At 34.4% G+C, this 68,022-nt stretch overlaps 9 protein-coding genes and 1 long non-coding RNA gene across 22 annotated transcripts; 8 read left to right on the top strand and 2 right to left on the bottom strand.

Annotated features, from left to right (window-relative positions):
- The first annotated feature begins 9,692 nt into the window (after positions 1–9,692).
- LOC18098434 (ABC transporter G family member 14) lies at positions 9,693–13,046 on the top strand. Its single transcript, XM_006385102.3, has 5 exons — positions 9,693–9,981; positions 10,163–10,955; positions 11,434–11,610; positions 11,727–11,914; positions 12,200–13,046. The coding sequence occupies exons 1-5, from the start codon at positions 9,820–9,822 to the stop codon at positions 12,848–12,850; spliced, it is 1,971 nt and encodes a 656-aa protein (XP_006385164.1). The 5' UTR covers positions 9,693–9,819; the 3' UTR covers positions 12,851–13,046.
- A 2,172-nt stretch (positions 13,047–15,218) lies between these two features.
- LOC18098433 (uncharacterized zinc finger CCHC domain-containing protein At4g19190) lies at positions 15,219–18,870 on the top strand. The gene is made up of 7 exons (XM_006385101.3): positions 15,219–15,550; positions 15,640–15,702; positions 15,808–15,941; positions 16,022–16,132; positions 16,868–17,069; positions 17,815–17,929; positions 18,036–18,870. The coding sequence occupies exons 1-7, from the start codon at positions 15,314–15,316 to the stop codon at positions 18,596–18,598; spliced, it is 1,425 nt and encodes a 474-aa protein (XP_006385163.2). The 5' UTR covers positions 15,219–15,313; the 3' UTR covers positions 18,599–18,870.
- A 6,176-nt stretch (positions 18,871–25,046) lies between these two features.
- Positions 25,047–28,655, top strand: LOC18098432 (F-box protein SKIP31). 2 transcript variants are annotated; one of them, XM_024599385.2, is made up of 9 exons: positions 25,047–25,245; positions 25,314–25,532; positions 25,612–25,685; positions 26,271–26,346; positions 26,823–26,933; positions 27,384–27,558; positions 27,650–27,768; positions 28,263–28,323; positions 28,422–28,655. In XM_024599385.2, exons 1-9 carry the CDS (start codon positions 25,162–25,164, stop codon positions 28,490–28,492), a joined length of 990 nt encoding a protein of 329 aa, XP_024455153.1. In that variant the 5' UTR covers positions 25,047–25,161; the 3' UTR covers positions 28,493–28,655. The 2 variants fall into 2 exon arrangements, with proteins under 2 accessions (XP_024455153.1, XP_006385162.1); XM_006385100.3 differs by having other exon boundaries at positions 25,311–25,532.
- A 638-nt stretch (positions 28,656–29,293) lies between these two features.
- Positions 29,294–31,278, top strand: LOC18098431 (uncharacterized). Its single transcript, XM_006385099.3, has 3 exons — positions 29,294–29,625; positions 29,937–30,213; positions 30,503–31,278. Exons 2-3 carry the CDS (start codon positions 29,967–29,969, stop codon positions 30,817–30,819), a joined length of 564 nt encoding a protein of 187 aa, XP_006385161.3. The 5' UTR covers positions 29,294–29,625; positions 29,937–29,966; the 3' UTR covers positions 30,820–31,278.
- Positions 31,279–34,572: 3,294 nt separating this feature from the next.
- On the top strand, positions 34,573–42,578 carry LOC18098430 (uncharacterized). Of its 7 annotated transcripts, none has more exons than XM_052452391.1 (13): positions 34,574–34,768; positions 35,447–35,489; positions 36,974–37,031; positions 37,128–37,490; positions 37,576–37,787; positions 38,383–38,712; positions 38,869–39,076; positions 39,881–39,973; positions 40,084–40,175; positions 40,862–40,979; positions 41,138–41,223; positions 41,658–41,709; positions 41,907–42,084. In XM_052452391.1, exons 1-13 carry the CDS (start codon positions 34,666–34,668, stop codon positions 41,937–41,939), a joined length of 1,791 nt encoding a protein of 596 aa, XP_052308351.1. In that variant the 5' UTR covers positions 34,574–34,665; the 3' UTR covers positions 41,940–42,084. The 7 variants fall into 7 exon arrangements, with proteins under 7 accessions (XP_052308352.1, XP_052308351.1, XP_024455513.1 ...); XM_024599745.2 differs by having other exon boundaries at positions 34,588–34,768; positions 41,822–42,578; XM_052452392.1 differs by lacking the exon at positions 41,658–41,709 and having other exon boundaries at positions 34,573–34,768; positions 41,822–42,288.
- A 642-nt stretch (positions 42,579–43,220) lies between these two features.
- On the top strand, positions 43,221–48,267 carry LOC18098429 (ABC transporter E family member 2). The gene is made up of 12 exons (XM_024599960.2): positions 43,221–43,545; positions 43,781–43,866; positions 43,950–44,047; positions 44,148–44,265; positions 44,369–44,458; positions 45,003–45,307; positions 45,397–45,592; positions 45,674–45,859; positions 45,938–46,207; positions 46,648–46,893; positions 47,549–47,685; positions 47,799–48,267. The coding sequence occupies exons 1-11, from the start codon at positions 43,443–43,445 to the stop codon at positions 47,666–47,668; spliced, it is 1,818 nt and encodes a 605-aa protein (XP_024455728.1). The 5' UTR covers positions 43,221–43,442; the 3' UTR covers positions 47,669–47,685; positions 47,799–48,267.
- Positions 48,268–49,535: 1,268 nt separating this feature from the next.
- LOC18098428 (arabinosyltransferase XEG113) lies at positions 49,536–55,539 on the bottom strand. The gene is made up of 13 exons (XM_024599959.2): positions 54,968–55,539; positions 54,127–54,411; positions 53,789–53,994; positions 53,566–53,671; positions 52,675–52,931; positions 52,411–52,546; positions 51,729–51,823; positions 51,579–51,632; positions 51,318–51,431; positions 50,896–50,994; positions 50,687–50,806; positions 50,161–50,247; positions 49,536–50,048 (listed from the first exon to the last, which is right to left on the bottom strand). The coding sequence occupies exons 1-13, from the start codon at positions 55,197–55,199 to the stop codon at positions 49,881–49,883; spliced, it is 1,959 nt and encodes a 652-aa protein (XP_024455727.1). The 5' UTR covers positions 55,200–55,539; the 3' UTR covers positions 49,536–49,880.
- Positions 53,884–55,076, top strand: LOC127905232 (uncharacterized). The gene is made up of 2 exons (XR_008059050.1): positions 53,884–54,024; positions 54,793–55,076. It is a non-coding gene; the product is annotated as an uncharacterized LOC127905232 (long non-coding RNA).
- Positions 55,540–56,046: 507 nt separating the features above from the next.
- LOC18098427 (pto-interacting protein 1) lies at positions 56,047–57,862 on the top strand. Its single transcript, XM_006385095.3, has 2 exons — positions 56,047–56,804; positions 57,093–57,862. Exons 1-2 carry the CDS (start codon positions 56,342–56,344, stop codon positions 57,773–57,775), a joined length of 1,146 nt encoding a protein of 381 aa, XP_006385157.3. The 5' UTR covers positions 56,047–56,341; the 3' UTR covers positions 57,776–57,862.
- A 121-nt stretch (positions 57,863–57,983) lies between these two features.
- LOC18109187 ((-)-isopiperitenone reductase) lies at positions 57,984–65,908 on the bottom strand. 6 transcript variants are annotated; one of them, XR_008059049.1, is made up of 6 exons: positions 65,750–65,908; positions 65,399–65,642; positions 65,221–65,295; positions 64,913–65,095; positions 64,363–64,799; positions 57,984–58,056 (listed from the first exon to the last, which is right to left on the bottom strand). XR_008059049.1 is itself a non-coding variant. In XM_052452393.1 (6 exons), exons 1-6 carry the CDS (start codon positions 65,773–65,775, stop codon positions 58,113–58,115), a joined length of 912 nt encoding a protein of 303 aa, XP_052308353.1. In that variant the 5' UTR covers positions 65,776–65,908; the 3' UTR covers positions 57,984–58,112. The 6 variants fall into 6 exon arrangements, 5 of the variants coding, with proteins under 5 accessions (XP_052308353.1, XP_052308354.1, XP_006385156.1 ...); XM_052452393.1 differs by having other exon boundaries at positions 57,984–58,198; positions 64,502–64,799; XM_052452394.1 differs by lacking the exons at positions 64,363–64,799; positions 64,913–65,095; positions 65,221–65,295; positions 65,399–65,642 and adding exons at positions 58,606–58,788; positions 58,926–59,000; positions 59,108–59,351 and having other exon boundaries at positions 57,984–58,496; positions 65,750–65,904.
- Between the last annotated feature and the right edge of the window lie 2,114 nt (positions 65,909–68,022).

Below are 68,022 nucleotides of genomic sequence, written 5' to 3'. Positions count from 1 at the left end.
ATATTTCATAAAATATAATTTATATTTTTTTTGTAAGAAAAGATAAAATATAATGACCAAAATTGACACTAGTAAAAAAAATAGAATTGTTTTTACAAAAATACAAAGCATGGAAAAATCCAATTTTGTCTCTAAGTCTCAAATTATACATGTTTGGTCTTTGATGTTTTAGATTCTTTTGTATTATAGCCTAAAAATTTATTATATTACATCCTAATACTTGGATGGATGGTGAGGAATGAGAAAGATAATTGTCAAAAAAATAAAAAGAAAGAAAGTTGACAACCATCCACATTTTGATCACTAAAAAGAGTGATTTCATCATTTAAACATGTAAAAAAATAGATATGAACTTTGATAATTTAGTTTTTATTCTATTTAATTTTGGATTTGTAAATTGATAAGAGGGTGTTTTAGACTCCAAAATATATTTATTGTGATTTTTATGATGTTTTTAAGGTTTAAATACTCGTACTCTAACTTTCCAAATATAGAAGCAAATGATATGTTGTCTGTAAATATAAAAAAATTGATTCACTTTTTTTTAAAAAAATAAAAAGCTAGGTGTGTGGGCTCCTTTTCCTTATAGACCAGGCTCGCGGGCTTGTCTTGGCAGGCCTAACAACGCATAATTTTTTTAAAAAAATTTATTTTTTATTTTTTATTCAAACCCCTCTTATTATTTTTTAAATTATTTTTTATTTTTAAAAAATATGAATTGATCTTTTGGATTATTTCTATAATTTTATAATACTTAAAAATATTATTTTAACTTCTCTTTATTTTTTTGTCATCTTAAATTTTAAATTGATAGCTTGTATTTGCATTGTTCATTTATAATTATGAAAATCATATATATCTTGGGAGTATAATTAACCTTGAAGATAAATAAGAGAAAATGTATAAAATAAAAAGGATAGTTGAGATAAAAAATTTACATGTATATTTATTTTTTATATTTTACAAAAAAAATCAATTTCTAACCTAGGTCTTTAATTAGCGTAAATGACTTCTATTCAATTTGTCGGTTTTTATATTTTTTAATTCATTTATTAAACAAAAAAATTTTTAATTAAATAACTGATACCAAAAAATATGTTTATAATATTATTGTTATTTTCTTCTACGTTAAAAAATTAACTTGAAATATTAGCTATATTGTATTGTGGGTATATTATTCTAAAAAGAGGGAATGTACAGTATAGGAAGATCTAAAAAGATAATTAAGGTTGTTAAAGCAATAATTAGTGGAACATGTGAGGAAGAGTGATGAGAGGCTTAAAGTCATCAATGACCGAACCAAAAGACGAATGAAACAAATTAGTACTCCTACGACTATAGGCAAATAAATTATAAATTAGTCACTTTAATTTTATAAAAATAAATTAAACAATTTTTTTATTTTCAAAAAATAATTAATTAATTATTCCCTTAACCAGTGTCAATCATGCTTAATTTAACACACTCTCTATCTCATCATTGTAGGTCTATATTTTGCAAAAGAAGAAGAAGAAGAAGAAGGAAGCACCAACAATTATATATTAATTTTAGTATGTTGTTGTTTCTTTTTTTATCCCTAAGTTGCCTAAACTCATATGCATTCTTGAATTGTGAATTTAAGAGGAGGTATCATGGAAATTTTAGTATTTACATAACCTTGAATTTCAAAATGGACAAATTAATAAAGGAACAATTAAGATTTGTGAAAAAGCTAGTAAAAATGGCACGGAAGGAGTATTGCATTTTTTTTTCTTTTTCTTTTTTTAAAACAAAAGAGAAATAAATTGAGAAAGAATATAACTAAAAAGGATTAAGTAATAGATAATTTTAAGATTAATTAATTAGTTCTTACACAACTAAATTAAAGAACTAATTTATAATTTACTCATAGACTATATATGCCTACACTACTCCTAAATGGGAAAAGAAAGAAAGAAAAGAAAAGAAAGAAAAGAGGGAGACGAGAGGAGGGGGGAGATCCATCATCTTCAATTCCATTATTGAATAATGACAATAGAATAATGGGAGAAGATAATGAGTGGAAGATTGGCTCCACCAAATGATTTGCTAGATCTCATATTGCCTCTCATGTGTAAACGTAATCTGTTTTTCTTTTCTTACCACAAAACGACGCCTAATTTCCCACTTCAAACTAGGAGTGCGTGCCACGTGTCGGCTTCCCAACTCCACTCTACAAACTCACTAAACCAATTCTAAGGGCATCATGATCCCATTCCATTGGTTTGTTACAATTATAAAATCACTCCACATAACATGAAAAGATATAATGTAGCTAGTGAATGCAGCAGTACTCATGTAATGGCATCATCACCATCCCTATTCTCATCACTTGCTTTCCTTAATTTCACTTTCTTAATCCTGATTATCAATGGAAGTAATCTATCATGGGACAGATAATGGATCCTAAACATTATATTTTATTCAGTTCTAATAATAAATTAATCGATGAATATTTTATCTGTGCTGCCCTTCATTACCTTGCATTAATCACATTTATGTGAGTCTCGTTCCTCTCTCTTTTTTCCTCCTTCCCGCAGCTACACCCCTCGTGGCGCTCGCTGCCTGAGCTGATCAGGCCATATGTTCATAGCACAAGGAAAGTACCCTAAACTCAGGCCACAAGTTCATAAGGAAAGTATCTTCAAGAATTAAAATATTATATGTATGTATAGGTTTACTGAATATATTCTATAGTGTAAAATTAAATATCGAATAAAAAATATAAGAAACATAATATAATAAGAAAAATAATGAGAAAAAAAATTCATATAAATGCAGAAATTAAATGTATTAAGAAAAGCAAAAAAAAAAAACAACACATTTTTTTAAAATTATATAAGCAATATATACATATATGGATTCAATCAACATGATAATCATATAGTAGATAGTTCAGTAGTAAAAACTTGGGACTAAGGAGTTTGTTCTTCCTATGATCTCAGGTTCGAGTCATGTGGTTGTTAATATGATGGTCACTGGAGGCTTACATAATCGTTAATTTCAGGGCCCATGAGATTAATCGAGGTGCACATAAATTGACCCAGACACTCACATTAATAATAATAAAAAATGATAACCAAAGAAACAGCTAATGGCAAAACTTGGATGCCCCTGACAATGGTCGGGTGCGTTGAATTAAAACATCCTAATCCCCACATGAGCTCCCAAGAGAATGAAGGTATGAAAAAACATTCTCAAGTGCAATATGCAATATATGTTTTGCATAAGTATTTTTGAAGTTGAAATTACATTAAAATATTTTTTCAATAAAAAATAATTTTAAAAACATTTTAAAAAATATATTAAACCATATTACCAAACATATCTTTAATTAATGCGATATATATAGCAGTTGAATGGGGTGGCTTTGAACATGATATCCTATCACCCAAATGTAAGAGTTAAAGCTAGATTTTGGAGACGTTAATTAAGCCAGCCTGATTTATTAATTTATTCAAGGTCTCCCTGATCAGTATTCGTTCACTATAAGTTTTTAAATAATATTCACTTCACTATAAAGGTGATGTTTGAATATTATGTTGAAATCTGAGTGTCTAATTAGTGCACGTCCGTCCTTGTTATAATGTTATCTAATTATCAGTATTGGCGGAATATGGAATTCCCCTAGCTAGTCAATATTAGCATGAGGATATATGCACATGATTGATATCTAATATCTTGAATGACAGATGAAGGTTCAAAACATCGATCCTATATATAGACGCATAAACCTCTTCTCCAGGTCCCTTATTTTCTGTTGGTCAAATTAATTGCACCCCTGTCATGATCCTCAATATTATAAAAATGAAATGGAAATAAAAATTAAAAAAAGGAAAAGAAAAGGGTAAAGGAGAGGAGACGAAGAGATTCTCAATGGAAATGGCATCAATATCGATCCTGACTAGCTTAGTAGGATGATCACCGGAAAAGAAGAGGATATTATTGATCCATTAAATAGTTAATCAAGGAGCTAGCTAGCTAGAGATGCATGATTGATAGATTTGAAAGAACAAAGGCATGAATATGTGGAGAAGGAATAGCACTAGTGGAAGCAAAACTACTCTCATGCTTGCGAGGCAAGTTGGGGGGGAGGGGGGGTGTAAAAGGAGCATTAAAATATGAAGCGCACCCACAGCCTAGTAGCCAAAGAGACTCAAAGCTTCAAAATAAAGAAGAAGAAAAAAAAGCTAGCTCCATGCGGACCCATGCACTCTGATCTCAGTGCTCCGATAATAAATATATATTTTTTTTTTATGGACAGAAATTGGAATCCGATTGATGGGTTCCCCTTTAATCATTCCTCTTTCTTATTCTGCTGATCAAAACCAAAAAGATTAATTGAAAAGCAGGAGATTTGTTCTTTCAGGTTCAAACATTAAGATTATCGTCCAAGAATCATCTGAGAAAGGAATTAATCTCGACTAAAGTATAAACTAAATAAAAAATATCCTTATTGTCAAGGAAGAAAAGCAACAGAGAGGAAGAGGAAGAGAACATTAGCTAGGGCAGGAGGACGACTTTGCTTAGCATCTAACACCCCCCCCCCCCCCCACCACCACCGCCAGTACCGCCACCACACCTTTTTAATTGAATATATATGATCATCTACAATGGTCATATCGAATTTCGGTGATACGAATGTTGAAAACTACAGTAAAAATCAAATACTAGCAGTTTAAAGAGAATATGGGAATCAGTTGGCTTTACAAAGAAAAGCAACCCTACATACGTGCTTTCACTTTAGTTTTATTTAAATCTGCAGACAATTCAATTCAACCTCAAGTTTCTCAGCTAGTAGTAAACAACCACCCTCCCTGAGGAAAAGTGAATTCCCCGCCCAATTAAAAGTGAGGATATCCTATGCCTCGTGAATAAAACGCCACAACTGCATTAACAATATTTCCATGGATGCTGTGTAATGACTTGGTAGCTAGAGGAGCATTCAATAAATTTTCGTAAATAAACGCCACAACCGCATTATATTCTGTAGAATATAATAATTAAAAATGATTTAGTTCCTGTGAAACTGTTTGTTCCACGGGAACGCTTTTTAAAGTTGTTTCTCAGTTTTTTTAAGTTGTTTTTCAATTTTTTTAATTGATTGTTATATATTTTATTTTAAATATTTATTTATTTATTTATTTTTAATTTTAATTTTTACTAAAGTTTGATATAATTTAATTTTTATATTAACTTTAGTTCTTATTTTTTTTATTGTTATTTGTTTTTCTCCTATCCTTTTTTAATTGATTTTTTTATCTATCATATTTGATTCTTATTCTTTGTATTACTATTTATTTTATTTGAAATATTTTATGAAATTATAATGTTTTTTTTCAATTGCATCATCTTTCAAATTTTTTTATCTATATAATTTGGTCCTCATTCTTCTAATTGCTATTTGTTTTATTTGAAATAATTTATGAAATTGATTTTTTTTTCAATTTCATCATCTTTCAACTTTTTTATATGTTAGATTTGGTTCTTATTATTTTGATAAACTTGAAAAAAAAAATATTTTCCAGCTCGTTTTTTATAACATAATCAAACATTGAAAAGTATTACCCATCTTGATCGTTTTCCATGACAATATCAAATATCATAAAATAATCTACTTGAAAATTACTTTCTAAAAGAAAATTATTTTTCAGCAAACAAACGGGGTTTTAGTTTTGATTAACACAAAAGCTAACTGGAAGATACTTTTACAGTGAAAAAAAGTCAGTTAGAATCAAAAGATTATACAAGAATATCAGGAAGTAATGAGAAAAAGAAGAAGAGAGAAGACAGAGTGTGGAGGGGCATGGAGAAAAGGAAAGAAAGTAATGAAGGTACTGTCTTAGTGGCTGATATTTCATGGATAGCCACACATGCAAAGAAAGGAGAGCATAAGAGATGCTTTTGGTTTGTTTTCTCATACCTCTATTTCAAAGTTTTTGCCGTTCGAGCCTCAAAATGCATGCAACCCAATCCTAATAAAAAGCATGTAAAAATAGCCAATCTTAATTTGAAGATGCTAATTGATTATACATTATTTAGCATAAGTAAGTAATTAATTGAGATGCCATCACCACGCTAGCATATGTCAATACGTTTTCTTATAATGCAAGATATGACAGACAGAGCTTGAGAGATGTGTTTCCATATCTGATTTTACTTTATGTTGGAAACTAAGAAGAGCAAGAACAAAAGATGTATATATGATGCAAGAACCAAAACACCATTAAAGTGAAGCAATCATCAAGTGTTAAGAGAGAGCATTTATAATATATATATATATATACACACACACACACACAATATATTATTGTATATATTTCCTACTTTATTATGGTCATATTATACTTTAATTACTGCCGTCAACACCTTGGTAATCTCATATTTTACCTTTTACGTAAAAGTTTTTGGTAAGCTTTTCCCCAAATTAAGCTACAAATTAACTTTAGACTTCATCTAGTATATTTGCATGTGTTTTACCGCGGGTCGGATCAATATTTTTTAAATACAAAATGATATTAAGAGTATAAAGAATTTTTTAATTGTATTATTAATCCTGACCAAGTGAATTAATTTTGAAATCTCCCGACTTAACTCTTTACCTAACTCAAGTTTTTAATTAAATCATGTAAGAACTAGCTCAACTTAAATCGATTGATTTTATAAGTTCAAATGCAATTTTGATGATCAACAAAAACATGACTTAGCTTTTAAAAAAACTTTAAGATGACAATTTAAAAAAAAAATATTAAGACAATGACAGATTGAATCGACTTTAGTCTCTTTGTGACCCGGGTCATAGACTCTATTGGGTTTAATAATTTTTTTATAATTTTTTTATTTAATTATTTGATAAAAATAGATGATCATAAAATTGAGCACTAACCTAAAAACAAACAAATATTTGAGACAATTATCTCAATAGAAAGCAAACAAAAATCCATAATGCAGTCTATTTCTCAACCAATCCAATATTAAAGAATAAAAATAAAAAAGAATAAATTAAAAACAATTGAAAGACAAAAAAAAAACATATTCTTTCGGTAGGTAAACTCATCAAACTTGTCAGGTATGCTGGGCTAGTATGCTAAACCAGTGAACTGAGTTATGGACTCCACTGGGATTATAATTTCTTTTCAAAACTATTTTTTATTTAAATATATGACAGCAAAAATAGATGATTGCGAAATCAAACACCAACCCAATATCGAGATGTTTTTTTTAGATCACAATAACCTCATAAAAGGCAAAATGAAACCAATTATGAAATTGAATTCCCAATTAAACCAATATCTAAGGATGACATAAAAAAACACTAATTAAAAAATGTTAAACTTTCCAAACTCGCGAACCAAGTTAATCAACCAAACTAGTGAATAAGTCTCTGGACTTTATAAAGTTTAGTAATATAACTTTTCTCTGAAATTATTTTTTTTAACTATATGAGAAAAAATAGACGATAAAAAAGTCAAGTTCAATTAAAAAAAGACACTCCACCAAACTCGTAAATCAGGGCAACCCGGGTTACACTGGCAAACTCGCAAACCATGCTAACTTTATAAAAAGATAAAATAAAAGAAAACAAACTATGAAGCCAAATTCTCAACCATTTCAATATTAAAAAGATGAAATCAAAAAAAAAATTGAAAACAAAATCATAAAAAAAATTCAAAAAGAAAAGGAAAAAAGAAGAAGAAGAAAGCAAAACACCGTGGATTACTATTATCATTCACAGTGCAATGTGTATGGGTGAACAGTGGTTTTCACACACCCTTTAATTTTTGTTACTTTATAAAGTTTAATAATATGACTTTTCTTTAAAACTATTTTTTTAACTATATGAGAAAAAAAACTATAAAAAAAGTGAAGTTCAATTACAAAAAAAAAACCTACCAAACTCGTAAATCATGATAACTTGTGTTATCTTGGAAAACCGTAAACTAATATAAAGAAAAAATAAAAGAAAGCAAATTACAAAACTAAATTATCAACCATCTGAATTTTAAAAGATAAAATTGACGAAAAAAATTTAAAAAAATATCATAATAAAAATTCGAAAACAAAAGAAAAAGAAAAAGGAAAAGAAAAAAGCAAAACACTATGGATTACTATTGTAATCCACAGTATAATAGGTGTTCGGTGAATATTGATTTCACCACATTTTTTAATTTTTATTACTTTATAAAGTTTAATAACATAATTTTTCTCTAAAATTATTTTTTTAGCTATATAAAAAATAAACAAAAACGAAATTCAATTAAAAAAATAAAGAAAAAAACCATACCAAACCTATAAACTAAGACAATTGAGATAATCTAAATTACTTTAACAAACTTACAAATAATACTAACTAATAAAAGAAGGCACTGTCCATGAAGCTATAAAGTGATTTCCTCGCATGTTTTATCTTTTCTATTGATTAATTAATTAATTCTTTCTTACACCTATGCAAAAGAGAATGCTATGGAGTTGCTTTCAGCCACATCATGTCAGTTTTTTTTTTTTAAAAAAAAGAAGGCATGATTGTAAATGAAGTTTCTACCCTTTGACCCCCAAAAAAGAAAAAACAAGGCTCCTGGATAGCACAAGAAGGAATGAAAGGCAATTTAAAAGATCTCTTAAACCATAGAAGAGGTGGAAAGAGCCAAACTTCAGGTGCATTGACCGAGAGATCATTAAAGGTCAAGAGGTCATACTATATATCCAATTATGGACTCATTGAAATGGGGATATTTTAGGAAAATCTCGAATCTGCACGCAGCTCGTCGTCAAGGACTATTAATAGAAATACAAAAATGGATTTAACAACAGTTTCATGCCTCTGTGAAATGATGGGAAGCACCATCAATGTCTTCCAAGCACCACTGATATGCACCTAGTAAGCACACACAATGCCCACACACATCTCTCTGTGTGTGGAAAATTATTCGTATAGATCACAGATGATATCTCGACAAGCAAATAGAAAAGCGAATAAAAATATATATAGCTTCCGAACTCTGAAACCCGAAGGTAGAGCAATACTTAGCTCTTTTAAGATTCCTCTTGCTTCATGATCTAGGTACTTTGCGTGATGTGGTGGGAAGCACCATCCTTTGTCTAGTAGGCGGTACCTAACAATTTCTATTTTTCCAGTTCTACATGCACTGAACTTTTTGTATGCAGTATGCATGTGCATCGCAAGCACATAAAATACAGAACAAAGATCCAGAAGAAATCATTTACGATTCCGAAATGGAGAAGAACAACGACAGTTAGTGCTCCTGTACTCCCATTTGGTACAAGATTGCAGAAGTACATTATGTGGATTTTCTGAGGTGCTGCATGGAAATGGTTAGACTAATTGGAATGATCTTCATGAGTTGTATATAGACACATCATTGTTAGAATTAATGATCTTTAAGATTATAACTGTTCAAGTCTGGTCTTTAAAAGAAGCAAGCACCCACTGTTCAAATAGGACGAGAGAGAGCAAGTGAATATGCCGATCGGTAAAGAGAAACTCCGGCAGAGATTAATAATTAGCATATAGTAACACAATTAATTAAGAGCTAGTGGCAGAATATTTTTAAGGAAAGGGGTGAGATCCCACCATGGAGGCTAGGCCCACATCACAGTGCCACAACACACAGGAGAAATCCTAGTTTGTATGTCTCTATTATATATTTATATGCCGCCCAGTTCAGTTTGGGAAGCCAAGTTAAAAGAAATTCCTTAACTTCTCCCTCTCCTTCTTACAACCATCATCACTACCACCACTGACGCAACGACAGTAGTAATTAAGATCGCCTCACATTGGCTATGCCTCTCAACTACGTAGTTCCCAAGCCAGATCACAACAGTGCTCCAACGGAAGGTCTGCCAAGGATGCCTGAAACCAACAACAGGGCTGTCCTCTCCTACCCAGGACAAGCCAATTCACAATCTGTGCTCCAACTCACCATATATCCTACAACTTTGAAGGTCTCTCACCTAGAATCATAATAATACATCTCCTTTCTTTTGATCTGGGGGTACTTTTAGTAGTATCATAGAGAATAGTTATATTAATTAGAAAGGGTAATGAACAGTTATCTGAGAGAGTAATCAGATAACATTTTTCATACCTATTACAAATTTATTTATCTTATTTGTTTCTTTTCAGTTTGAGGAGGTGGTGTACAAGGTTAAACTGGATCAGAAGGGATTGTGCTGGGGTGGCACTTGGAGTAGCCGAGAAAAGACCATACTGAATGGGATAACGGGTATGGTTTGTCCAGGGGAGATCCTAGCAATGCTAGGTCCATCTGGGAGTGGCAAAACCACCCTCCTTACGGCTCTAGGAGGTCGTCTCAGTGGTAAGCTATCCGGAAAGATCACATACAACGGGCAGCCTTTTTCGGGTACCATGAAACGACGCACAGGCTTCGTTGCTCAGGACGACATTCTGTACCCGCATCTAACAGTGTCTGAAACTCTCCTATTCACTGCACTGCTAAGGCTACCCAAAACGTTAACCCGGGAGGAGAAAGCTCAGCACGTGGAACGAGTTATAGCTGAACTGGGATTGAGTCAGTGCCGGAACAGCATGATAGGGGGCCCACTCTTTAGAGGGATATCAGGAGGGGAGAAGAAGAGGGTTAATATTGGTCAAGAAATGCTAATCAATCCAAGCTTGCTACTACTAGATGAGCCCACATCAGGTCTGGACTCGACAACAGCTCAAAGGATCCTGACCACGATCAAACGGCTTGCGAGTGGGGGACGAACTGTTGTCACCACCATTCACCAGCCCTCAAGCAGACTTTACCATATGTTTGATAAGGTAGTCTTGCTCTCTGAGGGACGCCCCATCTACTATGGTCCTGCATCTGCAGCCTTGGATTATTTTTCCTCCATCGGATTTTCTACGTCCATGACTGTCAATCCTGCTGATCTCTTACTTGATCTTGCAAATGGTAATTTGAAATCCTAACTCTTAATTAAGCATATCTAATTTCTTCCCATAACTATATATTTCTCGAAATGAAACTGTAACCTAAGTGAGCTCTAGGGGCAGAGGGAAGTTCCTTGTTTTTCATTTTCCACTATTTTCATTTATTTTCTTACCACTCACCTGCACAAGACTGAGATGTAAGTTGGCTGTTGGGCCACCGAAGGTTTCTTCGGTGCTTAAACTTGTTAATTTTACCAAGAGAGTGTAATGAGACCCCACCCCTATAGAAGAAGGGGAAAACAGTATTTTCAGTGTTCAATTTGGTTGACTGCGGGAAATTATAGCCATCTCTTATTGAAAGGAACCGCTAAAGAAAAGGGTTCCAGTTTTGGAATGTATATTGTTTGTCCACACAAATACTATAGCACTAGCATTATGTATTAAGTTAATGAGACAAAAGTCAACTTAAATATTCTCATACAACTTGTGGAAATTTGCAGGCATTGGTCCTGATTCTAAAAATGCCACTGACTACGGTGAGAACACGGAACAAGAACAGAAGTCAGTGAGGGAAGCTCTCATTTCTGCATATGAGAAGAACATTTCTACCAGACTGAAAGCTGAGCTTTGCAATTTGGACCCAAATAACTACTATTATACAAAAGATGCCTCTGAAAGTATGAATACCTTCTCTTTATCCCTCCTATTATATTGGCGAGGATGACACAATCCCACTTCTACTTCCTGTGTGCTCTAGTATTTAGCTAAGTACAAGTCTTAATTATTGTGACAGGAAATGAAAAAAAGTCAGAGAAATGGTGCACAAGCTGGTGGCATCAGTTCAAAGTGCTCTTTCAGCGGGGGCTGAGAGAGCGGAGGTACGAATCCTTCAACAGGCTAAGAATTTTTCAAGTCCTCAGTGTCAGTATACTTGGTGGACTCCTTTGGTGGAAAACACCAACTTCTCACATTGAAGACCGAGTAAGAACTCTACTTCTAGCTTATTAAGAAGTAGATTATGAAGACTGCTATTGCTCAAAATTCATTTAAAACTCATGCTAGGATTTTAAAAAATACGTTGGTTTGAGTTTCATATAATTAAACTCCAAGCTAGATGAACACGTTATGCTCTTTGTGTTGATGATAGCTAGTCTTCAGTAGTTTGTTTCCCAGCTATACTGAACTGGGAGAAACTGAAACCCGAGAAATCTAACTCCAACCCCTTGGTTCCACATATGTGCTAAAAAGGTTGGCATTTCCTTGCAGATTGCATTGCTCTTCTTCTTCTCTGTGTTCTGGGGCTTTTACCCACTCTACAATGCCGTTTTCACATTTCCCCAAGAAAGAAGGATGTTGGTTAAGGAACGAGCATCAGGAATGTATCATCTTTCATCCTACTTCCTGGCTAGAACCTTTGGAGATCTGCCATTAGAGCTTGCGCTCCCAACTGCATTTGTCTTCATAATCTATTGGATGGGCGGACTTAAAGCCGATCCTATAACTTTCATCCTTTCCCTCCTTGTTGTTCTTTACAGCGTTCTAGTCTCTCAAAGTCTTGGATTGGCTATTGGTGCTATTCTAATGGACGTAAAACAAGCCACTACATTAGCTTCGGTTACAACTCTGGTTTTCCTCATTGCCGGAGGATACTACGTCCAACAAATCCCTCCTTTCATAGTATGGCTGAAGTACTTAAGTTACAGCTACTACTGTTACAAGCTTCTTCTTGGTGTCCAATACAATGAGGATGATCACTACGAGTGCTCAAAGGGAGTCTTGTGCCGGGTTGGAGATTTTCCTGCTGTCAAATCAATGGGTCTGAACCATTTATGGGTAGACGTGGCAATTATGGCCCTGATGTTAGTGGGTTATCGAATGGTCGCTTATCTGGCACTGCATCGCGTGCAGCTGAGGTGAACTTTAGCAGAGGTCTATTCAAGAAACATAACAGTTGGAAGAGTTTTCTCCTTCTTCGACTGAGGAATAATGTTAGGTTTAGAATGTGGGAATCAGGCTGTGAATTTTTGTTCAACTACCCTTCCCACTGAGTTGATGTATTGACCTTTTCGTTTCACTTAAGATTATGCTAACTCATAAACTTTTAGCTTCAGAACTGGTAATAAAAAATATCTAACAATGGAGGAATAATACGAACAAGTGATCAAAGGAAAGGAGATGTGCATTTCCCATTGCAGGAAAGAAAAGAAAGATGAAAACGATCTTTTTGGAATTTCCGAAACCAAAAATTAGTTTTTGTTTAATAGTTTGCTGTTGAAAGTGCATGAACAGGAAGAAGGGGAAAAAAAAAAGGCACTTGTCAACAACAACAACTGATAGTGATGTCGATGGACAGGAAAGATCTGAAGAAAAGCAGAGCAAGGTGCACCATATATTTGTTATTATACTAAAGTAATTGATTATAATTATCATTATCATTATTATTTAAAAAAAATGAATGGTGGGAGAGGGTTAGATTTTAATTCAAGGACAGCATTATGCAGAAAGGCATGTAAAGGAATTTCTTCACCACATGCTATGAGCAAAAGTGAAGAATGATTGGCAAGAAAACTGTATACAAAGGAAGCAAATATAGGATAGAAGAAGAGAGCACTAGGATAATTGGAGTAATTATTATAGGAGTGGCAAGTAATTATCATATCGCTCACCATTCACAAGGAAAGGACACCACCAATATTTGCATTTGAAAATTAAGTTAACCAGAAATTAAAAAAAAAAAAAAACAGCAGCAGCAGCAACCATACACACACATGTATGTATGGACACTGGAAGAAGTAGTGGAGGCAATGAGATGAGTGCACATGTATGTATGTAGATAGAGAAGAAATTAAAGTGGAGATATTGACAACCAAATCTGCGTACCAGTCCTTTTGGTTAAATTTGAAGCACACCTGGGCCAGAGAGAGGTGATAGCAGCCTGATCAGTATGTTCTTGCTATACGCAGTGCGGTGCAACAAAAAAAAATAACAAACGGGCGTTAAATTCGTGTTTGTTAAGGCGACCAACCAACCCTTAAGCCTTACTAGCTTGGCTTAAAACTGCCCAAGAAAAAAAAACAAAAATAAAAACAAAGTAATTATCTTAGACTTAACTAATTCTCAAGTTTAAAATAGCATAGATCTAGCACATATGCTATTAGTAATTCAAGTTTAAGATAGCATGAATATAATATGCATGCCAATTCCAATATATTTGGACTTGAATCCAAGGTGATGTGGGTCTAACATGCATGTCAGACCTAATATGTTTGGATTGACAATCAACCAAGTCCAAGATAATTATCATCCTCTCTTGACATATCCAGGAGAGTGACCAACCTCCCTTTAGTCTAACCTCGGGGAAGAACCCAGTTTATATAAGCTTAGTTACACTTGACGTCTTAAACACTATTCTCCATAAACCTTTATAGATGTATAAATGTCTTTCAAAGACCCACTATATTCTTATCATATAAAGGATATTAATTTGTAAAAGTCTTTCAAGGACCTATGATATTCTTATAAGGTAAGGGATGTTTATCCCCCATTCAATATTATCAACATAATTACCTTGCAGACCTTTCTTTTATGAGTTATCAATATACTATGAGAGCTTCATGAAAAAAAAGTTCACAATCTTCAACTCCCCACTACTTTCATATTTTTCAGAGTATCTCTCTACAATATTCTTATATTTTTTCATTTCTTAGAAGATATTGACTTTATCATCATAAAATCTTTAAATCCTCCTATTAGAAATGTTTTATTGCAAGTATTCAAGACTTTCTTAATAAATTCAGAGTTTTTTAGAAATAAAAAATCAAAATACTTTGTTGTATTATTTAACCACTATTCCAAACACCACTGTTCCGACCCACAATACTCGATTTTAATTATTAATATTTACAGGAGAGATGAACAAAAAGAAAGAGAGAGAAGATTACATTCAGACTTGCCAATATTCCTCTTCTCCTCAAAATTTAATTTTCTATTCTCTTTCTCCGGTTTATTTCTTCTTCTTCTATGTCCATCCCAGCTTCAAGTATTAATCAATTGTATTATAGAATTTCTTTATTTACTTGTTTTTTCTTATATAAAAAAAAACAGAGAGCAGTTTTTGTGTGTTTCTTTGGTTGGTTGCTAATGATGTACCGTAAATGGAATGGAAGGTCAAGGGCCCAGTCCATTTCTTGACTGAACTAATTGATTGATTGCTTTTCTACTAGCCCAACTCGGAAAGGACTTAATGGGCTTTGGCTTAGGACGAATCCTGCTGCTTTTCTTAACCTCTAAGAACTACCGTCTTCTTCTTCTTCTCGCTGTCTGTTGATTTGATTAGTTCCTTCTGTTCTGCTCTATTGTAAATCGGAAAGAAATCAGACGATGGAGGGAGAAGGAGGAGGGATAAGGCTGAGCAAGGTATTCGACGATAATAATAAGAAGAGTGGAGGAGGAGGTGATGAGGTTGATTACAAGAACAAATCCGGCACTGCCTGGAGCCATTCCTACCTGAACCAGAAGCCATGGCATCCTCTTTCCTATCCTAATCAACGCCGCAAATGGATCGCAGAACAGACCCACGCTCAACGCCAACGCCGTACTGAAGAAGTTGCTCGCGAGGTTCTTCTTCTTATTTCTTTTTTTTTTTATTGTTAGCTTCCTAAACTGACAGCGATTATAATATTTTTTTGGTTGCTTAAAATAAACAGTATGCTCAAGAACAGGAATTCTTCAGGCAAACTGCTCTTATCTCTAAGAAAGAAAAGGAGAAGGTGCCTCCCTCCCTACCATCCTCCCTTTTCTTTCTTTTTATTTTTTAAAACAAAGATAATCTTAATTGAATTAGATTTCACTTGATTTTGTTAATACGCTGCCAGATAGAGATGATGAAAGCTGTTAGCTTCATGTATGTTCGCCCTCCTGGTTACAATGCTGAAAGTGCCAAGGCCGCTGAGATTGCCGATGCTTCACAACCCCCGGCTGCCGCCGCCTCATCATCCTCCAACTCCATGTATATGCACTTTTCTTCTCTACTCGTAACACTTACCATCTTTTCAACCTCATTTCATTATACTCCTTGCTTCTTTGCAGGCATCCCGAATCAGTCCCTGGTGATGACAAGAAGAAACCAAGGCCTAAAGATGCTTTTGGCCGTCCTTTACCCACCCAAGAAGATTTTCAAGTCCTCACTAATGCTCCGCGGTATGTTTCTCTCATCTTCTCTGTCACTTGCCAGCTTATGCTTCGTGTGTTTTATGATTTTGCCATCTTTTTGTTCTATCCTTAAACCACTTCTTAATGGTGTGTGCATTTTTGTTTATGGGAGATTCTATAGTGGATGAGATTGTTGCATTTTATTGAGGGTTACCAGACTTGCATTTTGGAATGTGGCCCACTTTATGCTTAATTAGACATTTCTTCTGTGGTAAAGCAAGACTATCCACTGTGTTCTCCCAAGTAAATATAGTATGTATAAACCATCCTGATCCCTGCATTTCGAACCCTTAAATCCTTTTAGGATCACCCAATAAGCACCAATTACTCTTTCGATTTGGCCACATATACTGCAAGTTAAGTTTTTTCCTAATATCCTTGTTCTGAATAATGTACAGAGTAGGATAAACAAAAAAAGAAAGAAGAAGAAGAATGTGGCAGAGATAATGCCCTGTGAACAAGACAGTGAGACACCTCTAGTTCTCCCAGGGCTGAAGCCAATTAAATTGTCATGGATCTAGTGCTAGAAAAGCCCACAATGTCTCTAATTACAAGTGCTACTGTTTGCATATTGTCATGTATATGCAGTCAAGTAAATTGATGTGGCTCTAGTGCTGTGGATGCCTGCTGTATCTCTAATTACAAGTGCCATTGTTTGCATAATCATCATGTATATGCAGCCACTTGGTAGTGGGCCTTGCTTGCTAACCTGATGTTTTTTAGCCTGGAGACAGGTGTTCCTGCAAGGGTGAAGCCATTTGGAATTGAAGTGCGCAATGTAAAGTGCTTAAGATGCGGAAAGTATGGTCACCAAAGTGGTGATCGTGAATGCCCCCTGAAAGATGTTATAATGCCTAACGAGGAGAGTCGTCTGAAAAGAGATGATCCCCTGACTGCAATCGTGGCTCAAACAGATCCTAGCGAGGTTGGTATTGTTTTCAATTTTGCTGTGCAGAAATTCAGTGATAGTTGTCACAGCTCAATCTTGTATCAGAGTTTTCTCTTTGCAGAATTAGGCTTTGATCCACACATGGAAAGAAAAAGGTCTTTTGTGAATCATTATCATCATTCTTTTATAATAATAGCATGCCTTAAAAATGTAAAATCAACTAGAGAATGTATGGATACAATATTTAGATATCCAATAGTTTTTAATGCTGCTTGCACATGCCCATGCACCCACACCTACACCCACATAGACTAAGTAAGCACTTGCGTCAATCCCGTATTTATATTTTGGTTCACACTAGCTCAATAATGACAAGCTTTTGTCCAAAACTAATTTGCTTATGACAACCATTATTTATGAACCATGCACAGACATCGGTAGGAAATATGCAAAAAAAAAATGATTGTTTTTTATTTGCAAGTTGAATTGCCTTTAGAGTGGTAACCTATTTTAACCTTGTTATATAAAGCTCATACAAAAAATTTCATAAATCTGCACCAAAAACAAATCAATTTGACAGCAACAACAGCACAGCTCAGCATAAATATGACTCAATTTGTAATGGTCTTCTGGAGTCATCTTTGAAAGCATGATTAGTGGCAGGCTGGCAGCTTGCAAGTGCTTTTTTTTATTTATTTGTTCAACTGCAATTACTTTCATGCAGCTCATTTACAAACACATCAAGCCTCTCATTGGAATTTATTTTTGTTACTCCTTGCAGCCACTTAAGTGGGAGCTGAAGCAAAAACCAGGATTGAGTCCTCCTCGTGGTGGTTTTAATCCAGATGATCCCAACCAGCAAATTGTTGCCGAGGACATATTTGATGAATATGGAGGTACGTGCTTTTTCCTGTTGCAGGAATTTTTATTGCATTTTTGTGAAATTTAACCTTTGGGATGTCATGATGTTATGCTCTAAGTGTCATCTCATTCATTTTCTAGGGTTTCTCAGTGGTGGTAATATCCCTGATTTGCTGACTAACTTCTCTCCAAGTGAACGGAAAAGGAAGTCAAAAAAGAGTAAGCACAAAAAGGAGTCATCGCCAAGTAGAGAAATTAGGGCTTCTGAAGAAAATGGGTTATCTTCACCTTCCAACAGGGAGGAGAAGAGATCAAAGGAAGAGAAGAAAAGAAAAAAGAAGAAGAAAAGGCTGGATCATTCCGAATCAAGTTCATCCGAAGATTTCGAGTTTGACAGGCCTTCCAAAAGGAACAGGCACAGGCATTCTTATTCTTCTGAAGATTGTGACTCTGACAAGAATCTTAGGAATAAAAAGAGCAAGCAAAAGCATTATTACTCTTCCGAATCTGATTCTGACAGGTGTAGAAGTAAGAACAGCAGAAAAAAAGATTCATATTCGACTGTACACTTCCACTCTGAGAGGCATCATAGAAGTGGCAGGGACAAGCAATCTTATTCTCACTTATCCACTGATTCCAAATCTGATAGGCAGCGTAGGGGTAAAAAGCATTCTCACCGCCTCTTCCATCGGTCTGATTCATAATCAGAATGAGTTTGTAGGCGTCTTGACTTTCCTCTCAAGTACTAGGAGAACAGGGTGTTGAGAAACCCGCTGCTCGCGTCTTCTGGAAAAGTTTTCATGGATGATAGATCAGGCGACATCAATGTTTCTACAAAATACTCGTTTCACAATTCACAATCAAGCAACTTCTTGTAAAGTATTTCTGATCAGCACCAATTTTCAGAGCGTACCCATGTGAATGGGAACTTGAGTTTCTATGTGTACTTGTGGCTGAAAATGTTGCGTTTAACTTATTTTTGTGTTTTTTTTTTTTCCGATCAGAATGAGAGCTAAAGCTCTAGAGAAAAATAACAGTTACAAAGACAATCGACCAATAGGGGCCTCGTCTAAGTGAAATATTCCAGTGTCCAGAGAGCGGTTGTTTGGGTTTGCAGTGCACCTTATCCGCATTGTGATACGTCTTGTGAGAATGAAGATTAAGCTTGAAGATGCATATAAATATAATGTATATATATCCATGATTCTATAGAGCTTCTGTTCTATTACCTTAGTTCTAATAGTTGCAACTTGCATGTGCATCAATGTAGCTACTAACTAACATGTTTTGAAAAGAAAATTGCATACAGTAGTAACAGTACAAACTATTCACTCACGAACATATTGATCCAGTTACCATTCAATTAGACAATGTCATTGATATTTATCAGACTATTTTTTTAATTTACAGAAGCATATAATAGTCACCGTAGTTGTTATGGAAGTCGAAACAACAGAACTTACTTCCCAAGAGATTAACGATGCATAGCAAGAACGAAGGCAGCCACATCAACCTTACTTGAACAGCGAAAATGGAATCAACCACATGGCAAATAAAATCTGCACCAACAAACACAAAACCAAAATAATCAATTTTATAGGTAAAACACATCAAACATACAGTGTCATCACTTTGTTTTTTATTAGTTTCTGTAGAAGAACAGGTCAACGAGACCATTTCAAATCCAGAAGACTCCTAAAACAGAGGAGATAAAGATTACAAGTTTTTCAATTTCAAATGCATAGGCAAACAAATAGGATATTTGTTGCTATTTTGTTCTACTTTTGTTAAACTAAAAGTCTATTTAAAAGACACCTTGTATGCATACAAAGAGTAGAAAAACAAAATTAAAGACTCTTCAAACTCTTTCTAGTTTCTTAAGTTTCTTTATGGTATCAAAGCTTCTAAAACGACCAGCATCTATTCTCTATTGATCCTCAATGACTTCCTCATCTTCCACCTCAAATAATTCTACTGATCCTCTTTTTATTTTCCCGTCCCTCTCCAATCTCCCATTCACTATCAGCAGCAAACTCAACTTCTCCAACTATCCTGTATGAAAAGCTCAAACCCTACCTTAATTTAGAGGTCATGGCGTCTTTGGTTACCTTGACGACACAATCTCAATCCCACCTCAAGAAATTAATGTTCTTCATCCCAGCATAGGTGCTAGTATCAAAATTCTCAATCCTCCATATATTCAATGGCTTCGTTAGGATTCTTTAATCCTCACCACCATTAATGCCTCACTCACTAAAGATGTTCTCGCTCAAGTCATGTCTTATACAACATCTCGTGAGGTTTGACTTGCATGAGAACAAACCTTTTCCTCAATTTCGCGTGTTAAGGCTATTCAAATTTGCGTGAAAATGTACGTTTTAGCCCATATATTCTTCGTTGACTTCTTTTCTAGTCCCATTACTTTTAGAATTTTAAGTTTTGATTTTAAACTTTTATTTTGTTCATGTTTCAATCTCTAAGTTTGAGAGAGGAAAGTCATTGAAAAGCGAGGGAGAATAGAGAAAGTTGTCGGTTGACCACATTTCAACAATAAAAAAAGTTGATCTTAGTATCAATGAGTTCTATTTTATGAGAGGGTGCTATTGAGGTGTTTTTAATCATTCATCTTGTCGGAAAAAAATAGATCAGGACTTGGAAAAAAAATTAGGGTTAATTTTTATATTTTTTTATCGACAAAAGGCTTATTTAAGGTTAGTTATGGGTTTATTGAGATTTTTAGGGTGTTTCGTAGATGTTTTCAAGTTGAAATGAGTTTGGTGAGTTCTAAAAGTTGGAACCCGACTTTCTGGGCACCTGAGATGGTTGGAATTCAACCAGTAAATGACATATCATCTACTATTGCAAGTGACACATGGTTCGCCCAATTTAACAAAAAAAATTTCAAGCATTAGATTTTTATATAACTAGGAAACAAATCATCTGTTGTGGCAAACAATCTATTGCCGGTTGAACTACTTTTTAGTTATCTCTGGTGACCAGAAAATTAGGCTTTAAGTTTTTGGAGTCCTAAAACTTATTTTCTTAAGCTTGTTTCCACTCAAAAACACTTAGAAAAGGCATTGTAACCTCAATAAACTCGTTTCCAACCCCATGACACCTGATTCCTAAAAAAATGAAAAATTAACGAATTAAAAAAATTAATGGACCTTGATCTACTTTTTCTTGCATGGTTATAGGAAAATACCACCTCTATTGAACTTCTTTTAAGAAGATGAATTCATTGACACAAAAATTAGCCTTTTTGATAGCTAGAATGTAGTCATCCTAGCATTTTCTCTTTCCTTAATTTTTTTGACAACTCTCTCTGCTTTCTCAACATCCATGGATTGAAACATAAAGAAAATAAAGTGTGGTACCGAAACGTGAGTTACCAAAACAACAAGGACTAACTAATAAAAAAACTAAAACTTAAGGGATCGAATGGAAGTTTTTCATGTGGAATTCTAAATGAGGCATGTTTTGTTGTTCTTTGTTAAAACTGGTTCTGGTCCTAGTTCTTTTAATTTCTATTTTCAAATCCAATTAATATGATTTTGCAAAATCAAAATTGAATCAATCTTTGAATATCCCTTAAAACTCAATGCATGCGAGATAATTGAAAGAAATGTAAAAAAAAAAATAACAATGCTACTGTAACTTAGAAGGATGAAATTGCAAATATTAAAATTTTGTTGATTGAAATGAAAACAAATGCATGGTTTATATGAATATTACATTACAAAGTGCATTGTGTCTTGGTGCAATGTGAATGACAATATATTAATTTGCCCAGTTGTTGATAATCTAAATACTAAACCTAAAATTTTGAATCTAAAGACTCAATCTTTTTTATTGTCCATAAACATTTTCATAAAATCTTTTTGTAAAGTAATATTTTTTAGTGCATAAACATGCACATAAAATTAAAAATATTAATATTTATTTAACGTTTAATTAAAATATTTTAAATCAGCGCTAAAATATATTGCATCGTCAAAATGAAAAATCTCAATGTTCAAAGAGTGAGCATGAGACGCCAACCAATACACACTATGATTTGCCTAGCGATAGACATATTGCAGCTGTACTTGCCAAGGCCTGTGGTTGAAATTAAGAATAGAGTGGACTGGTTAGGAATTGGGAGACAGTTCCCTAACCAGATTGATCATGGTCAATTAAATCCACTGCTAGTTTTGAATCAACTTCAAGAACAATCTTTTTATGACCTTGTTTCCATGCTCCTCAATATGATAGGAGAAACCTTTCAACCACACACAACATGATCGTGTAACATCCCAACTATTGTAACCCCACCAGTGAACTCTCTTACGAGCTCCATCAGTATTTAGCTTCATCCATTCTCAAGGAGAAAATTACCAACACATCAATATTTCTTGGTAATTAGGACCAACAGAATCCTAAACCATCCCCATGGATCTCACACTCCCTCAACCAACATACAATGGTGGTAATGCAAGCTGTAGGTTTGGAGGGCACTCAAAAAAGCCTTAATGGAGTTTCTCGTGTAGTCACTAGTTTGGTCAACTCACTATCTACAAAGAAGTGGTTAAAAAAGTAGTTGTTCTATAAATTTCTTGGTGAGTTCTCACTTTTGAAACTAAGGTGTAGTTAAAACCTTTGATAATAATATTAAGGGGGTGTTTAGGAGCATCGTTCTGTTGGGTTCCCGAATAGTATACACGCAGTGAAACACAATAAAATAAAATTATTCAGGATTTTCTAGGATCTCATTAGATAGATCTAGAGTTATTTAAAGATTTATTACCTAGAGATATGATCTTCTTTGGCTTTGAATAATTCTTTAAGGGCTGGATTGTTGCAAACCACAAGTCGTCCAATTATCCGGCCTCCAATGGTAATTAACACGAACCACCAGTTAGAAATCTTCTAAATCCTTATTAGAAGAGAGTGATTGATATACCTAGAGTGCTAACTCTCTATTTTATGACTTACGTAATTTTCTGTCTAACAGACAACCACCTCTAAATAAGAGACATATCTTACTATTTATAGGAAATCTAAAAAACCCTATAAATTAGCAAAATATGAATTTGTCTCCTGAATAGTATCCATATATTAATTTAGAATAATTTTAGAAATTAACTTAATCAAGTCCTTACTTGATTTTCTAGGTCTAGAAATATAATCCCTATATTAATTATATTATAATCCTTAATTTCTAAAATATATTTTAATCAAGTCATACTTAATTAAATCATCTCAGTTTAATTTATGGCTAATGATTTTTAATATGTGTGACTCATTAGGTTCCTAATATGTTGGCTCAAATATAAATTATAATTATAATTAAATAGAATTAAATAAATTAAACAATTTAATTTATTATCAATTCAACAATTAATTAATTTATATTTGATGATCATGTGCATTATCTAGCAGCGTGTCATGATCCCCTAAATATTAGAAAAGTCATTAGTGATTTGACTTAACCTTTCAGTGACTAGCTTCTCAGTGTAATTAATATCCTTTCATCAATAATATTATGATTTAACATTAAAGCATGGAGTACGTCTGCCATGTTAAATTGTGTTTGCTCTTTACATAATAGTTATTGATCATTTGAATAAGATATGAAACCCTTTTCAAATTTCATTTCATATTAGCTAATGATTTCTCAGTTAAGAACAGATGAAACATTTTTCTAATTCATCTAGGGTGATGAATCATTTCTTAATCACTCAAGTACCTTCATATAGCAATGTCTGTCTTTCCGTTACCTCGATTAAAATAACATGTAACATGATCAAAGCATAACATTCTCTATATAAATTAACTTAGTGATCTCAAGTCTAATGATCACTTACACAATTGTCACGTGAGCCTTTTCATAGACATAAGTGATCTCCCTATAAGAAATTCTCATGCGGGTCAATTCAGTATACATGTCTTATGATTAACATTTACATATTAGTTCTAGGTATCCCTTATACCTCAGCTTATGAGAATAGTTGGTTCATTTCATAAAGAAAAAATAATAATATGTTCTAATCTCTACGACTCTAATGAATGTTCAATATTTAAGAGGGCATCGACTGAGAACATTTTAGGAACAATGCTTTGATGCAATACGAATCTCATAATTATAATAATTTTATAATTTTTTTTGTAAAGCATTTTTGTCCCAAAAACTTTATCTTTACTCTTGATTTATAAATCAAATATTAGATTCATTGATATAATATTATATGAATATTAAAGATAAATAAAAACTTTATTAATAATAAACATATATTTACATGAATATAATAATATCACGTGTAACCAACTGATTGACTACATAGCATATCAAACTAACAGGTTCAACTGTGCTTGTTAAAAAACTTGAATTTGTTTTACTTCAAATTAATTTTTTTGATGTTTTTGGATTATTTTAATGTGCTGATGTCAAAAATAAATTTTTAAAAATAAAAAAAATATTATTTTAATACATTTTAAAATAAAAAATATTTTAAAAAATAATATTTACTGCTGTCTTATACATCTCAATCATATTCTAAACCTAAATTACCTATAAATTAACTTATAATCCTATTGTAAACCTAAATTACCTATAAATTAACTTATAAATTACATGTTTGCTTTCATGTAATTTGTTTTTAATATCAACTATTGTGTTCATACGATTCACTTGTGATTCACTTGTAAGATCCTCTTAATATATATATATATATATATATATATATATATATATATATATATATATATCATTTTTATTTTTCTATTGTTTTTCTTAATTTTTTATTTATAATCTTTTTAAATTTTATAATATCTCACAAAAACACTTAGAAATAATAATAAAAAACTCAAAAATTAAAGTTTAAAAGTATGATATTCGATGGCTATGGGTTATATTGGAATGTTATGGAAACAATAAAGGCAACATCACAAATTTTTAAATTACAATTGTAGAATTTGAATATTAATGAATCTATAATGGTGAAAATGAAGCTTACGTTTTTGGTTAAAAGTGTTTTTTTATTTTAAATGTTTTTTCATATTTTTTAAAACAAAAAACACTACATCTGTACCCGACCCACCCGATAATCCAACGTGGGCGGGTGGTTCGTGTTGGTGGCTACTAGGCTTATCTTCCTCGTATCTAACATCTATCACGCAACGCAACGAAGTTTTTTTTTTTTTTTTTTAATTATTATTAAAAACTCCGTCCAAGCACCCATTCCCAATCGCCGGCGAATTTACCGGAAAGTCAATCGCAGATCCCCGCATGACGATCTCAGACGAGGAAGACGAGATTTTGGCCAAGTTCCTGGAATCGGAGGTCCTCTCTGAAGTCTCCGATCAAGATCAGGTATCCTTAGTTTATTTAATTTCGACATTTTGGATTGTTTTAAAAGTCTGATCATTGACTTTCAGGAGGAGGAGGAGACAGAGGAGGCAAAGAAGGAAGAAGATGAACCAAAAGGCAAGAGAGTTCGTTTCCAGGAAACACAAGAAGAAGAGAAGGAGCAAAATCAGAAAAAGAAAGCTAATAATAATAATAATAACAAGGGTGAGCAAAGGAGGATAAAGAGTGGAGTTTTGAGCAAGATCCCTCCTGAGCTCTTTCCACACATCCTCAAATTCCTTTCCTCTGAGGTAACACTTGTTCTTATTTTTATTTATTTATGTACTTATTTGTTGCTAATGATCCAAAATATTTATTTATTTCTCGCAGGATCTCATAGCTTGCTCTCTAGTTTGTAGATTTCTGAATTTCGCAGCCTCTGATGAGTCCTTATGGCGTCGCCTGTCTGTACTTCCTTCTCTTTTTTTCTTTTCTTTCCTACTAGTATCGGTATCGGTATCATTTCATGTTTCACATTGATTGAATTCTAGCATCCAGGTCTTGTTTTCCCTCTTACTTTTCTTTCTTTATGACTTTAGCTTGGGGTTTTTATAAACCCGTGTTCTTGTGTTTTCCACACTTCTTTTCAAAGATTTTATAGGAATATGATTTAAAATAAAAATAAAAACAATACTATTGATTCTCCATATTTCTCTTTCATCTCTCCTGCGAGTGATAGAGAACACTGATTTGTGCTGCCAAAGTTTGTTACTTTTTTTCATTATTGATTATAAATGATGGCTTTCTCTTTTCAGAAATCCATCAACGCCCCCTGTTCTTCTACTTTGGACTTGATTTTTTTTTTTCCTGCCCCCCGCCAGTAGCCATGAGTTTAATTTTAACGTGATAATCTTTGCAATTCTATTCCTGCTTCAATCAATTTCCCTCTATGGTCTTGTTGATATATTTTGTACTTCAGCTATGCGTTCTTCATATATATTTGTATCATCCAGTCAAGGACATGCTTCTCATTTCCCAAAATTTGGCAGGTATTGCATGCGATGGGGTTTCTTGCCCCCTGCTACAAAGTTATGCGAGAATGCTTGGAAGAAGCTGTACATTCAGGTGGCTCCTTCAATTTTCTCTCCATGTAAAAGTTAACTAAATAAAAAGTTATCTCAGAAACCTCCTCCATTGCAAGTGATTTTGCCCTTCATTTCTTTATCTTTGACAAATAACTCCCTCAAAAGTCTGAACTCTGAAGCAATAGCAGCGCAGAACTCTAGTTTCATTTGGTTAACTGCCAGTGGGAATCTTAAAAAGGAAAATTAAACTCAATAGCTGTTTTGCTATTTACCACCATAAATCCCTCTAGCTTGCAGTCCAACATTTCATCCGTGATCAACATTTTGCTTAATCACGTGCATTGATCCTGTTCCAGTTCTAAGAAATCAACATAGATTCCTCCTTCGTGTTAAAAGCTGCTCAACAGTTTAGGTTTTAGGATATTTCTATTGTTACTTTTCAGCATCATATCACCCCCACAATGAGTTAAAGCTGGGGTAGCAGTGTTATTGAAGCTTTGCCTCTGCATTTTGCAGCGTGATGAAGAGGACATGGTTAAGCTTGTTAGGAACTGCCCACCGGAGTTTAAAGAATATTATGTTCAAATGAATGCAGCAAAGAGAAGTCAAACACCTCTTCCTTCACAGGTAACAGGCTGTTGTTGCTTGAACCGTTTTTTTTCTTCTCGTTTTCTCTCTCTAATGTCATGGAGGAGTTTGTTACTGTTTGTTGATGTTGCTCCTTATTTTTCATGGAACGAATTGTTTATTCTGAATAGGCTTTAGATTATACGATTCTCTGATAAAAAAATCCTAAAAGTTAAAAGTCTTAGCCCACCTATATTGACTGAAGAATAACACTAATTTTTAATTTATTATTATTATTTTAAGGGCTGCCCTGCTTTGTGAAACAACTATCATTTACAAATTCTAGATTAGCTCTGAGGTCTCTGTCGTATGAGCATCTAATAGCAGATTCAGGGATGTGCATGCTTGACAGTAGTTTGTTTATCCGCTTGATAGTGGATATGCAACATTATGGAAAAGTTATGTTCTGTTACGTGTATTATTTCTCATTTATTTGTTTACCATGTGAAGGTGAAGGATGACCGCATAATTCTTGACAAGACCATTGCTGATCAGGTGTCTACATGGAAAAGCCGCAGAGGCCTGACTGATAAGGTGGTCACTGACCATGCTTGTTCAGGAGAAACTTGTTCTTATTTCAAGCTTGGAGATGTATTTGTTTGTGAGAAAACTGGAAATGTTCATGGTAGGAATTCTTTTTTTCTCACTTTGTGCAAATGTTCTTTTATTTAATGATGTCACTGCATGGTGATTAATTTCATGTTTCTCTGTTTCAGTGTGTGATGATACATGCAGAGAAGTCATTATGGACCCTACAAATGAGCTTTTGGTCTGTACAATATCTGGGCATTGCTTTGATAGGTGGCTCTTGCCATCTGAAATGGAACCTGATCCTGTAAGTTAAAATTTTCCTCTGGCTCGTACATTTCATAATAGAATACCAGCTTCCCACTCCCACAATAAGGCAGAGAAGGAAGACCATTCCTGTCAGAAGATAGTGGGAGGAGGTTATACTTTTAAGGATTGATTTCTTTTTTACCCCCTTGAAGTATGAGTTTATCAATTTCTTCCCAAGAGTTTATTTTCTATCAATTACCCCCTGAGTTGGTTAATTTCATTTTACCCTGTGTAAAAAAAAGACCTTATTGATAAATAGATGAAATGTTAGGGGTTACTTGATAGCAATGTTAACCATTTGGATAAAAAATGATAGCTACCATATATTTCAAGGGGGTAAAATGAAATGAACCCAATCCTGAATTTTACAGGTTAATGGTTAACATTGCTCCGTAGCATACTTGTCTGCACCCCCCCTCTGCTAAGAAACGGCTAGTGGCATCTCCACTTCATATTTGTTTCTAATTCCTCTTTTCCCTTCTATATATTTAGGACCAGCAACAAGGCGGCTTGACTGATGAAGCAGAGCCATTCATGGGATCTGGTCGTTTTGGTAATTGAATCTGCTTTGAACTCAGCTCCATGCGCTTATTATTTCTGCAAAAAGTTCTTTGTACATGGATCTCATATTTGTGTTTGTACATGTAACAGCACGAGCTTATCTGCTGGGATATAACTGTGATGATGATAAGGAGCTAGAAGCTGCTTTGAGGTTTTGCTGATCCTAATCTTTGATCTCTGTGAGGTGGATGGATCAGCTGAATGTATGGAAATGGCAGTGGATGTCATCAGTTGAACATATGAATACTTAAGATTTGCTTATCCAACAGTTGCATGTATGTAGAAGTTCTATCCTTTGATTCAAAGGGAGAGTTTGTTCCTTAATCCTACCTCTTCTTTCACTTTCTTTCTTCTATCTCTGCTTTGATGTAAATTTACAGGGTGGCTTGACGTGTCTTAGCTCTGCCTGAATGTGCTGTGGTCATTCTCGCTACTTCAGTGCAGGGGAAAAAATAATGGCATGGGCAAAATTTTGGGATATCATGTTCGCTGATTTCGTCTGGCTTGGGCAAAATAACAGTGTTTTTTTTTTGTGGATTATTTTCATAAAATAAAATTACTATATTTCATTATTAAAAAAAAGGAGTTATATTAGTCGAGTATATTTTTTTTGATAAACTGAAAACGAAATGGACAACCGAATCCAATTCGATGCTCATTGGAGGTAGGAAGTCTTTGTCAAATAGGAAAGGAATACCCCATGGATTTGTGTCGGCTTGGTGATTAAGATCAGGCAACGCACTTTGTATCAATTTGATATTTTGTGATTTTTCTTGTTTTTTTTTTTTTTCCTCAAGAATTCAGAATTAAATTGAGAATTTTGCTTTTTCCTACAATCAAGCTGCACCATCCAAGGAACTCGTGCTTTCATAATATAGATATTTTTTAAAAGGTTTTTTTATAGTTTTTTTTATCAACCACTCTCATAATATTTCACTATTTATCAATAAAGTTCTGAGAAGAAATGGACAGAAGCCATGAAATTAACGAGATAAAAAAAAAGGGGGAGGAGCGGAATCCTTGGATGCATGAATGCGTGATGCATGCCAAGGAAAGGGAGAGTGCAGTGCTGTGCTTTGATTAGCTTATATATATAAAAAAAGACGTGTCAAATCCGCGTAAAATAAACGCGTGAGAGGAGGAGTGGATGAGACGAGTCGTTATTGATTATTAATATCACCAACCTAAAGAAGTAGTACATATATAGAAGGAGCCATGGGAAGGTCTCAATAGTTTGTTTCTGTCTTAAGAAAAGAAGTCTTCGATCTCGATCACAACACCGCAATCTCAATCGGTACGATAATGCATCTCTCCCTCTTCTCTTCTCCTCCCCTTCTCTTCTTACTCTCTCTGTCGTCTATTATTACAATTTCTTGAAATCAATTCAATCCTTTTGAGATTTTATTTTTTCAGTGATTTTTGGTTTTCTTCAAGATTTGATTTGATTTGGTATTTCACTCCAATTAACAATCATCCATGATCATTTTTAATAGCTTGTATTTGAGACCATTTCAACGAGATTCAATCCCTTTGATTTAAGTGTGAAGATATCTGCAGACAAACTAACAGTTTTTTCTTTTTTTAATTTTGTAACAAAATATGCAGGCACAGTTTGTTATTCTTCCCTGACAAAACATGGGAGGTGGAAAAGATAAGGACAAGAATGGTGACGAGCAGGAAAAAGGTCTCTTTGGTCATGGTTTTGGTCATGGTGCTCCTGGATATCCTCCACAGCCTGGAGCATATCCCCCTCAAGGCTATCCTCCTCAAGGTTATCCACCCCAAGGGTATCCCCCACAGGGCTACCCTCCCGCTGGGTACCCTCCCGGTGCATACCCACCATCTGGTTATCCTCCTGGCCCATCTGCTCCCCACCAACCAGGTATCTTGTTCATTTCCTCAATCTTTGCAATAGTTTAAACTGCCGAGAGAGAGAGATAAAGAAAAAAGAATATAAGTTTAATAATTCTCTAATCTTTCTGGTTGCCGGCGTGATGGTTGCATACAAGTCTTACTATGAAAATCTTAGGCCTAGTATTATCTTTTTCCCGAAAGAAAAATCGGTGGATGAGATGTTTATTTATTTCCTGGATATTCTACGTTCTCGTTTGTCAACTGTGTATGTTACGGGGACCTCTATGTTGACGAGTCTCGTTCTTTTATGTTTTCAGGACATAGTGGTGGGGGCCTTGGGGGCCTGCTTGCTGGGGGGGCTGCTGCTGCTGCAGCCGCTTATGGTGCCCATGCGCTTCAAGGTGTAGGCCGTGGTGGTTACGGCGGAGGCCATGGTGGTTACGGCGGAGGCGGTTACGGAGGGGGCCATGGTGGTTACGGAGGGGGCCATGGTGGTTACGGCGGGGGCTATGGTGGTGGTTATGGTGGTGGTCATGGAAAATTCAAGCACGGCGGCAAGCACGGCGGTGGAAAATTCAAGCGTGGGAAGTTTGGGAAGAAGCACGGAGGAGGGAAATTTAAGAAGTGGAAGTGATCATCCTGCATGTCAACTGGATTTAGTCTTGATTGGCTACGCATTAGCAGATTCTGGTTTCTTTGAATAAATCTTACTTTTTACCATCTCCAGCTAACCTTTTTAGCTGACTTTGATGATTACATTGCTGGTCCAACATAAACATAATATATATATATGTTTGATTTGTGCTTCCAATACATATGTTGTACACCTATACTGTTCATAGGTAGCCCATCATCGATCACAGTTCCTTGTCACGGGGCCATTATGTGAGTTCTTCACCTTGGGTTTTGTTGGCAGGCAAATTAACCTGCGTTTGCTGCTGCTGCTGCGGTTAGGGTTTTCCAGATTGTTGATTGTAATAGAAAAGCCTTTTGTTCTGCTTTCCTCCCTCAATTGTCACTCAGGAATGATTCGTGTCTTGTTTAATTTACCAATAGGAAGGAACTTAACAGAGTTTGATGGCTTTTTCTTTCACCATTGTGTGTTTTGCACCGCGGGAGCTTTTTGAAAAAAAAAAAAAAGTTTGAAGAACAATTATAAGTGGGATTTATGCGTGTACGAGATATTGTTTAAATTTTGATTTTGTGTAAAATGCAAATTATATAATCTACTGCATATGATGTCTTTATTTTAAAAAAATAAAAAAAATATTATTTTAATATATTATAATATAAAAATATTTTAAAAAACAACTATACACATAAACAAACCAACCTAGTTTCATCAAAATGATTAATAATTCTGTCTATACAAACCAACCTAGTTTCATCTTAATGATTAATAATTCTGTTTACAGTCAAGGCCCCTCCTTCATTGTAGGGGTGAGAAAAAAAATTGAGAAACCGATTAAATTGAGAAAACCGAAAAAAAAAAACCGAAAAAAAAACCGATTGATTTTTTTCAAAAAAAGTTCGGTATGGTTTAGTTTTGGTTTCAGAAACCTGAAACCGAAAAAACCTCAACCGAACCGAACCGGTTTAGTTAAAGGGGTACTATAAATACAAAAAAAAAAAAAAACTCTAATTCTTAACCCTAGCGCGTCCAACTGTCCTGAGCAAACAAGCCGCTCCCTCAACCCTCACAATTCACACTTTCACAGATCTCATCTTATTCTCAAGTCTCTAACAAAATCAAATTAATTCGTCTTCATCTTCGTTCTCCTGACTTCAGCCACATCCCTCTCCTATACAGGCATGACAAACACCACGCCGACACACCTAACCTCCAGAGTCCAGATCTAGCAAACCAGTCACCTCCCTCTCTCACACCCGACCTTGAATCTTGTCACAACTCACACCAGGTATGATTTCTTTTTTCTGTCAATCTCTGTTTTTTATTTATTTAATATATGCTCTGTGATCTTTTTATTTGTTGGTATATCCTTACAAAAAATCAGTGTTTAAGTTTAAAGTCGTATTTTGGTTGATTTGGAATTCTGGGAATATGCTTAAATTTAGCTCCGAGTTTCATCAAAATTGAGCGAAAAATTATAAAATCTCTGTTTCAATCCTTTCATTTTCGAGAACTATCTTTTTCTAATTCACTATCGTTTTTGTTTTTAAATGTGAGACTAATTTATATGTCTGTTTCGTATTCGATTAGGTTGTTGCACAGAAAGTGAAAGAAGCTGAGATCACCCATGGCCAGCAAGACTCGCTTCTTCTGGTATACATATCTCAACGACTCACAATCCAGTTTTCACTTTTTTTGAGCTCTTAATAAGTTGTTTTTATAACTTTTTTTATTATTATTTGTAGTAGAGTGTACTTGTTTGAGGTTTTATTCCGCTAAATTTCGTGTGATTTAGCCTTTTGGAAGCATATTTTGCACTAGTTTATTCTTCCATTAAATACTGTGTTGAAGTTGCTGTTTGTATAAAATTTGAAAAATATGTTTCTGTATGTGTATCTGTGTGCATGTGTTGTACTGTCTTTTGATTTATATTTAGTAGATTTTTCTTTTGATTTTGCAAATCAGTTTTTGAGATTTGTGATAATTAATGATCTTTTGAGTTTTTTGTGTATAACAAACCTTGGAAGGTTATTCCGTTTCCCAGAAACCTTGTCCTTAAAAGAAGTTTTGATTTTCAGCTGTATGGATAGGAGAGCAGAACTTAGATTTGAGTTGTTGTAGTTAACTAAAGTGAGAATTTGGATCTGGGTTTTGCTCATTTTAGTGGGAAAAATTATTGTCGAGAAACATTATTAATTAAAGATCCTTGTCAGTAAGCAATTAAGCATTAAACAACAGCCAGCATGTATATTCCAGCTCCTTGTTTTTCTTTCAGGGAAATGAACTATTGGACATAATGTGACAAATTCAAACAAATTTGCAAATGAAAAATGAAGACCAAAGAAACCTTAATTCTTACCTGGATTGTTTTTACTTTCATCGGTATGTGTATGATGACTTAGTGTGTTGTTGAACTATGCTATTAGACCAATGCTGTTATTGGAAACATAGTGATTTTCTTGAAATCACTTGCTTGATTTTCTCTGGTGTTTAGAATGTGGTGTAAAAGTATATGCTTTCACAATTACTGCATCGATATCTAATTATCATTTAGAAACTTGATAAACGATCTTGAAACTTACGAAAACCTTGAGTGAGCCAATTTTTTTTTTTATAAACTTGCACCTTTTATTTTGTGATTTATTAATTAAAGCGTTTGCAATTATCTAACATATTTAATTTTTTATTTTGTAGAATTCGGTGGAAAGTTACATCTAGCAACGGATGATAATTAGGCAGTGCTTTATATTTTTCATTTATATTTTTTGCATGAAGTGTTTTATATTTTATGACAATGTTATTTTTTGTTTTTTTTAAGTCCTTTTGAAGGCAGTGCTTTGTAATTTAGATTTCAACTTGTGTGTGTGTTATTTAAACTTTGATGCAGGAAACCAAAACACAAATATTAGAAAGACTTGCAACATATGAACACAATATTAACACTAATAATTTAATATAAATGGATATTCAGTGACAAAAAAAAGTTAAATATATTATAGAATCTTGTAACAAAATTAGATAATATTAACAACAATTACAAGCCCATTAGAAAGGCAAAAAAAAAAGCCCAAATAAAAAATACAGGTTTTTCCGGTTTTTATGGTAAAAAAACCAAACCGGACCGAACTGAAACCGGCCGGTTTAAACCGGTTTCGGTTTGATTTTTTCAATTTTTTTAATTTTATTTTGATTATTTTTTTAGATAAAAACCGAATAGAAAATCATCCTCTACCCCGTTGCAATGTCAGTACCGATTTACATGACAAGTGTGCACTGTGGCCTAGTTTCATCTCTGAAATAAAATAACAAATAATGCACTTCGAAAATGAAATTGGATTGGCCTCTTTTCAATTTATGATTAAAAAACAAGGAAAAGGCTACTCCTATTAAAAATATGCTTTACAAAATATTATTTATTAGAGTAGTGTTTGTTATGTTTTTTTTAAATATTTTTTATTTTTATTATTAATTTTTATTTTTGTGCTTGTTTTATATGGCACACTTTTCAAAAAGATTTTTTACTTAAAAATAAATTAAATAAATTCATATATTTTTTTTATATTAGCTTATCAAAATTAATAAGAATTACTAAAAATTAATATTTATTTAAAATAAATACATTTTTTAAAAAATATCTAAAAGTAAAAACTACTGCACACTCAAACAAATTATTTATGTACTATGTTATTTTGAACCAGATAAATTATTTTGATTGACCTCTTAATAATTTAAGTTCTCGAGATATCAAAAAATTATTATAATTATAATTAATCCCCCCCTCTCTCCTGTCTTCTTAATTTCTCTTTAGAGTCAAAATCAAATAAAGAAAAAAAAAAAAAACAGGGAGAGATGGCAAATCAATTGACGCGTATAGCTATAGTAGCCTCCGACAGATGCAAGCTTAAGAAGTGCCGTCAAGAATGCAAGAGAAGTTGCCCCGTCGTCAAAACTGGTATTTTTCCTTAATTCAATGATTTAAATCTCATCGATCTATTTTAGTTCTCTTAATTATACGCGCGAGTCTGTTTTATTTAGGCTGTGATTAGAGCTTAGGAAAGCTTTCTTACTGTCAATTTGGAGTATTAGGTTTTCTTATTGTTATTATTATTGTTGTGAGATTAATGGCTTGGTCAAAATTTTAGTGTTTGCTGATTTCATCTGGTTTTGCAGTCTAGTTCTGCTCGGAATGTGCATTTTCGATATAATTAAATAGGGATTTAGGTTTGGTGCAATGGTATTTATACGTCTTTTTTCCATTATTGTTGGCGGTTTCATTTAATTTTTCTTAAGTTAGTTATTGTTTTTTTTGGGAATAACAGTGTTATTTTGCATTATTTTCATATAATAACATTGCTATATTTCTTAATTAAAAAAAATGAAATTACATTATTCTAATTTCTTATTGATAAACTGAAAAAAAAATGCACAACCAAATCCATTTCGGTGATCATTAGAGATAGAGAGTCTTTGACAAAAAGAAAAGGAATACACAATTGACAGCGTCAATGGATGCCATGTTTGTATTTACTTGGTGATTAAGATTGGGTAAAGTACCTTGTATCAATTTGATATTTTGTGATTTTTTTTCAAAAAGTTAGAATTAAATTGAAAATTTTGCTTATTCCTACAGTCAAGTTGCGCCATCTAAGGAACTTGTGTTTCATGTTTTCTTGGTGAGTGGGTTGAACTTGCATTGATGTTTACCTTGTACACCCGTATGTTAGAATTTTGTAATTTTATCTTTATCCTAGTGCATTGGTCGTAGTCTATGGTGTCCGTCAAGCATTATGGTGCCCATAGAGGAGTTATGAGCTTCAATACTACTATGAGTAGGGTGGCTGACTCCTTGACCTAACCTGAACAAATGCAATACGAGCACCTTCCCCATTCTCCTTCTCTTCTTCTCTTAGAACTCTGGCCTAGTCCACTCCACTTTGTATCGGGCATGAAAAGCCACTTGAATCCCAGAAGTAGATCCTAAAAGCCATGAGTTTAGGTCCAACCCCCGTATGCATTCCATTCAGGACTTCGCATCTCATATGCGTCGCTAGAACACCTAACCCTAATAGGTAGGTCCCCATGCTTCAGGCGGGTTTAGCCTGTTCCATCACCAACAAGGTTGTGAGTCAATGCTTTACTCAGGACAAGTCTTTCACTCTGTTCTCTTTGTTTCGGGGGTTATTAAGGCTTTTAAAATCATCAATTGGCAACCTTGGAGCAGAGGACCCATTCCCCAGGAGAGAGTTCCCCAAACTAGCACTATCATGGCATGTGCTACGTCCTTCTCCTACAGCTTGCGCCGAAGATTCACTACCAGCTCTTTTACCGCCCATAGTTGACTGATTTGAGTCAGGAACTACTTTTAGGAATCTTTTGACTTTGTTCAAATTGTTCAAAAATCAGCTGTTATCGAATAGGTTCTTCTCTTTGAATCTACTCTGGTCAAGCCCGCTACCGGATATAAAGTCTCAATTTTACAATTTACTTGATAAACATTAAACTATAGAAGTGGAACATGGTTAGATCTACACAGCAAAAAGAAAGTTAGAAAAATATCAAATATACAATCAAACTATTTGATAGAACAAATTTTCAGGTAGAATAAACTATATAATTTGAGGAGTAAAATGAAATCAACTGGATAAAAAAAGGGGAAGGTTTAATCCACAATGTATGTGTGTATGTATGCATGCGAGAGGAGTAAGTAAACAGGTCATAACACGCTGTTGCTTTTATAAGGTTATTTGATGATTATTGTTAGAGGAATCTTACAGATTGATTGAAAATTTGTTTTCTGGTTGATTTATGAACTCTCAGTTAAGATCATTCCCTGGAAGAAAGCATGATACTTTGTGGGGGTGAGGAAAATGTTGTGAATTTTTTCATTGAACTTTCAGATGGAATTTAGAGATCACAAACATGTTTATTGACTTAAAATATATGTAACCTAGTTGGACTTGGACTTGTAAATAGGAAGGCTCGAGTATTACTAAATAATAAGTGAAATCTTAAACAAAATCCATTTGTTTGAGGAAAATCAGGCACTGGTATATAAAATAGGATCCTAGACCTTGCTATTGACAATTTCTAGCAAAGATAGAAATAACCTCAAACCTACTGACATATTTGGCCTGGGTTTTGCAATTTCTTCTTGCAGGGTGAGGCTGGGGGTGAACTCAAAACCCCAATTGTATTTTCTCTTAATCATGAAATTTGTAAGTCCCTATTTGTGTGTGTTTCTCAGATACATTCTGATTTTATGTTAGTTCATTTATTGAAAAAAAAAAGAGTTAATTAGTGTTTATTTGCAGACTTGCTTGAGCAAAGGAAGTGGTTTCCATTTCCCACCATGTCACATTCTTGATGTGAGTGGATTCAGGATATTACTTGATTGCCCTTTGGACCTTTCTGCTCTCACAATCTTTTATCCTGTTTCTCCATCATCCAAAATGGAGGAGGGGGAGCAAACTTATGATTTTGCTGTCAACAATTGTTTGGATATGAGGAAGAGGCAGAAAATTCTTAAGTCTTTGATCTGTGCTCAGCCTTGGTATAAAACTCCCAATAATTTGCACCTTTGGGATCCTTCTTCCATTGATCTTGTACTGATTTCAAGCACAATGGGGATGCTTGCCCTCCCTTTTCTTACTCAAACCAAGGGCTTTTCTGCTAAGGTAACTGCAGATTTCTATATTTTTGCTTGAAACCACCCCCTTTCTTGCTATTTAATTTGTTCAAGTTTTGTGTTGTACTGTTTAGATATATGCAACTGAAGCAACAACAAGGCTTGGACAGCTTATGATGGAGGATCTTGTTTTAATGCATAACGAATTCCATCATTTTTTTGGATCTGACTCTGGTTCTCCTCAATGGATGAGCTGGGAGGAGCTTGAACTGCTTTCACCTGCCTTGAGACAAGTAGCTCTAGGCAAAGATGGAACAGAGTTGGGTGGATGGATGCCCCTGTACAGGTAATTGACACTGAAGTTATTGCTTTTGTAAAGCTTTATGATTAATCTATTTTCATGGAAAATTGGCGCTGAGCCTTTTCCATAAATCTCTTTTTTCCCTTCGCATGCACTGGACTTATTTTTACCTAATTATATGGTGAAAAAATGGCACATCAAATGAAATGAACAAAATTTCAGTTTCCCTGACAGCATAAACATGCTGTCGATTGGGAGTTCTTCTGATCTGTTTTTGCATGTCTTATTCTACTCTATCGTTCAGCACTAAGTTGATTTGTGCTCATAGTTATAATTTGGAAAGAAAATTACTGGGAAACTTTAATCTTAAAAAAAAAGAGCTGCTTGGCAGTGGATAGGTATATTTAAGTTTGAGTGTTGTTTGTAAAATGGATCATAGGTATACAGATCCCCGGTAAATTAATAATGTTGTTTGAGCATTTCCTTAGGCTGGCCATTTGATGTTTTCATTACTTTAAGTGGTTATTACTGGCATGTTCTCAGTTATGCTACTTCCATTTTAATTTGCATGCTGCTTAGGTATGTTGCATATTCTTTAAACTAAAACTTAAAATATATTTTGATAGAGGATGTTGTCCAGGTCTGCGGATGTGGAGGACTGCGTGAAGAAGGTTCAAACACTTAAATATGCAGAGGAAGCCTGGTACAATGGGACATTGTTGATTAAAGCATTCAGCTCGGGCTTAGAAATAGGCTCCTGTAATTGGACTATAAATAGTCCAAAAAGAAATATTGCATGTATTTCAAGCTCTAAATTTTACTCTGTTAATGCAATGGAGTTTGATTATCATGCTCTGCGAGGTAATGATCTGATATTATATTCAGACTTCTCATCTGAGGGTGTCTTGACAAATGATGAACATGATAATAACTTCTCTGCTTCAACTACCTACAATTCATCAACTCCCAGGTAATATCTCCCTACACCCTTACTATAGTATACTGGATGAAATATCAGCCAGATTCTTTACTGCAGTTCTTGGATGTTAGGAATTCATTTAGTCCTTAATTTTGTAATTACTAGAATGGTCAAATGAACGTTCTGCTTTTCTAACGGGGATTGCAGTGCTGATAACGACGATCGGATACTGAAAGAATGCTTATTGCGTAATGATGAGAGTTTAGAGGAAAGGGAGAAACTGGCATTTATCTGTTCATGTGTTGTAGATTCTGTTAAAGCTGGTGGCTCTGTCATTATTCCTTTAAATCAACTTGGAATTGTTCTGCAGCTGTTGGAACAGATACCAGTGTACCTTGAATCTTCAGCTATGAAGGTAATCTATGAAAACATATTTCCTCTATAGATATGTGAAAAGTTCAATACATAATGAATAAAATGCTGAAACTTAGAAAGTTTAATACAAGTCCAGAACTTGGAAAAAAAATTGTTGTAGACTTTAATTATGCTTTTGCTTTTTGTTTCTTGGTTTGATGTGTCCGCAATGAAGGGGCTTTAGGATCCCACATAAATAGAGCAACAAATTGCAAAAAAACAACATGACATTATTAAGTAAATATTGATGCGCGATGTTTGGATAACAAGAGGTTTATGCCATCCATCATGCCTGCTCCGTGAAACCATTTTTTTTTTATCAATCATTGATAATTTTTCTGTATACAAAAAAAAAAAAAAAACAAAAAAAAAACCAAAGAAAATCAATATGGCTATTGCTTGCGTGATTTTAACTAACCCATCCCTTTCCTCTTTCTATTAGGCTTTAAACTCCATTATTTTTCTGGGTATGCATCTTTTATACATGTAACTTAATGAATGGCTTATGTGCCTTGTGTCATGAAGTATCTAGCTGCCTATCAAGGAAAAACACATTACATGGGAATTTTATGTCTGAATAGAGTTAGGAAGATTTACCTCATTGCATAAGACATTATCTATCTGATGCAGAAGCATCCTATTCCTCTTAGGATGGGAATCCTAGGTTTTGGGATTCACGATGGGGCGACATGCACAAAAGACCCATTAGGAGCAACTAGCAATTTGTTTCTGCATCATAATCTCAATAATCCAGTCTTGATATGCCTTCCTTTAAATTTTAATCAAATTATTCATCATTCTTTAGGTTCCAATATATGTCATCTCTTCTGTAGCAGCAGAACTTCTGGCATTCACCAATATCATACCAGAATGGTTATGCAAGGAGCGACAAGAGAAGGTACCTGGGTTCAGAGTCTTCCTTGTTTAGTTTGTATAGAGCTTTCCATTAATGGTGTCACAATAAAAATAGGAGAAGTTAAAAGTTTCTCGCTTTTGATGGTCTGGCAGCTATTTTCTGGTGAGCCACTGTTTTCACACTCGGAGCTCATGAAAGGAGAGAAACTTTATGTCTTTCCTGATGTTCACTCACCCGAACTATTGTAAGAAACTACTAGCCTTGCTATGTAAATATTTCTTGCTGGTGACTCTGTGACAGGATAATGTCAAAGTTTTTACTAATGCAACCTTTGGTGGCAGTATTTTCAATCTTCACTTCAGTGTAAGGAATTTTTCAATATTGTTTAATAAAGCAAAGCTGGTAAATCCTACTAGGCTCAGGAATATTCTTTCTCATTTCTTTGTGTGTTTGTGAATGAAAATCTATTACTATTTCCTATGGTTTGTTAGAATTGCTCATTAAGCTAGTGTCTTTCAAAGAGCATCTGAGCATTTCAGTTTTGTTTCAGTTGTAGTTGGACTTAAATTCATATTGAAACTACATTTAGATTATGTAGTATTCCCAGAAAAATAATAGATACTATTTGGCATCATGTTACAAGATGGTTGTTAAAGTGTGAAAACACTAATAGCTCTTTCTTTTGAAACATTTGGAAATTGTGCTTCCCATAAGAATGATTAGGATTAATACCCCTGCAGTGGAAGTTTCTTCCAACATTTTGTATCTTTAATATCTTCGCCATTATTTCCTCTAATTAGCTTTGGATTAATTACCCTTCATTCAGAAAGCAAGATGTATCATATAAAAAAGCACAATTTGTGATATAGCAGATTTTGATGAATTTACATAGCATTCCTTTCTCTCCACAAACTGACATCATGTGCTTAGAACCAATTGGCAGGAACCATGTATTGTATTTTCTCCTCACTGGAGTCTGCGGCTTGGTCCAGTTGTTCATTTGCTTCGACGTTGGCGTGAGGATGAAAACTCCTTGCTTGTTTTGGAGGTGCTCAAACATTCTATGAATTATCTTATTTGATTCCAAATTGAACTTTCTTTCTTTGCATTCGCTTCAATGTCATTTGGACTCAAACAAGGGTCCATTCTATGTGATTTAGTTGGGGCTGCTTTTATGAAATGGCTAATTGAATGGATTACTTGCAGGATGGACTGGATACTGATATGGCTCTCTTGCCTTTCAAGCCAATGGCAATGAAAGTTCTCCAGTGCTCATTCCTTTCCGGAATAAGGTAAGCTTTTTTGTTTCTATGATAGTTTAGGTCCCACTTACAAGACATCCATTTTCTGAAAATTTAGGAGGATGGTAAATATTTGTGCTTCATGATTCTGTCTGTCAAACAATTTTTTTTTTATCTAGGGCTTCTAAGGCTATTCGGATTCTGTAATGTAAATTATCACTTTCTGGCCTTGCATTACTCTTAACACATGGAGATTTTTTTGTCCGGAATTGAGCTGGATTAAAAGATTCTTTTTCCTCAGCTCAATGTCTATTCAGTGTTGAGGAATGTTATATAACTGAAATTTGTCTGCTTGTTTACTTTGCTTATTCACCAAGCTGCTGTATTTTTTTGAGGAAAAACAAAGTTCAAGTGCATTGCCTTTTTTTTTAAAAAAATATATATACATACACAGGAGAACTTCATTGCTTTTGGCTCTTTTTTAGGTTGCAAAAAACTCAACCTTTGTTAGAGATGTTGCGGCCAAAAGAAGTTCTGGTAATAACCCTTCCCCATTCTTCCCTCCCTCCTGCTTATTATTTATGTATTTATTTTACATTTTTTCAATCTCTATACTAAATTCTGTCTTCCTCGTTTCTGCACAACATAGTTCCCAGAGGATTTGAGGGAACAAATCAAGTTTTCAGGCTCACATTCATTCTCAGTATTCTACTATGCTGAAAATGAAACATTAGGTGTACCAAGATCGAAAGGCAGCGTGGATCTAGAGATTGCGTCAAACTTGGCTACACAGTTCAGTTGGAGAAAGTTGGATCATGATGACGTGGATATAACAAGACTGGAAGGACAGCTATTCATAGATCATGGCAAACATCAGGTACTATCAGGCAACAAGGTATCAGAGATGGCCTCAAGAAAGAAGCCATTACTGCATTGGGGTGTTCCAGATGTGGAGAAGCTGCTTACTGTGTTATCAAAGATGGGTGTAAAAGGATCTGTAGAACGATGCATGAGTGATGCTGAATCTGGAAGCGATGAGATCGTACACATCCATGAACCAAGCAAAGCCTTGATTGAGGTTAGGGCAACGAGGACTGTTATTAGTGCCCGGGATGAGCAATTAGCCTCCCTTATTTTCGAGGCAATTGGTACTCTTACGGGTGGCATTTAGGATGATGAGTGGGATTCGGAATCAGGTTAATCGTATTATGGTGGTTAATTATGACGTATTAATTGACTGAATCCCTCTCATGATTAATTAATTCTCTTTACAGTCAATGCCCTCCATAGAAGAATAATGTCAGCGCTGATTTATTGTTGCCCTCGATGCCTGACAAGTGTGCACTTTGACTGAATCTGGCCTCGTTTCATTTGTGAAGGAAAAAACATGCACTTTGAAATTGGAATTTGTTTTTTTTCTTTTTTTGCAAAGGAAGATAAAAGATAATATTTTCAATAACAAAAATGTAAAAACTCCAAATTAACTTTTCATTCTGCATGATAAAATCAGGGTCTGTTGTGGTTGAATTATATATCTTGTTATTTTTGTGTTTTTAGGTTGTTTTAATATTAAAAATGATTTAAAAAAAATAAAAAAAATATATTATTTTAATATATTTTTAAAACAAAAAATATTTGAAAATTAACAAATTTACTAGTGTTACAGTCAGTTTTGCAATTAGAATGTGGTTGTCCAAAGCTTTCTCCATCCTTCTATTTTTATGATCTCATTTCTTTATCAACTTTTACTTTTTCTTATTTATTGTTAATGTTAATTAGAAAAGGAAAGTAATAATAGTAGATGAATTAATAACACGTTTGATATTTACAGTGATAATTGTTTTTTATTTAAAAATATATTAAAATAATATTTTTTTTATTTTTTAAATTTATTTTTGAAATAATTTAAAAATATAAAAAAATTAATTTTAAAAAAACACTTTTAAAATATAAAATATACTGAAACATACCAGAAGATTTAAGATTAAAGTGAAAGAAGACGTGGGTTATAGAAACCGACTTTAAGAAGAGAGAAAAACGGCGGCGGATCATAAAAAATAAGAAAATGGAAAACCCTAGTAGACATTTCATTTTCATATTTATTTTTTTGGTAGGGGTTTGTCACCGGAATACAACTCCACAGAGAGGGAAGCGTTCCAAGCACGCGTATCTCTCCCCTTGTCTCTTTCGAACCCCCCTCTCTCTCCTGTCTTCTTCTTGATATCTCTTTAGAATCAAAATCAAATAAAGAAAAAAACAGAGAGAGAGAGATGTCAGATCGATTGACGCGTATAGCTATAGTAACCTCCGACAGATGCAAACCTAAGAAGTGCCGTCAAGAATGCAAGAAAAGTTGCCCTGTCGTCAAAACTGGTACTTTTCCTTGAATCAATTACTCCACTCTCTGTTGATTTAAATCTAATCGATCTATTTTCATTCTCGTAATTATTCGCTCGAATTTAGGCTGTGATTAGAAAGCTTAGGAAAGCTTTCTTACTGTCAGTTTGGAGTGTTAGGTTTTGTTACCGATAATATTATTGTTGTGAAATTAGGGCATTTATAAATACATAAATAAGCAATGGTTTAATCTAATATATCCAAATTATAGGGAAGCTGTGTATCGAGGTAACTCCAGCTTCGAAGATAGCTTTTATCTCGGAGGAGCTGTGCATTGGATGTGGTATCTGTGTTAAGGCAAGCTCATATCCTTCTCTCTCAGAGTTTATTATTATTGTTACTAGATTGCTGACTGGGTGATTGTTTATCCTGTGATGCAGAAATGCCCGTTTGAAGCAATTCAGATCATTAACTTGCCCAAGGATTTGGATAAAGACACGACCCATCGTTATGGTCCCAATACCTTTAAATTGCACAGGTTGGTTGCCTGCCGGCCTGCCTTTACTTGCTCGATCAATGCTTTTTCTAGCAAAAAAAAAAAAAAAAAAAAAAAAACAAAATAAATAATGTATTGGCAGGTTACCAGTCCCGAGGCCTGGGCAAGTTCTTGGCTTGGTTGGAACAAATGGTATTGGCAAGTCCACTGCTCTCAAAGTTCTGGCTGGAAAACTCAAACCTAATTTGGGTCGATTCAATGTAATAAACAGCCCCATTTTGTTGTATCCTTTCTCTTATTTCTAACTTACGAAGATGCATTTATGTTGGTTACCTTATTCTCATTTTTCTTTTTTCTTTGCAGAACCCTCCTGATTGGCAGGAAATCTTGACTTACTTTCGAGGATCTGAGCTTCAGAATTACTTTACCCGTATCCTAGAGGATAATTTGAAGGTAACCCATCTATTTGGGCATGCTCAATTGCATTTAAACTTTGCATTACTGCTAGAAATATTACTCCCTTTTGTGAAAGTTACCTGACACTAACATAGGAGCCATGGTACTGATTCCTTTCACCTATCATGATCATGGCTCTGCTTTTTTCCTTTATACATGTAATTAACTTTGTCCATGTCATTCAGTTAAGTGTTCTGTTAGGGTTCCTTTACTTTTTCGTGAATAATAGTAATACCTAGATTGTTAATTTGATAGCTTGAGTTACAGTTTGATGCTTATGCGAAATGTCATGTAAACTTACATGCTGTAATTCATTCCTTAGCATGCAATCACTTCCCTTTCCTCGTTATGGAGACAATCATGAAATGGTGTTTTCTTAGAGAATGTTATGATGTAAAATCATCTTAGAAAATCATGTTCAGGATTATGCATGTGTTTTCACATCCTGAGTGTCTTTGCCATGCCTCTTCTTGGATGTCTTATTATTACTTTACTTTTCATCTGTATCTTCCTGCTAAAATCATGTTTGTTTCATACCCAGGCCATCATAAAGCCTCAGTATGTTGACCATATTCCAAGAGCAGTTCAAGGCAATGTTGGACAGGTGCTTGACCAAAAAGATGAGAGGGACAAGAAGGCGGAACTTTGTCGTGATCTTGAACTGAACCAGGTTATAGATCGTAATGTTGGGGATTTATCTGGTGGAGAGCTCCAAAGATTTGCCATTGCTGTTGTTGCAATACAGAATGCAGAGATATATATGTTTGATGAACCTTCAAGTTATCTTGATGTCAAACAGAGGCTCAAAGCTGCCCAAGTTATCAGATCTTTGCTCAGGCCCAACAGGTTTGACCTCCTCTTTTCTTTTCTTTGTTAGCATTGCTTTGTGCTTTGTACTGGGAACATGGGTTACAATGATTATGTCTTCATTTCAGCTATGTAATTGTGGTGGAGCATGATCTCAGTGTCCTGGATTATTTATCTGACTTCATTTGCTGCTTGTACGGGAAACCGGGTGCATATGGAGTGGTAACTCTTCCCTTCTCTGTGAGAGAAGGTATCAATATATTCTTGTCTGGGTTTGTTCCTACAGAAAATCTACGATTCCGGGATGAATCTTTAACCTTCAAGGTATTTTTAAAATCTCTAAACATTTACTTCCCTTCATTCTGCATTTTTTCTTTTTGTCATTAAATTTGTTGCATTTCCCAGGTTGCTGAGACTCCACAGGAGAATGCTGAGGAGATTCAAACATATGCACGATACAAATACCCAACCATGAGTAAAACTCAGGGAAATTTTAAACTTCGTGTCGTTGAGGGTGAATTTACTGACTCTCAGATTGTTGTAATGCTAGGTGAGAATGGGACAGGGAAGACAACATTTATCCGTATGCTGGTAGTCTCTTCATCCTTTTTTTTCCTTGCAATGTGAATTTCTGCCTGTAAATGAGTTATTTTGTTGGCAAATGTGCAGGCTGGTTTATTGAAACCTGATACTGTAGAGGGTTCCGAAGCTGAGATACCTGAGTTCAATGTTTCTTACAAGCCTCAGAAGATCAGTCCCAAATTTCAATTCAGTGTCAGGCAGTTACTGCATTCTAAAATACGTGATTCGTATATGCATCCTCAGTTTGTTTCAGATGTCATGAAACCACTTCTTATTGAGCAACTGATGGATCAAGAAGTAGTAAATCTGTCTGGTGGAGAGTTGCAAAGAGTTGCTTTATGTCTATGCCTTGGAAAGGTAAAGAAATTTTATCTGGTCTACTATCATCTATGCTGGTGAATGAAGATTGATGTCTGGAGTTGTTTTGTTGATACTTTAATTCATGATACTGATTTCTTAAAGTATGTTGAATCCTTCATGTGTTGAGCAGTCTTGTGAAATGTAGAGTTTACTTGTAGTGTACTGGTCTGTTGAATTGTGGTTTTGGGGTTTAGATTTTTGAGAGGTTAATGTGGTCAAATTTTATGTCAGTCAAAATTTTGCACTGTACATTGATGATTAATCACATGTTGAGCAGGCTTTCCTCCTCTGTTTTACCCCACTATTTCGTGCACTTTAGTCCTTGGTTGGATATCTTCTTGGATTGAATGGCTTATTATTTTAGCACTCTTCCACATTGCATTTTAAAATATTTAAAGTTGCTAACTGTGGTCTGGTGTGTGGTTTTCTTGATGCAGCCAGCTGACATTTATCTGATAGATGAACCGAGTGCATATCTTGATTCTGAGCAGCGTATCGTTGCTTCGAAAGTCATCAAGAGGTTTATCCTACATGCAAAGAAGACTGCATTTGTGGTCGAGCATGATTTTATAATGGCATCATACCTGGCTGATAGAGTTATTGTGTATGAGGGACAGCCTTCTGTGGATTGCACAGCAAATTCTCCCCAGTCATTGTTGACTGGGATGAATCTCTTCTTATCTGTAAGTCCTGTATTCTCTTCCCTATTGTTCATGTTTAGAAGAGAAAAAAAGGAAAGAAAATGAAACCAATAATGAAGAAGCCAAGTCAATGTAGATTTAATTATGAAGCCATATTTGTGAAAAATATTCCCTAGCGACGGCTCTGTTGATACCAGTTGTGCTTAACATGAAATCAAACCAAGCTTACATGAACAGAACAGCTCGCTGTTGCTTGAGGAATCTGTATTGTTGTAAATTTGACATTTACGATCAGTGAGAATATTTGAGAAGGGGAGGGTAGGTGCCTCCTTGTTTGGATTTGTAACTAGTTGGATGGGAGTGAAAAAAATTTCTTTGTTTGGTATCAGATTACATTTATGTCTTTTGAATAGAGTTCCATGAATAAATAAGAGGCTATAATCATAGACTTGAGTCCAAAACATTTCAAGGGGTTGGGGGGAGACATTTTAATAGAATGTAGGGTGAAAGGAGGTAAAATCTTTTCCTTCCCCTCCTATTCAAGCGTTTTCTCAAACAAGGTTAACAAATTAGTTCTCCCTTTTTCTCTGTTCAGCTCCTTCCTAGACAAAATGTTATATTTTTAGGCCTGGCTCTCCTCTCTCTCTCTCCCTCAATAAAATACTAATCTTTCACATTTTTTTTTGCTCTGATGCAGCACCTGGATATCACATTTAGGCGAGACCCCAGTAATTACCGGCCAAGAATCAACAAATTGGAGTCCACCAAGGATAGGGAGCAGAAGGCTGCTGGGTCATATTATTACCTGGACGATTGATGTAACTGTTGACACAGGTCGGCATTATCTGTCCTAATTTCATATAGTCTGTTACAGCAAGCGTAGATATTTAACTCTTCTTTTGCCCACCTGGGTGCTTTAACTTTATTTGTTGTTGGCAATCATGCAGAGTTTAACGGCATCAATCTGAAAAATCATGTAACCTGGTCAAGTCAGCATGGATATGGTTAATTTTTCCATCCCAGTCAAGTGAATTCAGTATGCTGACAAATGACTGGATTACCTCTGCCTGCGAAGAAGCCATGGCATATCTTTCTGCCTAAATGAGTTTGGTGGTGCTTTATGATATTTCTCCTGTAGCGAGTTTTGTGTTCGCCATTTTTGCTCAGGACATTAGGTGAGTGAATCATAGTGTTACCCGTTTTGGGCATTTGTTGCTTCAAGTTGCTGTACTTTGACTAGGATTGCTATTTAACTAGAGCAAATAACAAAAAATGGCAAAGTGAGCTACTGGGGTCCTTGCCTGTGTTTTTTGTATCTGTTTTATTTATTTTAACTATTCTAGCAGCAGGGCAAGTAAACTGAACTGGTCTAGGCTCCCTTTTTATTTTGCCTAAGATACGGTTGATTTTTTTCAAGTCAGACTTATGCGGAATGAGAGGATGGTTAATCTGTCAATCAAATTAATAAATAATAATAAAAAAGATCTCCAATTAATCCTTGATTCATGCTATTCATGTGTGGATACAGCAGCGAGCAACGAGTAGTTGGATAAAAACACCAGCTAGTTTCCCCTTGTTCGCTCGTTTTGATGAAGGGCTAAATCGATCTGAAGCAGTTATTTTCACCATAAGCTTAGGTTTTTTTTTTTTTTTTTTTTTGGAATGAGGATTGTTTTTGATGTTCGATGGTTATATTAATGTCTAATTTTTTTTAAAAAATAAAGATCAAATTTTGATGATATTAAAAAAAAATTAATTTTATAAATTATTTTAAATAAAATAAATATTAATTAAAGGAATATAAATCAAATTTACTAAATAAAAAAGTTGAAAGTGGATGATATTGAAAAGAATCAATTTCATAAATTATTTTAAATAAAACAAATATCAATTAAATAAATATGAATTAAATCTATAGATAAAAAATTGATAGATTATGAAATTGAAAAAAATATTTTGATTTTATAAATTATTTTAATTAAAAAAAATAGAGATAAGATTTGATAAATAAATAAAAAAGTTGAAAGAGAATAAAATTGATTTTTTTTAATTTCATAAATTATTTTAAATAAAAATAATAAAGATCAAATTTGATAAATAAAAAAAAATTAATGAAGAGGGATATGAAGAAAAATAAATAATAATAAAACATTAAGGATCAAATTGATATAAAAATTAAATTAAATTAAATTTTTAAAGATAAAATTGAAAGAAATATATATATATAATCAGAAAATATTTACAACAAGACCTTGCATCTCTTGTTCTTATTCGCAGGATGCAGTTCAACAGTAATTGTAAAGTCAGGGCAGCTGTGTCGGTTGTGCTTATATTTTTGGCTTCTATAATATTTACCATCCCTTCAGCCCTGCTCTATGAATGAAATCTTTTTTCTTCTTCCTAAGCACCGCACCCTCGGCAGCAAACTTGGATGAGTTAGGGTGCGAGTTCATGAATGAGAAAACTTGATCACTAACTCACACTGTGGACTCCCAAAGATTATCCCAGTTTTCGCCAATTGGATATGGGATTTGCACGCGGGCGCGCGTACACACACAGCTTCGAGATGCAAACCTTTTCTGCGGGTATCTAAAGTCCAGGAAAGATGCAAGCTACGATGGAGCCAGCTGCTATTTGACAATAGATTATGATATGCTCTTCGCAATAACCAAAGCGGTAACAAATTTGGCAATTTGGTTTCCTTATTATTATTATTATTATTAGCATGGTGAAAAATTAAGGTGATACATAACAAAAAAAAACCTTTAAATAATGTTACAAGATGAAGGGGAAAGGATACATCAGCTTCCTCTATTTCAAATATTAAACCCTCAAGAGTCTAACTACATTCCCAATCTACGAACAAGAACACAGCACCTCTTGGTGGATTGAAAAGGAACCGGAGCAGCTATGGGATACTCACTCTATTCTAACGTCACTTTCCTAAACCAGCATCCTACATTCCCTTTTAACTCTTGTCATCTTCTCTTTGCTCTGGGGGGGATTCTTCTGATAATGGCAGCCAGTCCTTACCAAGGTGGGTGGTCATCCTCTGCGGATTGTGGTGGCATCGGTTTCCAATTGGATTTCTCGTCCCAGTACATGTCATAGTATATATGTCCAGGATCGTGATTTTCAACACAGCACCATATACCAACATAACGTTTCATGCGATTCCTAAATTTCTCCTCTCTTCTCTGAGCATATATTCAAAATAGCATTAGCACATGAACAGCCAAGCATTGAAAGACTATACAAATACCTTCCACTGTATGCCAGAGGCAAAAAAAAAAGACAAGAAGAACTTGCCTTGTCAGTGAAGCCAACAAAAGCATCTTGCATTGAAGAGAATTGAATGACTTTGACATCCTTGAATGATGAGAATGTGGTCTTGAACTACATGGTGAAAGAAAAATTCAATTACCCATGATAAAGAACAGCAGACAAGCTGTTGTATAAACTGAACTGAAGAATTAAAATAAACAAATGTTAAAAACTCAATAAAACAAAATTAACCAACATACAAATCTGAAGTGTCATCAAGAAAGTGAAAATGTACACTTTCCCTCTTTTTGAAAGGATTTGCAAGTCTATTTTTGATTGATAGTTTTTTTTTTTTTTTTTTTTAATTTGTGAAGGATATCGAACACAATACCGGTCATGTCTAGAACCATTTTTTAAGGATCATAAACAAAAAGAGAAAACAAAAGCCACCAAAGTTCCTTATAATAGGTTAAGCAAAAATGACATATGACGCTAGATTGAAAGAACTTTAAATATTGGAACTCTATAGTATTTGATAATAGATACAAGCTTTTGTAATAATTCCAATTACCATGTCTTCATTGCTGCGTTTTGGAAATCTGAGTATTCCTGGCCGACTTGTCTTGTTTGACGCACCACAATCTTCAGCTCCTTCTTGACAAAGCTGAACATCAAGCCACGACTCTTTCACCTGCAAGCATCCAAAAGACTAATTAATCCTCAAAGTTCTAAATAATGAAAAAGTGAGCCTTTCATGTGAATTCCATGATGTTTGCTTACATGTCTAGGCAATAATGGATTATCCAAAAAAGAGTACTCTCTGAAATTGATTGCAGGGCCAAACTCCTCCTCTGGCTGCTCTTTCAACATGTTATTCACCTTCAGGTCAGTGCACAAAACATTCCTCAGTTTCACAACATATGGATTCCAAAGTAAAATACCAGAGAAGGTTATATGAGGTGAGGTCCCTTCATCCTTGCCACAGAAATGACAACACAAATGGAAACCCTTGGGAGTTACTTGCTGATGGAAAATTCTTTGGTAAAATGGAACGTAAGAGGATTTTCTTTGATTTTTACCACAGAAAAGTGTCATTTTACATAATAAAGACACCAACGCTCTTTACAAACACAGTTTGCTAAAACTCTGAAGTAAACCACAAATCAGAGTCACTAGAATTTTCTTCAGAATATCATAAATACCTCAAATACGTGATCCAAAGGGCATAGAAAAGGTTGCCTGGTCATAGATCCAATCAGAACTCCAGGATGGGCAAACCATAGTCTATCCAGCCTGCACCAAAGTGGAGGCATGACCTGAAATTTACATATAAAAGAACAGAAAAGAGATCAAGATATAGACTACTCAAGGATTTACAAATACAACAATGATGGTCAAATATAAACAAAAAAACTGCCACAAAATAAGAGGATGGAAATGTCCAGGGTTGGTATTATTCTCACCAGCGCACGTTTTAACAACGAAGCAATTGCCAGTGCTGTCCTTATTTGTTTTATCTGAACAAAGTTATAAAAAGTTGAATTGTGAGATTCAACAATGTGGTTTCCAGGGAAGTGGCAGAAGTTAGTGGTACTAGATCAATACATGCATACTTGGTAATTAATCAGAGAAAAGTGTGTTTCAAGGTTATGGTCCCCATCCAGCAACATACTCTTTGGAATAGACGGCTTGAATGAAACGAAACCTCCTGCACATGGGTTCCCAAGAGACGTTAGACAGTGGCAATTTTTGTTAAGATAGGATAAACTCCAAAGTACTAACTAAGAGCACGTCCAGCAATTAGCACCCTGTTAGGGTTTTTGTGTAAAGAGAGATTTGAGACAACATGATACACTCCAGCTTACATATACGTCTAAACTCATAAATATGAAAATTACAAATAGGCCCTGTTAATATACTCTCAACATATTCCACTTGTTTCTTTGATGATTCACATTGCTCCATTTGTTAAAATAAAGCAAAATATGAAAAATACTTGCAGAAGCTATGAGGTTGGAAGCACCTAACAAGAATAAGATTCAACCATTAACAGAAAGTTGGCTCTGTATCACATACATTGATATGTAGAATTTGTTGTATCTATTATAGTTAGAAAGTAGAGGCCTGTCAGTTTGGATTGAACTTCAAATGCAGAATTAAGTTGGCATGTTTCATGGACACTTAGTTTCTACATGGTCATGATGAGATCAAATACAAAAGGCAATTGTTATTGTTTTCAATAAGGTGTTCAAGTACATAGAACTTTCAGAAATCATCAATCTAATACTAGATTACCTGGTGCATCATAGTATTCCGGTGGATCATAAAAAACCATGGCTTCCCGCAATCGATGCCTCTTCCCTTCAGTACCGGCATACTGGAATGTGGTATGCACTGCATAAGGTTCCAGTCTAAGTTGTTGATACATGGCCTGCAAATACATTATCAAGGCTCAGGTTATGCTTGATACTCATCATATGACATCCAGTCAGTTAAAAGAACACAGTTAAAATTGACAGGCATGTTAAAATTAGTGTTAAAACTACAAATTAATCCTACCTGGACAAAATAAGTATGTCCACTGCAAAATATACTTGCTGGTAAAACTCCAAGTTTGAGATTTCCATCAAAAGCATATGCAAGTCCACTGTCTCCATCAACAGACGGCCCCAACTGCTTGCGTACAATATCATTGAATCCATTCTGATCCCATATCTTATCGTCAGCTAGAAGCATATCTTTCCATTCTCTCGCCAATTTTTTTGCAGACTCTGTTGGTCGCCAGTGGAAAATTCCTATATTATAGGCAGCACCAACTGTTGAATGTGAAGAAAAAAAATCTTTTCAGTAGGGTTGTAATAGTAAAGAAAACATGAAAAATACAAAAAGATTTAACACAGCGCATGAAAATAAGCGGAAAAAATAGCTTTTTATTGGTTCTTCTAAAACATGTAGCATCCCTCTAGTCCAAGCGATATTATCTTGGTGATATAAGCACTACAAGAGAGGGGATGCATCTGGGAAGTCAATTCTTGCTATTAACCAAAACACAGGCAAACACCTCTTAGTTCCCAGTCTCAAATAAGAAATGGAAAATGCATTGGTGAAAGCCACCCTACGATGGTGATGGTGACAAAGGTTTCAAAGAGATAGGATATGTTGCAAAACCAGTTACTATTAACTGAAAAAAGGCAAAGTCCATTCGGAGTGCCCAACCAAGCTCAGAAAGGGTAGTCAGAATTTCAGTCAACAAAACATTGTGCTGACAAGCATTTGACATGCCAAATAATAAAACTGAAAAAAGAAGAAGTTTATATACTATACGACGAGGATTAAGATTCTGTTTGTAGTTTGGTGCAGAAATAGAAAGGGGGTATCAGTAATCATCAAGTATAACAAAGGTTAAGGAAAATGACATGAAAAACACATCTTGTTTCTGATAGTCTTCACCTTGTTGCCATAGGTCCAAGCTGTCATCAACGACTGTGGGTACAACTTGATCACTTGAAGTCAAAACATCTGCTTCAGGATAACGTGCAAGATATGGAAGCGGGTCCTATTCCAGTAATGCAGCAAATACAATAAAACAATCTATCTTCAGATGCTACTAATAGAAGAAAAATGATGCACCAAAACAGCTACATCCATCCCAAAAAAACTCATGTAACAGTACCTTCAACCAGACCATGTCTGTGTCACACATCAATAGCTCAACACCATAAGGGAGGATTGCATCTATCAAAATAACCTTTTCTCTTCCCATCTTATGAAAGGTTGGCGAGCCCCACCCAACATCTGCGGTGCTCATGTGGCTTCCCATGTCAAAAACTGGAATACCTTTCCAGTACAAAGCCTCCAACAGCTTGGTGTCCATAGCACCTATTAATAGGGAAAAAAAGAAGATCCAAGGTAAAAATATCATTTTTTTTATTTTAAAAAAACTTAACTCTGGACTTTAATAAAGGTAGAAAAACTGAGAAAAACTAAAAATGGTCTGATAGCAATACGTACCAACAAGAAGATTGGAAAGGCCCAAATCAGTCAAGTGTTTAACCCAGGAAAGGATAAAATCCATGAAAGCATAGTTACCAAAGGTGACTATAATAACATTATCTTTCACCCTTTGCTGAACCAGTTGTTTTGTGAGTCTAAAGGTCTTTAAGGGCGGGAATTTGGTACCGTGTGGGGGAGGTTCCCAAATTGGTTTTATCTGCATGGTTTGAGGGTTGGATGTCGGTGGCGATGAACCCGCAGCTAATGTTGTTGGTTTGGAAAAATTGGAAGATTGATCCACATCTGAAAAAAAAACAAATAAAATGGTTGAGATAAGTAGATTATGCATAGGAAATAAAAAATGGGAATTAAATAACTGAGAATGAAAAAATCGATTTTTACAATTAATAATAAATCTTTGATGTTAAAATGATTGATATTGTTGGAGAATAGAAAATGGAAACTAATTTGTATTATGTTAGGGTTTATGGATGTAATAGTATTTGATACACACTCTGATGTTTATAGTGTAATCAATCAATCTACTGGTAGTAGCAGAAGCAAAAGAAAGGAAGATGCTTTCACAGTATTATACATTCATTCATTCAGTGGATTTTGCCTTTGCCTTTGAATTTGAAATTGAAACAAAACTAACTACTATTCATTCATTCCATTTATTCATAGGATGGCTCAACGATGAGAAAGTCAACGTTGGCTGGCTAGGTTCATCATGCAATTGCAATTGCAATTCAGAGAAAAGGGAAAGAAAATTATACAATTACTTAATTCGATTTGATTTGCAGTGACAGAAGAAATAGAAAGAGAGAGTGTTTTTAAGTAGGAAGAAGAGATGGCTTACGACGAGTATTATCAATACTTGTAGGAATGGGAGGAGAGGAGAGCCAGGAAGTGGAGGAGGAGGATGAATTGGCGGAGTAGACGGCGGATAAAACATACAAGGAAGAGAAGACGATTCCGAGGAAGACAGTGGCGTAGATCGCGACGAAGAGAGGCTTGGAGTTGGCGATTTCCTGGTACGCATTCCTCCATGTGGAAGATGCTCCTCCGCCCCCGCCCCCACCTCCCACCATTTCTTCTTCTTCTTCTTCTTATCACTCCAACTTGAATATTTTTTTTTGCTTCAATCAAACTCACTCACGCCATTACTAATTTTGATTGATTCAATTTCAATATCTAAATAAATCCAAACCCAACCAAATCCAGGCTAGACTCAGACCATTAGTTTTATTTATTTATTAATACTAATATTTATTGTATTGGAGATTTTTTCTCTCTCTCTCTCTCTCTTTTTTTATATTGCAGTTTGTGCTTGCTTAGTGGCTTCCTTCACCTGCCCTCCCCCCTCCATCCCTCCCTGTAGACTATAGTGTGTGTCCTGTCCGGCAGCCGCGGTCAACTCGCCACGCTCCCTCTCTTTTACTTTTGTCTTTTTTCTCTTTTCTATATATATTTAATGTTTTTTAATTGATTTTTCATTAATTGATTTAATAATTGGTAGGTAATGAATAAAAGTGCATGCATAATTATTATAAACTCTCAACAATTTTATATTGTTTCTTATAAACATAGTTAAGAAATTAAAACAATATTCTTTATAGTTTATATTCTAAAAATTACAATAAATAATAGTGAAGTGGTCACCTAAATAGGGAATCTTTCTGCAATTAAACAAGGGAATCTTCCATTTAATTCTACTTATATCCATAATACAGGCACTTAATGGCATCTTTCATGCCAGTCCAGCGTATTGTTCAAGCCCACGTCCACGCATTTCCAGCTTAAATATTAATCTCCAAATTAATTAATACTCCTATAATAATATTTTTTATCCAATAATAAAAGTGTTTTTAACTAGTTTTCACATTAATTAATTTATATTAAATTCATGCCCGGTTTTAAAAACATATATATATATATATATATATATATATAAATAGATTTAATTAAGACCCTTGTGTAGCTATCACTCATAGGACACTTCCAACGCCAAGTGCTCAAATGTTCCAAAGCTCTGAATCTTTACATCTTTCTTGATCACCTACATACTCACGGCTTGATGTGTAAAAGGGCATTGATTAATTACAACATTCAGCTCGATCTTAATTGCCATGAAAAACAAGATATCATGATTCTGAGCTAGGCATTAGCTTAGCAAATTAATACCTAGCAATAGCAAGAACAAGAAGGTAATTAAATCCACCAAACTGATATCATGTGGCTCTTTGGATTCTCCACCAAACATCCAAGAAATATGTGGATAATTGGAGCCATATCCCTAGTAATCCTTGTAATCACAGCCTTGAGGAGATATTTCATGCACCTTGATCATAAGAAAACAAGTGATGATGGTGATCATCGCTGCAGCACTGCTGTCCAAGTTACAGGAAGAGTAGTAGAGCAAGAAGCAGTGGTTACCAAGTGGTGCCCTGGTGTCATACGGACTTACGCACTCGAGGAGTTGAAGATGGCAACAAGGGATTTTCGAATTCGGATAGGGGTTGGAGCTACTTCTTTTGTTTATCTTGCAGATCTTGGGGATGGACGATTCGGGGCGGTGAAGAGAGTGATGGAGGATAGAGGTGGGAGCAAGAAGATATTCTTGGATGAAGTCTCAGTCTTGTTACGGATTTCTCATCCAAATTTAGCCAGGTTGATGGGTTTCTGCTTGGAAAAAGGTATGCCAAATCTCCTTAATTTTATATATTCTTCTTCAACCTTTCATCACTTCAGTTTATTAATCACGTATATGCATGCCAGTTGATTATTCTTGGAAAAACGTTGGTTTGATGAAGCCTAGGGTTCTTATAGGTCCCGCAAGTGTGTCACTATATGGGTTAGACAACAACTTACAGATTTAGCCCAACTCTCCCAAGGATCATTTTACATCCCAAGATTAAGAGGCAAACAAATGTTCCAAATCCAAAAACTAGGCAAACTAACACTAATTTAATGGGTCTCTGCAGGAGAACAACTTCTTCTACTAGAGTATGTCCCAAACAAGACTCTCTTTGACAGGATCCATACTTACCATGGCCAATCCTCGGGTATTCTTTCATGGTCCAGCCGCTTAAGCATTGCACTTGACATTGCTCGAGCGCTCGATTACCTCCACTCGCGAGCTGATCCAACCATCATTCACAGGGATGTCAAGTCCTCTAACATCCTCTTAGTTGACGATGATCACGCCAAGTTAGCCGACTTTGGGCTATGCAAGTTAGGCTATGACAGACCAGACTCAGAAACTAGCACCACTCCTAGTACTTCTCCAACTAGCATCAAGGGCTCTTTTGGTTACATTGACATCAACTACCTCAATACAGGCCTTGCAACACCCAAGATTGATGTTTATAGCTACGGGGTGCTACTACTTGAGCTCATCACAGGCCTCAAATCAATACAAGGTTCTGTGACGCTTGCTGAATGGACCGAGGAGTGGAGGAAGAGTGATGATGTAGAAGTTTGGGCTAATCTACTGGATCCAAAACTTAACGGGAATGCGAATTTGGAGCAGTTAAGTGTATTGATCCATGTAGCCAATTTTTCTCTACTAGAGAATTCCGAAGGGAGACCAGAAATGGGGGAGATTGTCGATAGAATTCGAAGTTGTATGGAACCTCAACCCAATCCCCACTTGTTGTCAGTATAAAACCTTACATGCACATACTCTGCTTTGGTTCACTGCATTGATTGTAATCTCTTAGCTATATATAATTATCAGGCATTCGAAAGGAAAGGTTTATATACTTATCCAGTTACGTATTTTTCATGTACTAGGATTGGTATCTATACACACTTGCAAATTCCAACTGAAATGGGCATTCAGGTGAAATCGTTGCTTAAATACAATCCAAAACAGAGAAGAAGAAATGATTTATAGAGAAATATCTAATTGATTCTTTTACATGTCAGTGATGGCCCGTCCCCCACCTTTATTCTCTTAGCTAGTACATAACATGCATACACTGCAAGTACATTGGTTTATATCATTCAAAAGTCGACATTTCTGTCTGAAAAAAGAAGCAGCCAGAAGGGCGCTGATGATCAGGCATCAGAGCCAGCATAACAGGACCTCGTGCACCTTCTTCAGTAGTTACGCTTCCATTGTTACAATTAAGGTCCGTGCAAGTAAAACCAGGACAAACTGCATTGATTGCGATTTTGGGGTACTTCTTTGCCAAAATCCTTGTGTAGGCATTTTGAGCAGCCTTGGACACAGTATAAGCTGAAAAAAGGGTAGGCCAACGTTTGGTTTCCACTAAATCATTCTTAAAATCCTCCAGGAACTCTTCCACCAGCTCCTCAACTTTTTCTTCTGTGAGGCCATCAACATCACCTAGCATCTTTTTGGTTTTTTCATTAGGAAAAAACTGCAGGAGAAACAAAATTTGATGATGAACTTTTCCATATATATATGAATGTATGCTAATTAAACTTTATCTATTGCCTGAAAGAGATGGATATATATGGCGTGTTTACCTTTAGCTTCCCAAAGGAGGAGGAGACATTGACTATTCTTGCAGAATTGGATCGTTCAAGGATAGGAATTAATGCTTCAGTTAGGTGCTTGATTCCATAATAATTTGTTCTCAGGCAACTAATTGACATTTCATAAGTTTGCTTCATAAGTTTTCTTTGTGATGCAGCATTTACACCTATAATCTGATCAATAATCCAATACAGCAAAACGTTAGAGATTGAAAACATGTATACTTGTATTTTTTTTCCAAGTTCAGAATTCCATTACCATCATTCTCAACGAAATTTATAAGAAGATAGTATTACTTTGAGAGACTTACATCTTCAACACCAAATCTTAACTTCTTCCAGTCATCTTCTTTAATTTCTGTTCCAGTAATGCCTGCATTGTTCACCTGTTGCGGTTTCCTAAACATGTTAGAATTTGTAGACAAGTGCCAGCTGGAACAATATAAATTTATCAAGAAGTAAAGAACTCCTTGGAAGCAATTGATAACATTACCAATATATCAAGCCTTCCGAATTGGTTTCTGATGAAATTGGCGAAGGAAGCAATACTGAGATCGTCCACCACATCAAGTTGATGAAAAACTACATCAGAAAAACCTGAAACTTTGAGGCTCTTGACAGCTTCAAGACCCCTCTCCTCATCTCTAGCTGTTAAAACCACCAACACCCCTTTAGATGCCAACTGCCTGCAAATCTCTAAACCAATCCCTTTATTTGCACCCGTAACGACTGCAATCCTGAAATTTCATATAAAAACAAGAAAAGTATTAGAATATGAAGTTTGTGAGTATATTTTTCGAGTCAACACATGTTGCAGAGGAGAGGTTTCGTAATAAATAAGTGCCTTTTGGTTGGAATTACTTCTGCCATTGTTGGCGAGAGCTTCAGATTGTGTGATGCTACCGAGATAATTGTTGGGACAATATTTTATAGATATCCATAATAGCTAAGAAGATGACAAGTAATAAGAGAGAAGTCACGTATGCTATGACGACTTTTGGTTCCCACGTATGCGGTGACCTCCAAATAGCCAAAAAGTCCCAAATGTTCACTCACGCAGGCTTGTTCCATGTAGACAGGAGCGGAGCTAGTATTATTTATTAGGAGGGGTTAAAATTAATATAATAAGATATAATATTTGTTTTAATTTATTATACATGAGTTGTGAAACAAAACCTACATAATTTAGTTTTATTCAAATAACTTACTACAAACATATAATGACATTTGTATAAGGTAAAAAGTTTGGAGCAATACTAAATTAAATCAAAGCAATGAAGTTAATTTCATCTTCATAATGTATCCATCATTTTAATGTTGTTGGTTTTTATACCTATCAAATATAAACATACAAAGTATATAAGAAACATTAGCTAAAACGAAACATTATTTATGTTTGATAAACTTTGAAATAAAGCAAAAAATAATAAAGAATGATTCTTACACATTTATTTTAATTGTGCTCGTCGTTCTTTCATAGAATAGAAATTATCGATTATCATATCAATTGTGAATCTTTCAGCAATTTCTTTTTCTATATAGACAATCAAATAATTTGCAAGAAAATCATCCTTCATCCGATTGTGAAGTCTTATTTTAACAATCTTCATCGCTGAAAAAGCTCGTTCAGTAGGCTGTACTGAGTTATCAATATTTTTTTTTTCAAAAAAAAATCAATTCTTCTTATTTTGTTCATGGTTCAACCTAAAATCAAAACATATATCATAAGAAAAAATTGATAGTTTTGGTGGCTTTGCTAAAAACAAAACATAAAAAAAATCCAAGCATAATCAAAACAAACCAATAAAATATATCTAATTAATTAGAAAAAAATCACTATAACAAGAATTCAAATTTGTTTTTTTGTAGAACTAGCAGACCTGAGAAAAAGAAGAAGCAAAAATGGTAGAATTATATAAAAAAATCTTATCAAATTATTAACAAACATCTCAAAACAAAACAAAAATATATTTTAAATTGAAGTTACCTTGTTTTGTTTGATGAAAGATAAATTAATTAGTAGCTCTACTTCAATCTTTTTGTAGAATAATTTTGCTCGTGATTTATGTTTTTATTTATGTTTTTAATCGGCGACATGGTTTATATTAAAGTAAATTGATGGCTCTGTTTTTTATTTCACAAAGTAATGCATTTATATTTTTTTCTTTTCCATGTGGGTCGAGTAAATTCAAAGAAAATCAAAAATAAAATCACACTTAATTTAAGAGGCTCACCTCTTTAAAATAAAAAAATATAACACTTCTTTATTATTTAATTACCTAATTACCCAATATATATATATATATATGTTGAGGGGGGGCCCGAGCCCCTGCTTGCCCCCCTTGCTTCCGCCCCTGGATGTAGATATTTGTCAGTAATACTTCAAAAATTACTGTTGAAAATAAAAAGATGACATAAAAAAAAAATTTGTTGTTATTATGGAAGGAATTACCAATAAAATATACTTGTTGCTGATACATGTTAGTGAATTCATTGATAATATTTAAGTTATAACATGATAAATAACCCCCCTCTCCCCCTTTTTATTTCTTTTTCTTCTTCTTCTTCTACAAAAAAACAGCATACATCACCCCTCATATTTTGTCACAAATTAAGCTCTCATCATCACAAATTCAGTCACTCCAACACTTAGTTTATTAGCATTCATGTTCTAATTTTTTTTTTTAAGATTCACCACATCAAGTAAGAAAGACTATCCATTTTTAATCTTTTTTTAAAATGTTATTTTCTTGGTATTTTTATGTAGTATATACAGTTTGTTTTTTTGTGTTTACTTGTTTTATAGATTCTTTCCATAGAAATTTATTTTAAAATTCGCCACATCAAATAAATAAAACTTCAATATTCTTATAGATAGATCCCTGATTCGTCCAATTAAACCTCCTAAAAAATCAATTAAGTCCTCATACTTTAATTTTTTCCAATTAACACCCAAATTGACTCCAAAAACTGATTTTCCTTGCAATCAAGTCCTCCATAAGATTAATTAAGCCTTTCAAAATTCTTTTTGATTCCTTATCTATCCAAATTTGATTTCTTTACCTCAAATAAAAATATTTTCACCAATGAAACCCTTTGTTAATCTGAATTGAGTTGCCAATTTTGTCAATCTTATATATTTTTATCCTCCAACTTTTTCACTTGTTATTTTGATCCTTCACCATCAACTTGGACAATCTTCTAAACTTTCTTCTTGTATATCCTCTTGTGTTTTGGATTTTCTTTTTCTATTTTTTTCTTTTCTTGATTTTTTTATAAGGTCAAAAGTGGGTAACAACATAAACTACCAGGCTAGGTATCTAGTTTTATGAGGAAATGTGTTAGAGGTTTAAAGGAGCCTTATCAAATGTTGGACCATATACTCCAATACTAGTTGAATATTAGTATGGATTTTATGTTGGGCTTAGCTCGTAACTAATGAACCATGAATTTTATTTTTATTATTGTGGATAAAATCTCAAAGATGGCCCATTTTATAGTTTGTTGGAAGACCATGAATGTGTCCCAAATAGCCCACCTTTCCTTCAATGGGGTGGTTTGTTTACATGACATTCCTAGGTCTATCATTTCAGATAGAGATGTGAAGTTTATAAGTAACTTTTGGAAGATCTTCTGAGGAAAGATTAAGAACTCAACTAAACTTTAGTGGTATATATCATCCTCATTTAGATGGGCAAACTATGCTGGTTAACCATAGCCTCGACAACTTAATGTGGAGTTTAGTGGGAGGCAAGCCAAAACAGTTAGATATGACATTGCCACAAGCAAAATTTACTTATAATATGTCTCAAAATAATACTATCCAATTAAATTCATTTGAGATTGTCTATGAAAAAAACCCTTCAAGAGTATTGAAATTGATGCATGTTCCTTATATCGAATGACTAAGCATCCAAGCTAACAATATAACAGATTACTTTTATGGTATTCAAGAGCAAGTCAAGAAGATAATCACTGACATCAATGCCAAGTATAAGGCCATGACTAATACTCATCATATGAGAGTAATGTTTGAAGTTAGTGATTTATATAGTAGTACTTACTCGTGACAGGGTTCTAGTGGGCGAGTACAACAAGCTGACATAAATGAAGGTAGGACCTTGTAAGGTGTTGTAAAAGATAAATACTTATAGACATTCCCTTCCTATCTATCTGAAAACTTTTGATGTTTTTAATGTTCAACACTCGACATCTTATTTAGAGGAAGAACAAAATTTAAGGATGAGCTCTCTCTATCCTGGGAAGAATGATGCAGTCGGGCTTGTAAAAGCTGAATATTCTTAGCATTTAGATGTGGATTTGACATAACTAGATGGAGATTTGAACTAGAAAGACTATTTGAATAGCCTAACATATACTTATATATGGACTATTGGGACCATTTAAGGACCAAAAGGAGGTATAGTAGCACTAAAGTAGGTTAGCAGCTTAAAACTATAATAACAAAGATATCCAACTTTTAGATCAAACTAAAAAAGTTTCAGGTAAATCTACAAAAAAAAGATCCCATTGAAAGCCACTCTGTCTGTTATTGGACCATTAGATCTCTCAAAATTAGATCTAGAAGTTATTATTGAGGCTAATTTTGTTATTTTTCCTATGATTTTTTGGATTTATTATTTGTATTTGGATTTTATTTTAATCTCCTTTAAGTTGTTTTCTAGTAGTAGAGGTAAAGACTTATAATTTGTTTAAAGGTCTTGTAAACCTCTTTAGAATATAACCACTATATACTTATTTAAAAAATAAAATAAAATAATGAATTTATGTTTCATATCTATAATTGTTTTTACTAATTAGAATTTATGTATTTTCTGTGTTATTATTGTACAATTACCTTTTGCCTATATCACGTGGTGGGGAGTATTTTTAGAAATATAGAGTTGTGAAGATAAAGAACACTTCCAAAACGGCAAGTTCCAACTGAGATCGATGAGCATTCAGGTGATATTATCGTTGCTCCAGAATAGAGAAGAAATAATTGTTTCTTTGACATGTCAGTGATGGCCAGTACTCAATTGAAACTTGAAGCATCCATCCATCAACTTTATGCGGCGAAATATCCCATCTTTAATTAGAAATTCAGCGTGGAGATATAGAATATGAATAGCTCTCCCTTAATTTCAACCTTTATTCTCTTAGTGCATTATATCATTCAATATACTAAACAAAATTTCAGCTCTTTTGACTAAGAATAGCTCTCCAACATAAAAATATTGTTTTAGCTCTTCAAAGTATCTCGCCCTTAATTTCTTTGTCCTTTTATTTTCACTTTCCTTTTGGCTCTTCCCATGAGATTTCCTACACAGCCTTTGAAACAATATAAGCTGAAAAAGGGTAGGCCTATGTTTGGTTTCCACTAAATCATTCTTGACAATATCCTCCACAACTCTTCCACCAGCTCCTCAACCTTTTCTTCTGTGAGGCCATCAGCATCACCTAGCTCCTTTTGGCTTTTTTCGAGGAATAAACTGCAGGAGAAAACAAATTTTGATAATTCCTTGTTGAAATATTGAGTTGTCAAGATAAGAACGCTTCCAAAACAGCAAATTCCAACTGAAATGGGCATTCAAGTGATAGGTTAATTGCTTAAATACAATCCAGAAGAAAATTAAAATTATTAAAAGAGAAATAACTGCATCTTTTATATACCAGTACTCAATTAAAACTCGAAGCATACATCAACTTTGTGTGGTGAAGATATAGGATAATAATAGCTCTCCCCGCCTTTATTCTCTTAGTACATAACATGCATACACTGCAAGTACATTTGTTGATATCATTCAAAAAGTTGACATTTCTGTCTGAAAAAAGAAGCAGCCAGAAGGGCGCTGATGATCAGGCATCAAAGCCAACATAACAGGACCTCGTGCAGCTTCTTCAACAGTGAAAATCCCAGTGCTATCATTGATGTCTGTGCTAGTATAACCTGGACAGACTGCGTTGGTTGCAATTTTGGGGTACTTCTTTGCCAACATCCTTGTGTAGGCATTAAGAGCAGCCTTGGACACTATATAAGCTGAAAAAAGGGGAGGCCAATGTTTCGTTTCCACTAAATCATTCTTAACATCCTCCAGGAAATCTTCCACCAGCTTCTCAACCTTTTCTTCTGTCAGGCCATCAACATCACCTAGCTCCTTTTTGGCTTTTTCATTAGGAATAAACTGCAGGAGAAACAAATTTTGGTAGTGAACTTTTCCATATATATGTATGCTGATTGGAATATGATAATGAAACTATATCTACTGCCTGAAAGAGATGGATATGGCGTGTTTACCTTAAGCTTCCCCAGGGTGGAGGAGACATTGACTATTCTTGCAGAACTGGATTGCTCAAGGATAGGAATTAACGCTTCAGTTAGGTGCTTGGTTCCGTAATAATTAGTTCTCAGGCAACTGACTGTTATTTCATAAGTTTGGTTCACAAATTTTTTTTGTGATACAGCATTTGGACCGGTAATCTGATCAATACTCCAATACAGCAAAACGTTAGAAAATGAAAACATATACTTGTCTTTTTTTTATTTCTTTAATTATAATCGTTTTCAACGACATTTATAAGATCATATCACTTTGAGAGACTTACATCTTCGACACTATATCTAAAGTTCTTCCTGGCTTCTGCTTTAACTCCGCTTCCAAGAACGCCTGCATTGTTCACCTGTTGCGGTTGCCTAAACATATTAGAATCTGTAGACAAGTGCCAGTCACAATATACATTTATCAAGACGAAAGAACTCTTTGGAAGGAAATGAGTGTATTACTAATATATCAAGCCTTCCGAATTGGTTTCTGATGAAATTGGCCATGGAAGCAATACTGAGATCGTCCACCACATCAAGTTGATGAAAAACTACATCAGAAAAACCTGAAACTTTGAGGCTCTTGACAGCTTCAAGACCCCTCTCCTCATCTCTAGCTGTTAAAACCACCAAAACCCCTTTAGATGCCAACTGCCTGCAAATCTCTAAACCAATACCTTTATTTGCACCCGTAACGACTGCAATCCTGAAATTTCATATAAAAACAAGAAAAGTATTAGAATATGAAGTTTGTGAGTATATTTTTCGAGTCAACACATGTTGCAGAGGAGAGGTTTCGTAATAAATAAGTGCCTTTTGGTTGGAATTACTTCTGCCATTGTTTTTGAGAGCTTCAGATTGTGTGATGCTACCGAGATAATTGTTGGGACAACTTATAGATATCCATAACAGTTAAGAAGATGACAAGTACTAAGAGAAAGAGGTCACGTATGCTATGACCACTTTTGGTTCGCACGTATGTGGTGACCTCAAAACGCACAAAAAGTCCCAAAAGTCACAAAAAGTATGATAATAGTACTCGATATGATTATAGATACAATGAGAATGAATCAGGGTGATGCAGGTAAATTTTCAATTGCAGATGAAGAACCAAATGCAAACACAACCAGGTTTTTTGATCTTTTAAAAGATTATGACAAATCATTATAGGATAAATGCACAAATCACAATAAATTATCAACTTTTACACATGTGTTCACTATTAAATCAAATCACGAGCTAAAAAAAGCCGATTATGATAGAATCGTCAAATGGACGAGAAATATTTTACCTAAAAGAAATAGGCTAAAAGAGAACTTCTATGATGAAACCCCTTGAATTAGAATACCAGAAAATTGATATGTGTCCAAAATTCTGCATATTGTACTACTTAGAAAATGTAGATTTAACCAAATACGGAACCTGTTGGCATGCTTGGTATAAACCCGGAACTGGCAATGAAAAGACTTTTGTCACACATAGAAAAATGAGATGCTTTACAATCACTAATAAACTGGAAAAGTTATTTATGTCTCCAAAGACCACTGAGTATATGACATGACATGTGACGGATGAAGTCATAATGTACTCTTCCAATGGTAAAGCATGGAAACAATTTAATAAGGAGCATCCTTAATTTTCAATGGAACCACGAAATGTACGTGTTGGGTTGTGTGAAATATATCGACGAACTTAATCCGTCAGTAATACCGTCAATAATTATTTAAAAGTATTTTTTTAAAAGTCTATTTAACAAAAGTAGAAAATAATTAAAATAAATTAAATTGATATAAATCAACACTCATTAGTAATACTCAAGAACTGAGTTGCTTGGAAAAAAGAAGAAGAAAATCAACTCAAACAAATTTGTAACAAATAAATAACACAAAAAAATAAAACAACAACAACAAATAAATAAATCATCTAATTTTTTTTCACCTAACCTAGAAATCCTATTCCATAACCCATAATCAAACAACAAATAAATTAACAACTAAAATAAATCCAACTAACATCCAACAAAATTGATCTCATATGAAAAACAAATCCTACAACAACATTCATATAATTATTAAGACCATAAAAAATAAAATAAAACACACACAAAAAAGAGAAGAAAAAAAATCAAAATCTTACCTTAATTTAATTGCGAGTGAAGCTGAGAAGAGAAAAGAAGACATACATGTACGTGGAGGAGAGGAGAGGAGAAAAAAAAGGAGTTGAGGAGAGAAGAGGAAAAAAAAAGAGAGAGAAAGGGATGTTAGTGTTTTTTACAGAAGAAGAAGAGGCATATCTGTTATGAAATGAGGAATTTTGGTCTTTTAATTAGGGTATTTTATCAACGGATAATTAATATTAATATTTTTAACCATTTTGTTAGTAATTCCGTCTGTAATATTTATTTTCAATTTTCAATTTAATCAAAAAATTTCAGAAACCTCCTAAATATCACCGATGAATTTTCAATCTGTCGGTAATTCCGTCTGTAATATTTAATTTAAATTTTTAATTTAATTAAAAATTTTCAGAAACCTCCCAAATACCACCGATGACTTTCAATTCATCAATGATTTCATCTGTAAAGAACAGTAATTAATAGTGTAATTAAGGAGTGAACAATTCTAGAATTATCTGAAAAATACCGACATAATTAATATGTTGGTGATCCCGTATGTAATTAACAACATGAACAGTGCAATTGAGAAGTGAACAATTCTAGAGCTCTCTGGAATATACCTACAAAATTAATTTGTTGATGATACCCTTTATAATTAACATAATGAACAATGTTGGAAAGAAGGGAGCAATTTACTAACGGGTTAGCGGATGAATTTTATTGATAGTATTAATTCGTCAGTAATGTCGTCTGTATAAATGACACGTCGTCATACTTTTTGGTTTTTTTTTTCATTCTTTTTCCACTGTAATTCTCTTGGTATATATAGAGGAAATATTTTCGTCGGTGTTTACTAACGGATATAGTGAGAGAATATTCTATTGGTAAAATTCACAACAATCTACCAACAAAAATATTTTATCTGTTTATTTTTATATTTACTAATTTTCTGATAGTGACACATCGTACA

Source organism: Populus trichocarpa, chromosome 4 (genome assembly GCF_000002775.5).
Source record: "Populus trichocarpa isolate Nisqually-1 chromosome 4, P.trichocarpa_v4.1, whole genome shotgun sequence".
Taxonomy (NCBI): domain Eukaryota; kingdom Viridiplantae; phylum Streptophyta; class Magnoliopsida; order Malpighiales; family Salicaceae; genus Populus; species Populus trichocarpa.
This window is presented reverse-complemented; position numbering and strand designations above follow the sequence as displayed.

What these genes read in the sequence shown, in the direction of transcription:
- LOC18098428 (XM_024599959.2), bottom strand. Translation starts at nt 55,199, where the DNA reads ATGGTGGGAGGTGGGGGCGGGGGCGGAGGAGCATCTTCCACATGGAGG. An exon ending in CTTGGACCTATGGCAACAAG is followed by an intron (nt 52,932 to 53,565) that starts GTGAAGACTATC and finishes CACATTCAACAG; the next exon opens with TTGGTGCTGCCTATAATATA. An exon ending in GGAATACTATGATGCACCAG is followed by an intron (nt 51,824 to 52,410) that starts GTAATCTAGTAT and finishes ACCCATGTGCAG; the next exon opens with GAGGTTTCGTTTCATTCAAG.
- LOC18098431 (XM_006385099.3), top strand. Translation starts at nt 29,967, where the DNA reads ATGGGAGGTGGAAAAGATAAGGACAAGAATGGTGACGAGCAGGAAAAA. An exon ending in ATCTGCTCCCCACCAACCAG is followed by an intron (nt 30,214 to 30,502) that starts GTATCTTGTTCA and finishes TTATGTTTTCAG; the next exon opens with GACATAGTGGTGGGGGCCTT.
- LOC18098430 (XM_024599745.2), top strand. Translation starts at nt 34,666, where the DNA reads ATGGCAAATCAATTGACGCGTATAGCTATAGTAGCCTCCGACAGATGC. An exon ending in TTGAATCTTCAGCTATGAAG is followed by an intron (nt 39,077 to 39,880) that starts GTAATCTATGAA and finishes ATCATTCTTTAG; the next exon opens with GTTCCAATATATGTCATCTC. An exon ending in GTTCACTCACCCGAACTATT is followed by an intron (nt 40,176 to 40,861) that starts GTAAGAAACTAC and finishes TCATGTGCTTAG; the next exon opens with AACCAATTGGCAGGAACCAT.
- LOC18098432 (XM_006385100.3), top strand. Translation starts at nt 25,162, where the DNA reads ATGACGATCTCAGACGAGGAAGACGAGATTTTGGCCAAGTTCCTGGAA. An exon ending in AAACACCTCTTCCTTCACAG is followed by an intron (nt 26,934 to 27,383) that starts GTAACAGGCTGT and finishes TACCATGTGAAG; the next exon opens with GTGAAGGATGACCGCATAAT. An exon ending in CTGAAATGGAACCTGATCCT is followed by an intron (nt 27,769 to 28,262) that starts GTAAGTTAAAAT and finishes CTATATATTTAG; the next exon opens with GACCAGCAACAAGGCGGCTT.
- LOC18098433 (XM_006385101.3), top strand. Translation starts at nt 15,314, where the DNA reads ATGGAGGGAGAAGGAGGAGGGATAAGGCTGAGCAAGGTATTCGACGAT. An exon ending in CTAAGAAAGAAAAGGAGAAG is followed by an intron (nt 15,703 to 15,807) that starts GTGCCTCCCTCC and finishes ATACGCTGCCAG; the next exon opens with ATAGAGATGATGAAAGCTGT. An exon ending in CTCAAACAGATCCTAGCGAG is followed by an intron (nt 17,070 to 17,814) that starts GTTGGTATTGTT and finishes TACTCCTTGCAG; the next exon opens with CCACTTAAGTGGGAGCTGAA.
- LOC18098427 (XM_006385095.3), top strand. Translation starts at nt 56,342, where the DNA reads ATGTGGCTCTTTGGATTCTCCACCAAACATCCAAGAAATATGTGGATA. An exon ending in GGGTTTCTGCTTGGAAAAAG is followed by an intron (nt 56,805 to 57,092) that starts GTATGCCAAATC and finishes GGGTCTCTGCAG; the next exon opens with GAGAACAACTTCTTCTACTA.
- LOC18098429 (XM_024599960.2), top strand. Translation starts at nt 43,443, where the DNA reads ATGTCAGATCGATTGACGCGTATAGCTATAGTAACCTCCGACAGATGC. An exon ending in TCTTTGCTCAGGCCCAACAG is followed by an intron (nt 45,308 to 45,396) that starts GTTTGACCTCCT and finishes TCTTCATTTCAG; the next exon opens with CTATGTAATTGTGGTGGAGC. An exon ending in ATGAATCTTTAACCTTCAAG is followed by an intron (nt 45,593 to 45,673) that starts GTATTTTTAAAA and finishes TGCATTTCCCAG; the next exon opens with GTTGCTGAGACTCCACAGGA.
- LOC18109187 (XM_052452393.1), bottom strand. Translation starts at nt 65,775, where the DNA reads ATGGCAGAAGTAATTCCAACCAAAAG. An exon ending in TTAGATATAGTGTCGAAGAT is followed by an intron (nt 65,096 to 65,220) that starts GTAAGTCTCTCA and finishes AGTATTGATCAG; the next exon opens with ATTACCGGTCCAAATGCTGT. An exon ending in TGTTGAAGAAGCTGCACGAG is followed by an intron (nt 58,199 to 64,501) that starts GTCCTGTTATGT and finishes AAGGTGCACGAG; the next exon opens with GTCCTGTTATGCTGGCTCTG.
- LOC18098434 (XM_006385102.3), top strand. Translation starts at nt 9,820, where the DNA reads ATGCCTCTCAACTACGTAGTTCCCAAGCCAGATCACAACAGTGCTCCA. An exon ending in TACAAAAGATGCCTCTGAAA is followed by an intron (nt 11,611 to 11,726) that starts GTATGAATACCT and finishes TTATTGTGACAG; the next exon opens with GAAATGAAAAAAAGTCAGAG. An exon ending in CTTCTCACATTGAAGACCGA is followed by an intron (nt 11,915 to 12,199) that starts GTAAGAACTCTA and finishes ATTTCCTTGCAG; the next exon opens with ATTGCATTGCTCTTCTTCTT.